Source organism: Pelecanus crispus, chromosome 9 (genome assembly GCF_030463565.1).
Source record: "Pelecanus crispus isolate bPelCri1 chromosome 9, bPelCri1.pri, whole genome shotgun sequence".
NCBI classification, from domain to species: domain Eukaryota; kingdom Metazoa; phylum Chordata; class Aves; order Pelecaniformes; family Pelecanidae; genus Pelecanus; species Pelecanus crispus.
In genome coordinates, this window is record NC_134651.1 from 41528517 (window position 1) to 41598415 (window position 69899).

At 50.0% G+C, this 69899-nt stretch overlaps 2 protein-coding genes across 5 annotated transcripts in view; both read left to right on the forward strand.

The window, feature by feature from the left end:
• The window catches only part of NACC2 (NACC family member 2), a 16265-nt gene extending 3225 nt beyond the window's left edge, over positions 1-13040 (forward strand). The window contains exons 2-5 of the mRNA XM_075716993.1: positions 6417-6584; positions 9479-9584; positions 9877-9974; positions 12541-13040. Of these exons, the coding sequence (XP_075573108.1) occupies positions 6417-6584; positions 9479-9584; positions 9877-9974; positions 12541-13040 (872 nt within the window). The remainder of the gene's footprint in view (positions 1-6416; positions 6585-9478; positions 9585-9876; positions 9975-12540) is intronic.
• A 24003-nt stretch (positions 13041-37043) lies between these two features.
• UBAC1 (UBA domain containing 1) lies at positions 37044-55024 on the forward strand. Of its 4 annotated transcripts, none has more exons than XM_075716647.1 (11): positions 37176-37192; positions 39745-39929; positions 43193-43313; positions 44753-44826; positions 46117-46224; positions 47292-47409; positions 48112-48220; positions 49681-49954; positions 51078-51164; positions 52076-52214; positions 54808-55024. In XM_075716647.1, exons 2-11 carry the CDS (start codon positions 39915-39917, stop codon positions 54921-54923), a joined length of 1161 nt encoding a protein of 386 aa, XP_075572762.1. In that variant the 5' UTR covers positions 37176-37192; positions 39745-39914; the 3' UTR covers positions 54924-55024. The 4 variants fall into 4 exon arrangements, with proteins under 4 accessions (XP_075572759.1, XP_075572760.1, XP_075572762.1 ...); XM_075716646.1 differs by lacking the exon at positions 37176-37192 and adding an exon at positions 37631-37773; XM_075716644.1 differs by lacking the exon at positions 39745-39929 and having other exon boundaries at positions 37044-37192.
• Positions 55025-69899: the final 14875 nt, after the last annotated feature.

The following is a 69899-nucleotide window of genomic DNA, read 5'->3' on the forward strand; positions in this document are numbered from 1 at the left end:
CAAGGGAGTTTCCTCTTTTAAATAAGCCAGCTATAGTATCAGGCTTCCTGGAAAAGAGGGCACACAAAAAAGAGATTAAAAAAAAAAAACAAACCCTAAGCTATTCCATTATGGTTTGGACTTGTACAGCTAACTGTGTTTTAATTACTTGGGATAAACTGTACCCTCAAAAGGTGCAGAATAATAAAACCATAAGATGGAAGAGGGAAAGCCAGCTAATCCTGCTCCTGGCATGTAGATCCCGACAGCCTTACAAAGGCCTGGGGGAGGGGGGAGCCCTTTAAAATAGTGATTGCCAAGGTTTCCAAGAGCCCCATTTGTAAAAACAAAAACAAAGCCAAAGAAGAGCACAGCAGATGAAGCCCTGAATTTCAGAGAGGTTTGGGTTGGTTTTTTTTTTCCCCCCCTTCCTTTTTCTCTGCTTTTTCATTCCCCAGCCGAAGCGTTGACTGAGCCAACGCCAGCGAGCGTGTGGTGGGACGCTGGGGGTTGATGTTCTTCGCGTCCCTTGAGCATCGCTTGCCTTGGGCATCGCCCACCGCCCCTGAGGCTGGGGAAGGCGCTTGGCAGGACCCCGCTGAGCCCGGGGCAGGCGGCACGAAGCCTCTTCTTGCCCCCAGGCTGGGGGTTTTGATTTATTTTCATTCACCCCTTTTTTAGAGTCAGAACCACACCGAATCTCCAGAGCTGGGATCAGAGAGGCAAGGAGCACATCATCACCTTGGCCAAGGGTTTGATGGTGGTGGAGGGAGCGAGGAGGAGGTCTTGGGAAGTGATGTGCCACCTGCACCAGTGGCACGGGTGTGGTGGAGCAGGGAAAGTGTTGGACCTGCAAAAGGAGCAGCGGATAAATGAAGGGATAAGCCCAGTCTTAAATACAGTCCTATGGGAGGGTGAGGTTTAGGTGTCAGTAGACAAGGTGGCACCTTGCAGAGGGATGTAGGAAAAGGTGCATCGGCTCCCACCTGCTTCTGGCCGCATTCGGTGGCCGTGGTGTCACCGCCGCCGTCCCTGTGCCCGCCTGCTGCTGTGGCAGGCTGGGAGCATCGCCGTAAGATGGCTCCTTATTCTATAACTCAATGTGGTTGTGGAGAACGTGCGGGCCTTGAGGACACGAGTGAGACTTAATGAGGTTTCTAGCATCTGATCTGAGGAATGCACAACTCCAGAAAATATTAAACAAAAGCAAAGTATTTTTATCCATCTTAATTACAGCGTCGTGGGCCTGATCTGAAGTGGGTTTCAGCAGGACTTGCAGATGCTCGGCGTTTCTCTGCACTGAACCGCGTTCTTGTCAGTCAGCTTGCTGCTTAGCAGATGCAGTTAATTTAATTTTGACAGGCGCAAGCGAAGTTGCGCGAGGGTCCGTCCTCCTCCCCTGCTCCTGCTGCGCCGGTTTGCAGGGGAGAGGAGAAATCTTTATGCAGCAAATGGCTGGAATGTAAAGGCTGGACTTGAAAGTTATGAAATCCTGAACTGACAAGAGCAAACTTCATTAAAAATTCATCTAAAATAGCCATTATAGAACAGTTGTGGTAATTAGCTGAGAGAATAGTTCTCTCTCCTGGCCTCTGATTCCTGACAGTAAGGAAAGAGGGCAAGAAACAACCCAGAATCCATAATAAGCGGCTCCGGCGCAGCCCGGGCAGCATCCTGAACCAAGCCTGGGAATGCCACGCCGCAACGATGTAAATCACGGCTCGCGACGCCAGGTAATTGCAGCCGTAATGAAGTAGCTGGGTCTGACTGCGCCGAACGGCGATCTGATCCTGCCAGGACCAGTGCCGCGCGGTGGCCGGTCTGACGCTGCGCCGCGCACGGCGGGATGCTCGCGAGCAGAGAGCTCGTGGGTTTTGTAGGAAATAAAGCGGCGAAAAGAGGATGCCCTGTGGATTCGCCAGAGCGCTTCTCCTTTTGGCTTTTCCTTGAGGGTCTTTGAATGGCTGCAAACAGCCCCGCTGCTGCAAGTGCCGCTGTGTGCCGACGGGCGCCGGGCAGCGCCGGCATCGCCCATCCCGGCACGGGGACCGGTGGTGCTGAGCAGCCGGGGGAAGGCAGAGCCCCACGCCGGGGGCGCGCAGCCTCTGGCCTTTTTTGGCGTTAAACTTCCAGTCCCGGTTTCCTCACCGTGAAACACAGATGTTTAATTTTAGGTTGGCAGATGTTTCACTCCTGGCTGAGATCCGAAGCGAAGGCGAGATAGGGGTATTTATAAACCAGTAATGTTTTTCCTATACTAATTCCAGATTACCTCCCTGTATAAATAGGTCACAAATCAAATCTCTACGTTCCAGTACGTTGTTATAAATGTACTATTTGTAAAACGTAAACTATCCCGGTTGGGACTATATCATATATCTGTCCCGCGGTGCATGCGTGTGTCCTTTGTGGTACAGGTTTACGTACGCAGGCAGATGCTGGTGATGCCAGGGCTGCGGCGGGGATGCTATTTTTGGGGTAGTCTCCCTGCCAGTGGAAAATAGGCTAATGGGATAAAAATGTTTGTAAAATATTGCTATTTGAAAAGAAACTTCTCGCCGTTTAGAGAACAGGGGAGAATTAGCCACGTGTTTGCGTACGTGGTTGACTGGTGGCGGAGCGATGGAGATGGTTTTGTAGCCGGTGCGGTGGACCAGGGCTTGTGACTTGTGGTTCTGTGTTGGGGCTCTGTAAACGTAAACTTTTGGGTGAGCGTCCGTCACTCTGATCTTTCTGTATCTCAGAATCCCATTCCTAAACCAGAAATAGTTGTTTCTTACCCATGGGAGTATGTTGAAGTCTATATCCAGTAAGTGGTCAAGAGGAGAACCCAGACTGGTGGGAACTGGGGGGTTCATGAATAATTTTGAAGCCCTGGTGTTTGGATTGTCAGGAACTAAGGAAATAAGTGAACAGTGGTGCCAGGTGCGTGCCAACAATTCCCAGCACTGCCAGACCCCGGGCACTCGCCCGAGCAGCTTGTTGCCCGTCACCGATGAGGGTCAACAGGAGCTGTGTGGGCTCAGCATCCCTGGTCCCAGGCACCTTGGGCGGGACGTGCAACCGTCTTGGTGTCACCAAAACCATCGTGGGCTCAGCAAGAGGGTGGTGTGATGGACCTCTAAGCCAGACGGTGTGTTTTAGGGACAAGGAGGACACATGCCCCTAGCATCACGCACAGCCTGGAGCCGTGGAGCACCGGTAATTCCCACGACTCCAGCTTTCCTCCGAGCATGGACCGGTGAGTTGGCTTGAGGTTGCTTTTTCAGCCAGAAAAGCCGGGATATTTCCTATTCTGGACCACTTGTTGCCAGCTGCGGCATCCATATAAGTTTGAGATGAAAGCATATATCTGAATAAATAAAATATATCAGTGTTTGGCTGGCAGCTGTCATTGCTTCCTCTGTAATGATTTCCTGCCCCTCTCCGCTAGCTGGTAGGCTCCTTTCTTGGTCGAGAACAAAACTGTATTAAACAATACTTCACATTGTTTGCCCTTTCATTCAAAGGGAAGGAGTTGCTGCCCTCCGAAGATACAAATTAATTGGAAGTAAATACTATCCTGTTCTTCAGAGCATAAAGGCCAAACAGACCGGCTTTCTTTGAAAACATGGGACCAAAGTGTCTCTTGTATCCTGCTTCTTTACATAACCGATTGCTATCTGCTGAATTGAGGTGGCACTGAAAGGCCTAAATCTTTGGTCGTTTTTGTTTCGTATTGAATTGTTGAATTTGTGCTAGGGCTTTAATGGAAACAAAGTCCAAAAAATGATTCATGCCCATGTTTAATAAGAGATTTATAGACAGCGAGCCAGCAGGACAGATGTAACCAAAATAGAGTAGTGGATTGAGTGACGCTTGGCCTTTTTAGCCCAAATTTTAGTTTGTTTTATCAAGTATTTGATTTCACAGGAAGAAATCTAAACTTCTCAATGGCTCCATGTGTAGGAAATGAAATGTCTTCAAAAGCAAAGAATTTCTTCAAGACGGGATTGTCACCGACCCCTCGGCACAGGTCTTAGTGCGGCAGCATTTTTTTCCTGAAAAGCTGCTTTTCTTTCAGGAAACAGGTTTGACACCAAACCCTTCGAAATTTCTCCAGGAGGGTAGCGTGAAGACAGTGCTTGTGCTGATCTTTCTCTTGCCAGCCTCATGATTGCTACCTTAGGATCCGTTTGGCCCCAAATTTGGTTTTTATTGAGCATTTGCCTATGGAAAGTGGTAGAGTGAGGTTCCTCAGGGATGTGCATTTAGTACAAAAAGCTCTTGCCAAATTCTGTTTTACCCATAATAGCATCATGCACCCATCTTTCGTTGCCACTGTTGAGGAGGGGAGCGGAGCGGAGCGGAGAGGATGGGATGTCCCAGTCTGGTTTCTGGGATTTATCAGCAGAACAGTAGGGCATATGTGGCCTATAGATAATTTTACCTTTTAGTTCAGCCTGTGTGTAACCTGGAGGGGACTCTGGGTGAGAGCTGATGGTGTCCTCCATACCTGCTGCTTCCTCTCCCCTCGAGATTTGCATTTATTTTGCAGCGGCCCTTGCGCCACTGTAGCCTGCCTTGGTGAGCATGCCTTGCCAGAGCCAAAAAGCCTGCGAAGGACAGCAGAGAGGGCCCTCCCTGGGTGTTGGTTCCTCCATACCTAGTGCCCATCTGCTTTGGATTTGTTTAAGCTGGAAAAAATACTAGTATTTAATTGGATCTATCACTGTTTGAAAGCATCAGAAATAGAGCAGGTCTTTTAGATGCTTCCTCTGCGTGAGCAGGTGATGACTCCCATCTCCAAGGAGAGGGTGCCTGGGTGCTTGGAACAAATTAAAGAGGGAAATAACTGCAGTTGGTGAAAATTCCGTGTGTCAGTGGAACTGCACATCAGCACCACAAAGCCCTGCCACTTTGCACAGAGAGGCCGTGATGGCAAGAGAAATGAGTTTTAAAACATAGCGTGAATTGTTCTGCTGCTGTTGGTCCTTAATCACTGAAGGAAATGGTGCTCTGCCGCGGTGCAGCTCCACGAGCAAGGGGCATCCTCCTGGTATTCCAACTTTTTAGGGAAGGAGGGAGCGGTGAGGGGATGCTTCCAGCCCCGTGCCTGCAATAGGATGCCACAGCACAGCACGGCGTCGCGGGGCATGTCCTAGTTAGAACACTGCTCCCATTGTACGGGAGCCATCACCCTTTGGTTACTGCAGCAACAAGTCTGCAAAACTTGTTATTTTATCTAGAGAGTGGAAAATGTCCCCCAGAACACCGAAATAATTGCAGGAAAAGACACCTCTTGAGTAGGAGACATTTTGAGTTCAGAAAAGCTAATTTCTGGGGTTTTTTTTCTTCTCGCTGTATTCACAGATATTGAAGCACAGAGCTGGGTTTGATTTTATGTGTGGCACTTGCCACATTATCAGACCTTTTTGGGGAAAAAAGACGGGTCGTTGTAGAGCTGGGCTGCCATTCAGAACTGTCATTCAGCTCCCACCACGTCCCAGTGCAGCTGGAGTTGATGGACACCCATGTCAGCCCTCTTTTGCTGTCAAAAATTGCAATTTTAAGCAAGCCTGTGGACTTGCACTGTAAATGTACTTTAGCAAGCAAATCCTCTGTACGCCCACAAGACCCAGACATGTGTGGTGCTGGTAGGCCAGCTCGGTCGTTTCAGCTTTTCGACGTTAATGGTTGCTACTGGGCTGTGGTGGGCTCCGGGGATGGTACATCGGGGCAAGTCACAGCTGCATCCTGGCAAAACCCAGTAATTTGGTTTTGAAGCTACAGCTTAATAACATTTTTTTGGCTTGTTGGTTGGGGTCCCTCTTGTTTTTGAGAGGAAACATTAGCCAGCAAAAGGCAGAAGAAGCGAAGGTGCTTCGGGAGGTGAGCTGGAGCTTGCAGGAGGTGGCTGGTGCGTGCCATCCTCAGGGGAGGCAGTGGGTGTCTGCAGAGTCTGACTTTTAACTTCAGCAGGAAAAAAAAACATCAAGAGAAGTAGTTACGGTACTGACGCAGGTATTTATCAAACTCGGGTAATTTATTGCCTGTTTTAGAAACCCCTGGTGAAGTAACCCACAGTTCTTCTGGGAGTGTCTGGGGAAGCCAGCCCCGTATGCTGCACTTCCAGAACGATGCCAGCTGTGCAGAGTTGCACATTTTCACAAATTATTAACTTAGGAAAAGTTAAAGCATAATGAGATTCCAAGAATCCCTCTCGCAGAACCTGAACACATGTACGAGACTGCTGCGGTAGTGGTGGGGGAGACCAGGGCATCTTTCCATGCTGTCAGGTGGCATCTGCCCTGCGGTCGATAGCCCTGGGCCAGTGGTTGTATTTCTGGAGGGAGGAATACTTCAGGAGCTACCTGCAAAAGTCAAAATGTGACCTTCTGTTAATGTTATGCCTGCATAATAAACTCTTCCAATGCTTTTCCCTCTTAATTTTTAAGTTGCTCAAGAGAAGCCAGAGCAGATCCCACTGGAGAACCGCTCCTGTGTCCTCATACGACGGGATCTAGTTGCTCTCCCAGCCAGTCTTATCAGTCAAATCGGATATCGTTGTCACCCAAAACTCTACTCGGAGGGAGATCCTGGAGAAAAACTTGAGCTCGTTGCAGGTAATAAGGGGGTGACTTTTCTTTGCTTGAGAATGCCTGGAGATCCCTGCTGTTTTCCTTCTTGAAATGTGTTCTTCATCTTGCTTGCACCATTGCTGGAGTCATGCATCTTGTGTGCCCTTGCTGTGTCTTTCTGGATTATTCATCACCAATCATCTTCTAAAAAGTTCTAAGTTTCCTTTAATTTGCTGATAAAAAAATGTGCCATTAACAGGATTTATTAAATTGAATTAATTTAGCATTTTAATTGAATTCTCCAGCTTGTGTTCTTTCTGATTGGTGTGGGCTGCATTGCAATTGTGTTTTGATTTAGATGCACAGATCTGAAGAAAAAAAAAAAAAACAAAAACCCAAACCCATTGCATTATAAGATTTACAAAGCAATGGAGATAAAATTTGTGTCAGTGAACAAGCTTTGAAAAACCTGTAAAAGTTTTTTTAAAACTTGGGGGTGTTACTAAATGGTCAAATGCTGCAGAAGGAAGGAGGAGAAGGAATTGGGTTTGGTCCTTTCTTCTGTCTTTATTTTCATTTTGGGGGGCATTTACAATATTGGGAGAATTCCCTGCTTCTCTGTAAAGGATTTATGGCCAACTTGAGATGGAAGATGGTGCTGTTTAGCTTTTAATGATGCTGGTGGTGTAGAGCTGGATAAAGAGAGAAATCCAAGAGAAATTGGATGCCCGTGAAACGGTGGCCGTGCCCGCCTGCAGCCCGGGCACCCGAGTGCTGCACAGAAGACGGATGTTTGACTGGGGTGTCCAGATCAGATCCCAGTTTAAATAATTATATTCTGCTTTTGTAAGTTCCCCCCAGCTTCTCTTTGCTGCCATAGTCCTCTCAGCTTGTACGCTGCGCTGTTGTGAAGTTTTTCCCTTGGATGTAGCTATGTTTCGATGAAGCGGTCTTTGCACGACAGCCCGTACCTGCTGCCCAGGTGGGGAGGTTTAATTAATACCGGTAAAGGCCTTGGTGCAAAGAGGACATGTAGCAGCACAAGCAGTCCAAATCACTTGCCTTTTCTTTCTGGTCATTTATCTCTTGGTGAGTAGCATGATTTTATTTTCAGTCTGTAGAAGGAATCTGGATCTCAGGGGATGCCCAGAAAGGTTTCCATCAGATCGAGGATGGGTTTTTGGTGGAAGGCAGGAGTCAAACGCACACGCTGTAACACGGCGTACAACCACAAGTATTTATTTTGTATCCGGAATATTCATTTTGTACCCATTTACGTTTTAGGTGAGACTTCTTAAAACCATCAAGTGGTGCAGCTTATTTTCACAGAGAGGGCTGCAAATTGGCTCAAGGCAGCTCCGCTTGATTTGCATTTTTCAATCTGGAAAAAAAAGTAGATTAATATCTCTAACCGATAGCGGCTGCCTCGGTTATTTTTTATTTATTAAGGCGAAGTTACCCTCGGTAGCGTCTGGCGTTCCCTCTGATGGCTTATCTCTCCAAATACAGCTGCCAAAGAAAGGCTCCGCAGCTAATTGCTGCCTCAAACCTGGGGAGACCTGGGAGGGGGGCTTGACCCCAGAGCACGCAGGAGGATCCTGCAGCGAAAGTTTTCCTCAGCTCGCCATATCGGAGTATTCTCCTTTTGTCTCCGATTTTTCGTGCCGTAATTGATTCCGCAAACATCAGCGGCTCTCTCCGAGAGCGCCCTCAACAAGCCTGGCCGTCGCCGTAGGACATCTGATGGGCAGATACAGTGCCCGGAGCGTGGCGAGGAGCAGGATGGCTCTGAGCTCCGGAGCGACGCTTGCTTTTCCTGGGGCAGGACCGGTGGCCTGGGCTGCCCGCGGCGGCAGGGTTGGTGCAGGCAGCTGCCGTCCCCGGGCAGAGGGTCGCGCTCGGGGAGCTGCTGGGTGCCTGCCCGGGCGCAGCCGGCCGGCGTGGGCTGCTCTGCAGCTCTGCCTTCGTCCGGCACATCGGGGACAGTAGGCTCTCCTGGAAAACCAGGAGGTAATTTTATTTCCCCAGTAGATGGTTTTGTATCTTGAGAACAGAGCGTGTTCTGGATCCAGATACGACCCATTATTTAATCTTAATTAAAAGCAAACACCAAAACCCTCTCGTATAGCAGAACGCTTGCAAAACAGAGTAACCTCCCCCTGCAAGCCGATGCGGAGGCAGGAGCGGTTTGGTCTGCGTGAGCTGTGTGCAGCGGAGAAGTGTTTGATAAGAAACCTGCTGCAAAGCACTGCCAAAACCCTGGACATGTGAAGCCGCTTTGGCAGGGGCTCCTTTTTCTTCTGGAGAACAACCTTAAAGGCAGGGTATTTCAAAGTCAGCAGTTCCTGTGCGTTGGAAGGAAAATTCCCTGCTCGCCAGAAGCATCAAGAGGTGATGGGCTGGGGTTTTTGGAAACAGATCTGTAGTGCAACCGAGTACCTTTCCTGTGCTACACGGGGTTTTTTCCTTTCTTTCTAGTCCTATGTTCTGTGATCTTTAACTTGAGAAGAGAAAAGGCCAAATGGATTGGGGTTTTCTTCCTTCAGAAGGAATAAATAATCTGATCTGTACGTACAAAATCACAGAATAAAGCCTTGCACTGTGTGTCTTTGCAAAAAAAAAAAAAAAAAGAAAAAAAAGAGTCCTTTCATTTGACTTCCATAGACTTCCTTTCTGTACAGATAAAATTAGGAATTATTATTAGCTGGGACTTGCCAAGACCCCAGGGGACTGCGATAACAGTCCCTGCTAGACTGTTCCAAAAATCCTGCCATCCTTGTTGGGCTTTCGTAGCAGCACGTGAAGAACACGCTCCGTCCCGTGTCACACCGGCGTCAGGCCCGAGCGGCGCAGGCGGAGCGGCTTGTTGGGGGCTCGGAGGCGGTGCTGTCAGCAAGGCGAGGGTTTAATTCGGAATTCTCCTTCTCCAACCCTTCCAGGCTCCGGTGTTTACATCACCCGGGGGCAGCTGATGAATTGCCACTTATGTGCCGGTGTCAAACACAAGGTCCTTCTGAGACGTCTTCTGGCCACCTTCTTTGATCGGTACGTGCTCTTCGTGCTCTCCCAAGGGATTCAGTTTATTTTCTGGTGTTTTAACCACGTTACTAGATAATGTGTCACGAGTGCTTCATCGTCTGCATATGCTGCGCTGATTTCTCTACTTTTTCTCAGTCATGCTTGAACCTGAGCACCCGTTTCTCCGATTCCTTGCCTTAAAATCATGTAACGTGGTGATCCCTCCGTAAAAACCTAAAGGGAAGAGGACGGTGTCCCCTTGCCATGCGCTGTCCCCTGGGGTCCTCGGTGTAAGGGTCCTTCTTTGCCTTTCTTGCAGGAACACGCTTGCCAACAGCTGCGGAACTGGAATCCGGTCCTCCACGAGCGATCCCAGCAGGAAGCCCCTGGACAGCAGGGTTCTTAACGCAGTCAAATGTAAGGAGGGAGATTTACTGCTGCTCTGTTGGAACAGCATGCCGAGAGCAAAGCCAAAACCTAAGCAGGGAAGGCCGTCTCTGTTGAGTAACATGGGAACTATATATGATGAAATTAGGTTATAGGAAAATTAATTTATTTTTTATTTTGCATAATTTGGAGGGGGGGTGAAGTGAATATATTTATTTTATTATTTGTTTGGCAGTATCTTAATATAAAACATTATTGCTGCTTGACTATTTTGCTATATTTTAAAGCACTGATTTCGCAGTTAATTATTTTATTGATAGGTGCTCTAAGATGGAAATTGAAATTATGGTTTTGGCAACATTCTGAGCTTGATACCACTGAAACAGGCCATCTCCCTTTGCTGCCTTTTATGCCCTAGGGCTCTGGTTCTGCCAGATCCCCTGGTTTACAGGAGCAGAGCGTGCAGCTCCCATCCACCTCCCAGAGACGTCCTCCGCGCATCTCTCGGAGCTGCTGGCCCCGCGGTGCCCGGGCCGTGACGGTGCCCGAGAGCAGCCGCGCTTTGCGGTGTCCTGGGCTTTTGGGGCTGTTGGTCTTCAGCAGTAAATGGGCCCCCAGGAATTGGGGAACCCACTGACCAGCCCTGGTAGCGTGGGAGGAGCTGCTCTCCATCTCGCCGGCAGCCTTGCTGTTAGGTTTGCAGCCTTATTTCCTTGAGTATATTTTGTAAACTATTTTATGTGGTTGGGTTTTTTTAAAAAAAAAAGGAGAGCCCTGCTGCAAATAGTTGCCTTTTTAAAAGGTTGCATAAAGCAACAGGAGCTTTTAACACGTGAGCTCCACGTGAAGTTCTGCATCGTGCTGCGCGGCTCGGTTAGTTGGTCTGTCCGTAGAGCCGCTGAGCTCTGTCTCGGAGCTGCGGGTCCAAAAGGTTCAGCCTTTTAACACCCCTTCTGCTGTCCTGCAGGTAAGATCCCCTGTGTTTGCGTGGTGACGCAGCACCCTAACTTCAGCCAGGGCTGGGATGCGCAGGGCTCCCTGACATGCCCTTCCCTGTGCACGTTTGTGCCCAACGTCCGGTGTTTATCCAAGAAAAGCAGAGTTTTGTTACTTCCATCATTCCATCAAGGTAGTTGAATTATTTATGGCAGGCACCAGAAACAAACGGTTAAATATTTGGCTCTTGCAGTCACCCTTGAATACAAGGAGCGTGCTGTGGGACAAAAGGTGCTTGCTAGTGATGAGGACCTGGGTGGCAGAGGAAACCCTGATGGGTTCGCACAGCAAACCCTGGTGGGTCAGCGCAGTGAAGCCCGTTTACCGTGGGCTTGGTGTACGGTGGAAAGCAATGTGTTCTCTCACCCTTGCGGGATTCTGGATAGTAAATCTTTATGTAAATAGTATTGGGCTGGAAAATGAAACTTTAAGCAATTATATTAATTATTTTTTATTTTTAAGATTTGGAAGACAAATCTTTCCCTAATTGTTGCTGTGCTGCTGAGCTCCAGGGGCCTTCCAGCCACCCTCTGAGATCTGTAGCACGTGGAGAAAAGGGCTAAGATGGAAGTTGTTCAATACATGAAGGCAAAATCGCTAGACCGTGCTGTTAGTGCTTGCCCCTAGCTTGTGCGTGGTGCTCTCCTGAGACGGGCTCCCAGTTGGCAGAGGAGAGGAGTTCACCCTGGAGAGCCCTGGGTCTGGACCTTCCAGCCTTGGTCCTTGCAAAGAGTTTCAGAGGCTGGAAAGGTGTTGTTGTCCAGTGACCGTGCCTACGACTCTCTGTCACCTGTCAGGGAACTAGATGACATCTTACTGCCTGAATTTTGTAGAGAAACATCCCGTTTCTCTCTCAACTCAAGCACAAGCTTGAGTTGATAAATACTCACCATGGCAGCGTGATGATGTTGCTCCGTAACATCAGGTGCTTGGCCCCCAGGGAGGAGCAGGGCTGCAGCCGAGGTATTGCTGGGCTTCTGCAGGGTGCGTGCCAGCTGACGTGCTCCTGCCAGGATCCTGGAGCAGCCAGGCTGGCCGGGCTGGTGGTCCAGGCGGTGCTGGTTGGCCCTGCGGTGGCCGGCACGAGGTGTGGGACGGGCAGAGGATGGTCCTTCGGGTCGAGAGCGCCTCTGAGATTTCCCGGCCCCGCAGCTCTGCCTGCACCACCGTGGTTTTAAGAGCCATTAATGGATCCACTGTTGAGGAGTTCGCGTTGACCTTTTCCGTGTCCGTCTCTGCTTTTGGCCATCCCAGCGTGCTGCGGCCGCGGTGCCGCGCTCCGGCTGGAGGCTGGGTCCTGCAGGCAGGAGCCTGGTACCTCCGAGGCTCGCTGGGTCCTTCTCCAGCCCCCTTCCCCATGCCACCTGGGAATGTTATGCCTCCTGGTTTTACCTCTCCTGGGTTGAGTCTATCTCGAGCTGAGGAGCCCTTGTTTGTAAGTCTCTCCTTGCGAGAGCTCTGGCCTGCGGGTGAACCCTATGCTCCGTGGCATCTGCCCGTGCTAAGCCTTGCGGCAGGTCTCTAGGACGGGGCAGAGGCTGTGGCCGCCTTCGTGTTGCTTTCTCTGAATCCTCAGCTCTATGTATCCCTGTCTTTGCAGTGTATTGTCAGAATTTTGCCCCGAGCTTTAAGGAAAGCGAGATGAATGTTATAGCAGCCGATATGTGCACCAACGCCCGCCGGGTCCGCAAGCGCTGGCTGCCGAAGATTAAGTCCATGCTGCCGGAAGGGATGGAGATGTACCGCACGGTCATGGGCTCCACCACAAACAGTGTCCCCCTGGATCCTGAATTCCAGCCCAACACTGCTCAGGTCTTTGAGCAGCGAATCTATGCAGAAAGGAGGAGCGATTCGGGAACTATAGTAGCCTTGAGAACTAACACAGTGAACGTAGAGCTAAGCAATGGATCCAACCAGTCCTTCGAACAGAGCGAGGATGCCGAAGGGGCTGGCTCTGTGATACAGGAGGCAGCTGCCACAGATGCCATGGCATCGGATACCCAAAGCACTCCGCAACCTTTTGAACAAGGTTCGGGCTCCTCCAGCCGGCCCGAAACTCCCGTGAGAAGACAAGATGGTACTTACGGAGGGACTTTATAAAGAGAGCAAACGTTTCGTGACCTATAAGGGATCTGTAATACTAAAGCTGCTTGCATGCATTACTAATACAAAACAAAAAATGTGATCAAGCCACTTACCTACTGAACTGCTACTGTTGCCTGAAAAAAATGTGATTTTTATTCTGCTTGTATTTAAAATTTATGAAGGAAATAATCGCATTCGTTATACTGTAAATGACTAGGTCTGTGGCGACCTACTTAAAAAAAAAAAAATATTGGGCTCCTTTTTTGATATTCCTGAGGTTAGTCTATAAGATTGTAGCTTTTTTCTTTTTTTTTTTTCTTTTTTTTTTCCTTTTTTTTTTTTAATTTTAAGAAGGGGAGGAGAAAAGCTAGCCACCCCCCCCAACCACCACCACGCCCCGTCATCACCACCCCATCCATTACTCAGCTCAGAAGTAAAGCCATCGTTAACCTTGTCCTCTAAACGAAAGTTTTACCGTCACTTAACAGGAAAGCGAGGTGCGTTAGGGTACAGGTGCTGTGACTGGCGATGTTCGTCTCTAGCAGAAGGGCTCTAGCCAAGTGGGACAGGGTGGGGGAAATCGTTAAAGGCTTCGGGTGTCGGAGGGAGCCCCTCGCCGTGGGTGCTGCGGCGCAGGGTGCCGTGGCGCCCAGCCGCTACCGGAGGCTGGCGGGGGCTCGGTGCCGGTGTCTCGGGGAGCTTTAGCCCGTTCCCCGGAGCAGGGATGGTTCCACGGGAGTTCAGGCTTGCACGTGTCAGGAGGACTGCGTGGGATGCAGGTGGAGACCCTGGCCAGTGTAGCGGTTGTTGTCGGTTTCTTTTTTTTTTCCCCCGCCCCAATACGGCCGGGTTTTGGGTTTGCTTTCTCTCTCCCTCCCTCCCAGCGACTCCTTTTCGTTTGCTTCTCCTTCCTTGCACCTTCACGTCACCCGCTTCTTGGGCGAACGGGCTCGCGTCGCCCCGCTGCACCCCATCGCCCCGGGGCAACGGGGCATGCAGGCAGGCGGGCCAAGCCCAGGGCCACCTCCTGTGGGGGGGGACTAGCCCCCCTCAGCCGCCTGCCAAGGGCTTTGGCGAGGAGTCTGAGCAGGGAAAGCACGTCGTTCTTGCTCCGAAGGGCACAGAGCTGGGAGCTCTTGGCGTCGGCTCCTGGCAGCATCCGCAGTGGAGACAGAGCATGGTGCAGCCGCTGGCGTGCGGGGCTCGCCCACTGCCCCCTGCCCTGCGCCCCGGGCCGGCAGCAGCCCGCTCTCGCTTTTTAACAATTTGAGGTATATTGGATGCAAAATGTTTTTTTTTTTGTAAAACAATTAGCTTTCTGCCCTTCTGTGAAGAGGTTTTGGGGAGGAGGAAGCGTTTCACCTCTTGCCCATCCTCCAGACAGGTCCTGCTGGGGAAAAAGCCCAATGTTGAGTTACTCGTCATTTTTTTCTGTTGAAAGCTGATGTCCCCAGGCTGTGTTGGCTTTGGTGGCCCCGGCTGGCCTCGGCTCTGTGGCGCAGGCGCTGGGATGGGACCTGCAGGTGCCCCTGGAGCCTGGCCGGGCAGCGGGTCCCAGCTCAGCCCTGCTTGCTGCCTCCTGCCTGCGTCGGCTCTGCCCGCTTGCCCTTCGAAATCCCCCGACGTGTCCGTAATCATTCTGCCGACCGGGCTCCGCGGGGCTCTGGGCACCGGCGCTGCCCGTGCCCGCTCGCTGCATCTTCGCCCTGGGTGCTGCCGCCGGGCCGGGGGACGCCGGGCACCCACCGGGCACCCGCCGGGATGCTGGGGCCGCGGTGCTCCGAGGGATGGGGCCGTGACGTGGAAGCCAAGTGTGGCTTTTTTCTTTTCTTTTTTTTAATTCTTATTTTTACTGTGACTAAACGGCCTGCTTTAATGGTATTTACAGCTTGTTCTTTAACAAGTTTGGGACTACGAACAAGTGCAAGGTGCACAAAGAGTCACTTTTGAAGGCTGCTGTGGCTGTGCTCTTCTTTCCTGCTTTGGTCCCTGAATCCAGACGGCGCTTTGCTCAGGGTTTTCTTCCTTCTTTGTATTTCCATTGGGAAAGTGGGAGTGGGGAGAGGATAACCCAACTTTTGCCCATTTGTTTTCTTCGATACTTGAAGCAGTTTTTTTGCATCCTAATAACAAAGCTGTCCGGCGCTTAAGCCTGTTCCACTGCTCCTTGCCCTGAGAAAAAAAAAAAAAGCAAATCAATGACGGGGTGGTTTCTGCCTCCCGTCTTGCACAGCTCTTGGGTTTTTGGCACAGCTTGGCTTGGGTGGACCGCGATGCCCCGGAGCGGGCGCCCTGCCGCCGGCGCTGGCGAGGGGCTGGCGCGGGTGGCGGCACGGTGAGCCGGTGCCGAGGTGCTGCCGTGCTTCAGGGGAGCGGGGACGAGCGCGGCTGGGGGCTCTATTTGCACTTTACCCACGCCAGCAAACAAAACTCACGCTCTCGCCAAAGCCCGGCGCCGGCGCGGCTCGTCCGCCGCCCGGCAGCGCCGCGGGAGGAGGGCGAATCTCAGCAGGGGGACCAGGGAGCTGAGCTTGGGGTGGGCTTCTTCCCCAGGGTTCGGTTCCTCGGCGCTGGGGCTGTCCCTGGCCCCCCAGCACGGCTGCGGGGCTGGCGGGGCTCGGCGGGGTCAGGTTTGGCTGAGGACCCCCCCCGATCCCCCATCACCTCCCCAAAAGTTCGGGTTTGCTGCAAGTGTGAGGCAAGCTGGGAGCGGATCCGGGCGTCGGAGATCAAAAGTTGTCCCTTCTATGTGTGTGCGCGCGCATATATATATATATATATATATATATATATAAAAGAGATCGCAAAGGATTCCTCCTCCTTTTTGGCACTTGCTGGGGTTTGGTGAGCCGGCCGAGCGCTCCAGCCGGGGTCCGTGGTGGCTGCAGGATTCATTCTGGACCAAACCCGCGCCCAGACAGACGGCCCCGGCCGGCGGGGCGGCAGCGGCAGTACTTGAACGGCTTAGGACAGAGAGTCTGAAGAGAGTCAAGTTGCACAGTGAAAATATATATTTTTATACCTAGCACAACTTCCTGTATATTTTTGGGGTTTTTTTCTTTCTTTTTTTTTCTTCCTTTTTTTTTTTTTTTTTTTTTAAATTTGGGTTTGTTTATTTTATTAATTATTATTATTAGGAAGGCAAACTTCTACAATGTGAAGGGCGTTGGGTTTTTTTCCTTATCTGGTAGATGAGGGCAAGCATTTTGCACTAATGTTTCCTGTGTGTGGAGGATTAATGGTATGTTTGAAAATGTTATACGGTAATGATTGTATTCTTCCGAAAAAAAAAAAAAACAAACAAAACAAAAAAAAAAAAGTAACCCCTTTAAAATACTGAATGTAAGGTGAGAACAGAGCAGTCCATCGATTGTATGCGGCTTTCCTGAGTGCCTTAGAATTTTTTGATCATTTTTTCCAAGGAAAACAGATGAAGAAGATCAGATCATAACCGACTCCTTCCTCCTCTTTGTTTACGACACTATTTTAAATTATAGAATTTGGGGCTGCTTTATAATGTGAATAGGAAACTGCATTCATCTAGGTCTGGTAGTGTAAAATCAAAGCATCAGTATTTATGGTATGTCTGCACCTTTATTCTTATGCTTGACTATTAGCAATATTACATGTATATTATATATCTAAAGTTATACCAAGCACCTTTAAAGAGAACGGAGCGTAAGCATACAAGTTACCTGCAGCTGCCATATAGCGTAGAAGCCAGCCCCTCTCCTCCCCGTCGGCGCCCCTTCGCACCGCCGCCCCGCGGCTCCGCCTTTGGCCGGGGGTCCCGGCGAAGCCCCCGGCGTCCCGGCGACATTCCCGCGCCGCTTCGGTGGCGCTGACGCCGGCGCAGGCAGGGGTTGCCCGCGGAGGGGGCTCGGGGAGGAGGGACGGTGCCGGCGTCGCCGGCGGAAGATGGGGAGCGGGTCCTTTTTTGCCACCTTGATGGTTTAATTCTTCTAACTGTGGTTTCACCCTAGAAATTTATTTGCGTGCGGGGCTGGTGGCGGGGAGCCCGGCCGTGGGTGGCACGCGCCGCGGCTCCCTTCCTCCGGCCGGGCGAGGGGTTCAACCTGGCCCCCCCAAAACTGGAATTGCCCGTGGCTTAACCGGCGTTGGAGGGAGCGGAGCACCCTGGCCGCGCCGGTTGGCGGGGGGCTGCCGCCTCCCCTCGGCCCTTGGCCGCCGGGGTTTTGCTGGGATCGCGTGTTTTTCTGGAAATAGCTCGCTGCAAGCGGAGAAGGGCCAGCGGGGAAGCGGGCCGAGGCCCCGGCGGCAAATCCCCGCCACCGCCTCGCCAGCCCGCGGCCACCTTGGGCTGGGCCCGCTGCTCAGAGCGTCGCTGCTGGCTGAGCCGGCCGCGCCGTCGGCGAGCGCGCCCCGAGCGTGCGGGGTGGGCAGGGAAGGGAGCGGGGAGCTCCCCAGCCCCGCTCGCCCGGGGGGGCCGACGTCTAACGCACTCACATTGGAAACCCCTCAGCTCCTCCCATGAGTTTCTTCCACTGTTAAGCGTTTTGCACACAAAAATTGTGATTTTTATGTCAAGGTAAAAGCCAAAACTTGCAATACTATTTTTAGCAGACAAAAAAAAAAAAAAAAAAAAAGACAAAAAAAAAAAAATTAATACATAAATAAATACAAACCAACTGAGTATAAATGTATAAATATTTTTGACTTGAACATTTGGATGGCACTTGATTCAAATAGAACATTAATCCTTTGGACAGAATGTTTGGGAAAAAAAAGGACTTAAAGTACAAGGTTGTTTTTAAAGCGTCTTCATAGGGTATTAAGTAGTACTGTAATTCATGACTGTTAAAAATACTTTCTGTGCTGTAAGGAAATCTCACAGTACCACTGAATTATGTTCCTCAACTGTCTCAGCCACAAACGATGCTAGCTTCTTTTTTTTTTTTTTTTTTTTTTGTGCATTATTCACTAGTATTTATGTGCTCTTACTCTGTATAGTTAAGACTGTTATTTTGTAGCCATGGCTGACACGATATATCGGTAACTAAAAAAAAAAAAAGAAGAGAAAAGATTAAGACCCCCGAGTTGGAACTGTGCTCATAGCTGTTTTCATATGATGAAAAATCCATTTAAAACAACAACAACAAAAAAAAAAAAACAACCCCAACGTGATCATTAATTGTAAAACGCTTTGTAAAATTCACATTTACAAAATAATAAAGTAAATGACAATTAAAAGCTTTTCTTCGCTCTGTTCTCTTTCTTGCTGGCTCGGGCGTGTCGTTGATCCGAGCGGGCGGTGAGCGGGGCCGAAGGGGCTCCGCGGCCCCGTGCTGCCCCGAGGGCTCAGCCTCCGCTTCCAGCCGTGACCCAAACCCCAGCCTCGGCCAGCTGAACGGTTTTGCTCAAATTTGGGGAGTTCCCTGCCCTGGGCTTTGCCCTCACCGGAGCTGGCTTGGGCATCTTTTGGCTTTTTTTCCCCCCGGACGTATCGCACGCTCCCTCCCTCCCACGCTCGCTTTATTTATTCTTATTTTTTAAAGTTGAATTCGCAGGGCCGCGGTCGGAGCGTGCCGCATCAGCCCAACCCTGCTCCGCTGAGCCCTGCCTGCCTCTTCAGCGAGGGAAAACCTTAACCGCGCTCCGAAAAAGACGGGCAGGTGAATAAATGGTGGTCGCAGGGGCAGCTCGGCCGGCTCCCCCGCTCCCGGGGCGGGAGCCGGCACCCAGCCCGCCGACACCTGTGACGAGTTGGCCAGGCCTCGGGCAGCGCAGGAGGAGGATGCTCCGTGGGCTGCGGCGTTTGCGGCTGCCTTCGCCGTCCCCGCTGCCGGGGATGAGCTGCCGGCGGGGACGGGGAGGACGCCGCGGCGGTGAGGCCGTAGGAGAGCGCCGGGAGGTCCGAGCTCTGCCTCGGGGCTCCGGGCTCGGGCGCTGGCTGGGGTTGTTGCGGCGCTTGACGTTGTCTTTGGGATGGGGATGGGGGGAAAAAAGGCTGCAAAGCCCCCGGCAAAGCCGAAGAGCCTGAGCTGCCCTTGCAGGGCGGGTGGAGCGGGGTGCAAGGGACCCCCCAGCCGGAAGGGAGGGCTGGGGGTGTTGGGGTGACTGGGCTGCAAGAGTGGTAATTCTGCTCTCCGTAATTTTTGTCTTTTTTTTTTTTTTTTTTTTTTCCCCGACCCAATTGGCCATAAAATTGCTGAGAAGCTGCATTTCCTCTGCTTAGCGCAAAAAAAAAAAAAAAAAAAAGTGCCCAAAACCACTTGCATTTGGGGTTTCATTTAATCTCATCTTACTGAAAGGAAAAACACAGAAACTTGGATGCTCGTGTACGGCACATACCGCCATGTTATATAAACCATTTCAAACTGATTTATTCTAAATGAGTTGTTATAATCAGAATTTTCCTTACGAGCAGCTTTCTTGCAAACGTCAGTATTTCAGAGAAAAAAAAAAAAAAAAACGACCACCATCATCCGACCGCTCCAATATTTCAAACTGATTACTTATAAACACCATTTCTAAAATTAGGTCTTTGGTGTGCGGTATTGTCAGAGTGGGTGTATTATGATCTGCAGAGAGTATAAAAAGATAAATGAGTTATTTAACCAAGTAAACGACGTTGCCGTAGAAATGTGCAGGGGGAAAGCGTGCGGGGAGGGGGGGCAGGACCGGGCTGTAACGTGCCTCGCATCGCGGCAGCCGCGAGGGGCCGGCACGGCGCGCGGGGAAACCGGTGGAGCGCACGCGGGGCGGATGGCGAAAGGTTTCCTCTTCATGTCAATAATGTTATTTTTATTGCTATTGTTATAAAACGGCTGGTCTCCCTCTGCCCGGCGCGGGGCCGTGATTTCGGCAGCGCCCTCCGCGCGAGAGGGCGGAGGCTGAGCCGCGGCGCGATGGGTGCACCCATGGGTGCGCTCTTCCCCTGGGCATTAAAAAATTATTATTTTTTTAATACTGTATTGGATCACAGCTGATTTCTGGGATGCACCCCTGGGTTTTAGACTCAGCCTGTCTTCATTTTCTTGGGATCTGCTCCAGAGGGAGAGACACCGGGGCACTGCACCCGCTCAAACTCTCTGAATTTGGCTCTCCACCTCCATCCCCGCCGGTTTTTGGCCCCGGGGTGTTACGGGGCTGCCCTGGCTGTGGGTTGTCCCCACCACGGGCCCCCAGGGACACAGCCAGGTGGGCACTGGGCTCAAGGACCACCAGCCCCAGGGCAGCAGGGACACTGCAGTGCCCTGTATGGCCAGGGTGAAAAATACATCCAGGTCTCTCACAGGGCCCAGCGGCTCCCTCCTTCTCCAGGAAAAAAAAGCCCAGATTGAGTGAAAGCTGTTCTGCTTGTTGCAGTCTCTGCTGGGCTGCAGATTTAGGCCGCTTTTTGATTTTTTTTATAGTTTATCTTTTCGAGCACTGCTCTGCACCGGCTCCTGATGAGGAAGGCGAAGGGGAGCTCATCACCCAGCGCGGCAGAGGAGGTGAGGCTGCTGCAACCAAACACGGCCAAGACGAAAGGGCCAGGAACTTGCTCCCGGGTACCTGGAGAAGTCCCAAAATATGAGCTGTAGATATGGGAAAGCAGGAGGCTCTGGAAGGCAGCTGGCCAGGACCGCATCCAGGAGGGCCAGGGAGCGGCACAGCCCCCGGCAGATATACCCACGTTGGCTGGTGCAGACGGTGTTGGCCATTGCAGAGGGTGTTGGCCATTGTAGAAGGTGTTGGCCATTGTAGAAGGTGTTGGCCATTGTAGAGGGTGTTGGTCAATGCAGAAGGCGTTGGCCATTGCAGAAGGCTTTGGCCATTGCAGAAGGCGTTGGCCATTGTAGAAGGCGTTGGTCAATGCAGAAGGCGTTGGCCATTGCAGAAGGCGTTGGCCATTGTAGAAGGCGTTGGCCGTTGCAGAAGGCGTTGGCCGTTGCAGAAGGTGTTGGCCATCACAGGTGTTGGCCAACTCAGGTGTTGGCCATCGCAGAAGGCCTTGGTCATTGTAGAAGGTGTTGGCCATTGTAGAAAGCATTGGCCAGCTCAGGTGTTGGCCATCACAGAGGGTGTTGGTCCTTGCCTTTGCAGCTGGGGGATGCCAGCAGGCAGCCAGCGAATGCCGGGGGCTGCGGTGTCCCAGTGCCGCGCTGCTCTGCCTGCACCGAGCTCCCGTGGGAAAGGGGCCTCTGCCTGGCCAGAACCGAGACACCGAGTACGGCTGGACCCATCCCGGCCCGCCTCCCTTTCCCCGAGATTGCTGCCCGGGAGGGTGGCGCGGGGGGGGACGGTGAGGAGGGCGTGCACCCACGGGTGCTGGGGGTGCCACCGCTCCCTCTCCCTAACTCCGTACATGTGAATGAAGTGTGAGATTTATGTCAGAGAGGCCCATCGAGCAGATGCTATAAATCACAGCCGCGAGCGCTCCCTGCACCAGCGGCTGAGGAACACTTCACAGCTTCTCTTATTTATATGCATCTTTTGCACCGAGCCATTTTATAATAGACTGTGGAGCGGCACTCCAGCACTGGCGGTGGCTGATATATATCGTGCAGGACAGAAAATACAAATAAAGGGTGAAGGGTAGGAACTGCATCATTCCCGACGCACGCTGCCGTGCCCGCCTTGCTCTGCGGCGCTGACTTGGGTGCACGGGTGCTGAATTAAGATTGCCACCACCACATAAATCAGCCCTGGCAAGCAGGGCTGCAGGCAGCGTCTTTGGAGTGTTATTGTAGGGTAGCTTAAGAAGAATAATAAAAATAGTAATGCTAATGCCCTGGGTTTCGCCAAGGGATGGCGGGGGGTGGCAGGGATGGGTTGGAGCGGGGGCGTGGCGGCTAGCCACGTCCTCGGGGTCGCGCCGGGACGGCGACAGCCAGTGACAGCGGCAGCGGCACAGCGGCAATTAACACGTTCCTGCAGGAAAGCCGCCACCGGCGTGCAGGTAATTAATGCGCAGCCGCTCCCCGAGCAGCTAACGGGGGGATGCGTTGCAGGAGGGTGGCTGAGTGAGCCAGGCACTTGGCTTTTGGCCCTGGCTGATGCTGCCTGCGCTGGGGCTGGGCTGGAGGCGATGACGGCAGGGCGGCACCCCAAATCCTCGGTCGTGGGGTCCGGTCCTTGCCGGGTTGGGCTGGGTCCCGCAGCGCCGGCAGCCCTCGCCCAGCCCTCGTCCCCCTGGGGCTTTGCTCCCTCTGGGAAAGGAATTAGATCAGTCTAATTCAACGCAAGGACAAAAAGAGTAAAAAAAGGAAGAAATGCTGAGCCACAAACCAAGGCGACAGATAAATCCAGGAGGGGAATGGAATCTCACTCGCTGGGCCCAACCAGAAGTTACAATACATAAATTATTGCTCCTAAAAGCTTCTATAATTTCACTTCTGTTTGATTCACCATAAAGTACCACAATGCCCTCTGCATCTACCCGTTTGATTATACATTTGTACCAAGACACAGCTTATGCTTAAAATAACATTACTGGAATAGAGACGGACAAGAGAATTCATTTGAATGGAAATCAATTTGATTAGAAAAGTAAATTACCCAGAGTATATGAGCAGCATATTGCGGTTCTGAATAATAATAAAAAAAAATAAATCAGTGGCAGCAAAGGCTCTTTAAATGTTTTCACAGAACGGAGCCGCTCGGGCAGTGACTGAGCTGTGATTGCTGCCGAACACGGAGCCGGGGCCGGGTCCCTGCGCCTGGGCACCCCCGGGCAGAGCTGCCCCACGTCCCCGGGGACCCTGGGGCCACTGGCACCCACTGCAGGGGACGAGCCCCTTCGCGTCTGCCGGCAGCACCTCCCTGCCCGAAAGCCATGCCCACAGCTCGGCGTAGGCGCGGGGCCGCAGGTGCCGGGCACGGCTGTGCGCGGCCGACGGGGACGCGCACGGGTTTATGTGGCTGGAGGTGCCTTTGGGGATGTGATTTTACGTGCCCAGGGGCGATGCCGGTCCGAAGCAGCCATCGGCCGAGCCGCGGTCCCCCTCCGGCCGCCGGACCGGGAGTCAGTGCCCCAATTTGGGTGTCACTTGGGATAGACAGCACGCCGGGGCGCTGGCCTGGCAGGGGGGAGGGTGGCAGCGTCCCTCCCTTCGTGTCCATCCTCCGCTGCCGACAAAGGCGCCAGGCGGGTGGACAAGGTGGCAAGCAAGCAGCCAGGGAGGCCAGCGGCCGTCGGTGCCCAGCAAGAGCCGGGGCAGGACCCCCCGTTGCTCCCTTAAGGTGCGTTTCCCCTGCGGCGCAAGAAGATGGCTGAGCCGCACGCTTTGCTGAGCTGTGGTATTTTATAAATAATCAATTGGTATTTAATCCCCATGTGATAACTGTCTTATTAAATCTAAATTTAATGTGGATTTGGGAAACCCTAATTTAAAGTGTTACTGCATGCACCATCTGGTGTGCTCTCTAAATACAAATGTAATAACATAATTCAGAATTACATCATAAAAGTAAGTTATAAGAGATTAAAATGCACAACTATGTTCTTCAGTCAAGGCAGCTTTTATGCTTTTTCTCCTGCTTTAGACACAAATCACAGCTGAAACATCCCTACCCTGATTAAGTGCTTCTCCGCAGGGATTTTTGGTTCGGTGGTGAGCAGGAGCGCACGGGAGGGAGGTTCGAGGAGGGCAGGAGCGGGTGCCGGGCTCTGCTGCCATCAAAGGCGCTGTTGAAACCCTCTGCTCGCCGGTGCCGGGGCGGTTCGGGGCCCCGATGGGCACGGGGCACCCCGGGCTGCTGCGTCCCCTCACCCGACAGCGAGCTCCCCTGGCACGGCAGACGACCTGAAGCTCTGGTTTTTTTAAAAGTAACGCCTTAACGCTGGTCAGAGCATCCCCTCCCAGCCCCTTCCCAGCGGCGAGGGCCGAGCGGGGCGCAGGGGAGAGTCGGCGACCCACCAGGCTGCCTTTTGTTGAAAAACCAGTCAAATATAACCCGGAGTTCGGTGCATCAATGATCTTTTATAGCGGCAGTAAATCTAGTGTCTGTGCAAAAACCCCTTTTTTTCTCTCTACGTTGAATGAAACATGAGATTCCTTAATAGAGAGGGAAATTAAAATCTAGTTTTATTGCAGTTCCTGTAACTGGTATCTAAGCTATTAATAATCAATCCATTCTTGCTTAAAAGCTAACATTTATCACGCCAGCTAAGATGAGCTGACGGGCACTGGGGGGAAAGTACAATTGACTGCAATTACACTTTGAAAAATGTTATCTGTGCCACTGACCACTGGGGATAAATGATGAGATTTCATTTGTTTCGTCAAGCTTCAGATTCTTTTTCCCAACTTTTTTTTGTTGGGGTTTTTTGTTTTTTGGTTTTTTTTTTTCCTTTTGCCTATAGGTTGCCTCAAGGCTGAGCTGCTCAGGGCAGGACCTGAGGGAAGGGAACCGCAGTGTCCCAAAGTCGTGGGGCTCCTCCACGCTGTGCCCGGGTGAGTGCAAGTGCCATCCCTCTGCTCCCATCCTGTCTGGGTGTATCGTACCTTCCTCATCCTCACCTGGGGACGTCGTGTCTAGGGACATCACACCTTCCTCATCCTCACCTGGGGACATCATATGCGGGGACATCTTAGCTAGGGACATCGCACCTTCCTCATCCTCACCTGGGGACATCTTAGCTAAAGACATTGCACTTTCCTTGTCCTCACCTGGGGACATCATACCTAGGGACACTGCACCTTCCTCATCCTCACCTGGGGACATGATGTCTAGGGACATTGCACCTTCCTCATCCTCACCTGGGGACATTGTACCTAGGGATATCACACCTTCCTCATCCTCACCTGGGGACGTCATATGTAAGGACATCACACCTTACTCATCCTCACCTGGGGACATCTTAGCTAGGGACATCGCACATTCCTCATCCTCACCTGGGGACATCATATGTGGGGACATCTTAGCTAGGGACATCGCACCTTCCTCATCCTCACCTGGGGACATTGTACCTAGGGACATCACACCTTCCTCATCCTCACCTGGGGACATCATATGTAGGGACATCACACTTTCCTCATCCTCACCTGGGGACGTACCTAGGGACATCACAGCTTCCTCCTCCTCACCTGGGGATGTCATATGTGGGGACATCGCACCTTCCTCCTCCTCACCTGGGGACGTCATATGTGGGGACATCACAGCTTCCTCATCCTCACCTGGGGATGTCATATGTAGGGACATCGCACCTTCCTCCTCCTCACCTGGGGATGTCATATGTGGGGACATCACAGCTTCCTCATCCTCACCTGGGGATGTCATATGTAGGGACATCGCACCTTCCTCATCCTCACCTGGGGACATCATATGTGGGGACATCATACCTAGGGACATCGCACCTTCCTCATCCTCACCTGGGGCCACCGTGCTCAGGGTGAGCAGTGATTTCTGCAGCTGGGGGCTGGTGCTCCCCCCGAAGGGCACCCATGGGTGCCAGCTGAGGCTGCCGGGGGGGTCCCTTCCCTGATTTCGGATAAAAGGCCGTTGCAGAGAGGGGCTGCAAACGTCTCCAGGTCCGGCACAAGCACGGCAGCTGGGAGAGGGACTCTGGTTCTGGGGCCACCAGACCTCTTTTAACAAAGACCCCAGCACAAAAGTTTATTAGTTTTATTCCGGCATTTTACAACGGGGAGGAAGAGGCTGGTGAAGGAATTGATTTGCTTGATTTACTGGTATTAATGAAACAGCTGACCGTAGATCTCCCGCAGCAATATTACGCTCCCCACGATAATTCTCCAGACTCCAAACTTTTCAAATGAGTTTTTGCAATTTAAAATTAATAATTGTTCTGTCTAGAACAAGGATAATTAAATGCCTGTTCATCCTCATTATTGTCAGCCTCGTGATTTGTTGTTTTCTCTGTAATAAAATTAACCGGTTTAACTAATGGGTGCCAAAACTTGATAATTAAAGCTGAGCAAATAATTTGCAACAAATAATTTACCCACTGGATTTGGCGGGGGCTGTGGCAGACGCGGGGCTGACGGCGAGGGGCTGGGCGCCAGCGGCGATGCCCGACCCCGCGCGGGGCACCCCGGGCAACCTCCTTTTTCTTAGAACGGTCTTTTTTTTCATGAAATTGTTAAATTTTTTTTCTTTTTAAGAAGAGAGGGTCCCATCACGGGCTTTGCCGCACAGCTGGAGCGCGAGGCGGACCGTTCATCAGGGTTTTGCAGGGTCGTCCATCGCTGAGGGGGCCCGTGAGAAATAGCAGCTGCTCTGCGGTAAACCCCAGCGATGTGTAGGTGGTCGAGAAATGGCAGCTCTCGAGGGGAGGAGAGAAATTAAAATAATGAGCCACCAAAAGAAATTTGGTCAGACACAATCTTCTAGCAAGAACGGACTTGAAAATTACGGTTATTAGCAAGGTTTCATTTCAGCAGCAGTTAAAGAAGCTTTAGAAGGTACCGCAATTAATTTGTAAGCTTATATTACACATTATAAGGCGAGGGGCCATTAACAAGGCGGTGACGTTAAATTTAACGTACTCGGCGAATGGGACAGTTCGGCTCTCCCGCCGGGGCGGATTCCCTGGTGGCAATTTTGGGTATTTCCCTGGGGGCAGCGGTGCCGGGGCCCCCCGACGCTGAGGGGTCGGGCAGGGCTGCGTGGGCGCGGGCGGCGCTGGCGATGCCGGGGGGCTGTCGCGGTGCCGTGTCGCGGTGCCGCGCCGCGGTGCCGTGGCCGTGCCGGGTCTGGGGGGCACCGGTTGGGAAGCGAAGTTTTGGCCCCAGCTCCACAGCACGGCCAAGGAAGCTCAGATGAAAATAAGGAGAATACGAAACGTCTCATACCTATAACTTTAAATTAAAAAAGCAATGTACTGTTTATTGGTTCTTCTGAGTGTCTCCGGAGCGGCAGGCTCATAAAGATCATATTACAGTACAAGCCATTATGCAAAGAGTTTACTATATATACATTTCTAAATGCTTCAGCAAACAGCAGCCTACTTACGAGCAGAGAAGGATAACTGGTTCGTTTGGGGTAACAAATGATCCTTGATTTGATTTTAAATGCAATGACAGCAAAATTTATTTCTTATTTAATCACTTGCCAGAGCTGTTGAGGACGGGATGGTATTAAACTGCACAATGCAGCATATGACTACTGAATCAGTTGAAATAGGCATAAGAATATATTATGTTTATAGGATAGAAAAAGATTGTACAGCAATGCATATAACTAGAATGGGTATTTTTGTCATTTATACAGTAGCTTATATCATTATTTCTTCCCGCTTCCAATTTTTCAGTAATAAAAATACAGGGGATGTGATTCTCTTTGCATTACAGATAAACCATCTTGATTCTTTATTAAATATTTTTATTAATCTGAAGTACTACAAAGCATTTGAGCAGATAAATCAGGCTCCGAACAGTCATTTCCTCTCTCCTATGGCTCTATAAAGTGGATTCATTTATGAGTGCGCAATACCAGAAAAGGTTTCCATATTCATTAATACGCTCCCTTACGGGCCTATTTTTGCATCCCGCTGCAGCGTGCAGAAGGGCTAGCGCTAACCTCTTCCCCAAAATGGAACGGGTCTGGGTAATCTGCTCTGTAATCCCTCCCGGGTTTGCATCCCATTTAATTAGGAATCAGCGCTCGGGTACCACCCGCCAGCCCCGGCGGGGAGGATGCCCCGGGGTCTCACCAGCTCCGGCTCTTTCGGTCACTTTGGCCACTTTTGGCCACTTTGGCCACTTTTGGCCAAGCCCCCCCCCCCCAATCCCAAGCAGCTCCGGGCTCCCCGCGGCACGGCTGTCCCGGGGGACGCTGCCGGGGGGGACACACGGCAGCGCGGGGGCAAGTTGAAGCTGTCAGCATTCAGCCTTCGACAGCTGACAAGTCATTTAGTCATCGGGGGAAGCTGCGGAGAGGCACAAAGGAATTAAATCTATTTAAAACACAGCCAGGTGTGCAAACAAGTTTATCCTATTGTAACAGCTAACGCGTGCATCAGGAGGGCTCTATAAAGGTTACAGCAGCCGGGTGGTTATTTAGGGCTCCTTGGGAGAGGTGACATTTAGTGCCCAGGTTTGCTGGGGCCATGGGACTCCCCGGGACCCCCGGAGCCGCTGCAGAGCCCAGGGCTCCATTTCCCTGCCCCGCACCGGGGTCAGCCTCATCCTTCGCCCCTCCTCGCCCCAGCCGCTGCTGGCACCCCTGGGGGACCTGGCTTTGATTTCAAATTTTACTGCAGCAGCTGTCTAACATTTGTTTGCTGTTTGGAAACAGGAATTACAGCACTCGGTGAAAGGCGGGGTCCCTCCGGGGCTGCTGCTGGCAGCCGGCACAGCCCCAGCCCGGCACCCCGGGGCTCCGGCGCTCCAAATTATTCCTCCTGCTACGGGTGGCCTTTTGCAGCTGCGATCGCACGCCGGGGAGCGGGAGCCCAGCTGCGGGGGGGATTTAGCCCTGCTTCTGCGCAGACCGCTGCTTGTTGCTGCTTTTGAGCCTCCTTGCTCTCTCCAGGGCATCCTCACACCCCTGCAGTGCGGCCGTGCACGCCCGGTCCCGCACACCCGTGGGAGCCCACCGGCATCGCAGAAGGATGCAGATGGGGTTTTCTCCCTCTGCTTTCCCATTGATTGCGCTGGGCTAAGGCGAAGCAGGGCTTTGTCCCCACGGGGAAGGTTCTGCACGGCGAGCTGGAGCGGGACGGCTGATTTCACGGGTTTCACCAACAGCGTTGGAGCCACGTCGGGGGTTACCTCTCCATATGCACCGGGGGGCTTTCCTTGCTGGGAGCCACTGGGGCTGCACATAAATCCACTGTCAGCCACAAATGTGTCACAGATGTCCCAGGACATGAATTTTTTTCTCCAGTTTTAGTGCTGGCGTAAAGCTAAATTATGGTAGTTGTCAGCATTAGCAAAAACCGTCATCTCCGTCCTGCCTGTAGAAAGCATGGTGGTGGGGGCTGGAAGAGACGGAGGAGAGGTGCGTCAGCTCCCATTTTCTGGAAATTATCAGGGCCAGATTATTGTGCTGCGGAGCTGGGACTGGTGCTGGTGGGTCAGCCACGGCCAGGGTCACCGGTGTCGCGGCAGCGCGGGCGCCTCGGCCAGGGGAAGCCTTCCCCATCCCACCACCTCCCTCTGCACTGTCGGCAAGCACTGGCGGCATGCCCAGAGCCCTCTCGGGGCCCGCGGCTGGTCTGTCCCGCCGTGGGGATGGTGGAAGCTGCCTTCAAGCTAAATTGAACCCAGAAACTCGTACGGCTCCTGCCGGGGCTTGAGCACGGACACCTTGGGAAGCGCTGGAGGTCTGCACCTCCGCTCTACGGCAGGTCGCCGTTGTTGCAGAGCTCCAGCCCCTCGTCTCCAGGACACGCCGATGCTTTAAACACCGGCTCAGGAAAAGCGGGAGTGGAAGAGTTTTACACCTTCGCAAAAAAAAAAAAAGAAGGAAATGAGCAGCCAGCAATTGTAATTGAGATGGATGAAAGGGCAGCCGGCTTCCCCCAAAGTGTTTCAGGCAACATACTTGAGAAGAATATGAAGTGCTGCTGCTCTCTAAAGATCGCCACGCTGCGGCTAAATTATTAATGACTAGGAATGATTTCATATTTAATCTAAAGACTATTAATTACACTGCAGAACAGCAACACACCATCCTGAGAGCCCCTCGCACCAACTGAATAATTTAGCGCTGCCCCATATTTTACCTCAATGTCAAGGCGGGCGGCGACACGCCTCCCGCGTGTGCGTTTGGGGCAGACATTGATGTCCCAAGGGGTACACGGTGCTGAGGACTAACCCCGACCTCTGAGCCCCCCGGCCTGACGAAGGGCACCGGGTGGAGGGGGGCACGTGGGGCTGGGGACACGGCTGTGCCCCCCCACCCCAGCCGGACTCGGAGCCCGGCGGCATCCCCAGCTGCGGAAACGCTGAAGACAGATGTTTGTTTGTCCAGGATTATTTGCTGATCACTGTTACGGTGATCCAAGATGATCATTAAAAAGTGAAATGGGCTGTTTAATAATAACGCTCAGAGCACGCAGTGTGCCTCGCATTACGAGGATGTTTAGGCATGAGACCAATTAAGTCCCTCGCATCCCTGCAGAATTGCCCCAGTTGTGCAAACTATTAGGCAAACTCCAGGCTCCTCGTACTCGCAGGCAATCCTGGAGCCTGGCACTCTGCTAGAGACCCATTTCTATCCTGAAGCTAAATTAAAATCCTATTGTGCCGGTGCTGCTAATATTTCCTGCTCTTGTTTCCAACAATTAAATCGTGACATTCTGCCAAAATGTACGAGGAAACTAGAAAACGCTCTCGATCAGCTGGAAAGAGGAGGCAAATCCTCCCGGCTGCTTCCTGCCACCCAGATGCGGCGGTGACGGGCGCGGGTTAAAATGGCACCTGATGGACGAGGCTGCGGCGGGCAGACGTGGGCATGCATCGTTCTCCCGTGGCGTGCGTGGGAAGCGGGACTTGAAATCTGAAGTTGAAAGGTTTTTCTTTTCCCTGTAGGAGAGCAATCTGTGAACTGGATCCACGCGGTACCAAAAAGCAAAACGCTGATTATAAGGAAGGACTCGAAGGATGATTTGCACCACTGCCACCCCCAGCACCGACAGAGCCTGATTCTGCCGCCCTTCCAACGCAGGTACGGTCACATCTTTGTAAATACCCCCCTGATTTCTAATTCTCTTTTCCCCCTTATCTCTGTTCCCCTGGCCACTGCCCACCCCGGCGCTCCTCAGGGAGGGCATGGGGGGTCCCCTGCCCCACGCCACCTGCAAACCCCCAAAGTGACCCCCCCAGTGCCTCCATGGCGATGTCCCCTTGGTCGACGTGGGCAGAGTCGTGCTGCGGCCGCTCCCGGCGAGAAAAGAGCTCACGGGGGCCCCGAGGGTGGCGGGGACCCCTGCGGTGGGACGGGCAGGGACCGGCATCCAGAGAGCTGCGGGTCCCAGAAGCTGGAGCGAGCAAGTTAACTGGTGGTGGGGAAAGAGGGGAAAATAAAAGGCTGTTTAAGAACGAAATGACTATTTGGTCATGGCTTAGAAGTTGGTACTTAGAAATTCCATGAATTTTAAAATAAAAACATTGTGAGATTTGAACTTTCTTTTGAATACTCACAAACTGCAGCGCCTAATATCTTCCCTGGTCATTAAGGAGCTGTGCTGGAAAGCAGAGCGCGCTAAGTACTACACTGATAGAGCAGTTAAACACGGTAATAGAATTGCGTTTGGAGAGGCTGCAAAGCCAGGTATAGAGCCCATACATAAACAAGGCCATTACCAGCCAGGGCAAGCGGTGATAGAATTTCATGAATATCCTCACAAAAAGCTTTGTGTATTTATAACAACCCACAGAGTCGTTTGGAGCACAGTCAGGGGCCTTTCAGAGTGATTCCGGAGTTAAATTGTACAGCAGATCTGCGCGTCTCCGCGCTGGGTTATGAGCCGCGGGCGAAGCTGGACGGGGCAGAGGTCCCAGGGCGCTGCAGCGGGGATGGGGCAGCCCTGGCTGGGCACCCTCCGGGGTGCTGCGGGTCCTGAAGCAGGGCTGGCGATGGCAGCCTGATGTAAATTGCCCGCCAGTTTTTCCAGTTTCCAGCTGAAGACATTCTTTTTAGGAAGTTTTTTAAGACGATCCTCTGTTTGCAGGGAAGGGGAAGCAGAAGGGCGCTGCTTTTCCCCAGCCGAGATGGAGAGGGGAGCAGGAGAAGTGCTTGCTCCTCCTCCATCCTCCTGGGGAATCATAGAATCATAGAATGCTTTGGGTTGGAAGGGACCTTGAGAGATCATCGAGCCCAACCCCCCCTGCAGTAAGCAGGGATTGGACCTGTGAACTTGGCGTTATTAGCACCATGTTCTAACCAACTGAGCTAACCCGGCTGGTCAAGTTGCTAAGGGGCAAGAGACAGAAGTTTCCATGTCTCAGAAAAAGAGAAATAAATCTGGGAGCCATCGGCCTCGAAGCATCAGGACGGGGCTCAGCAGCAGCACATGGAGACAGCTCAGAGACGGGGTGAGAGCGGGGCTCCCCCGCGGCACGGCGAGGCACCGGCTTGGCGGTGATGAACACGGCCGAGATCCCGTCGTACCGGAGCTGCTGGGCGCAGCCAGATCCTGCTGCTTCCCTTGGCTGCTTTCCTGGCGATCCCGCACCGGGTCCCGCGGCACTCCATGGACGGGCTGCCAAACGCAAGCAGGACGCGCTCGTGCTGCCAGAGCCCGGGCGAGGAGAGCCACGTGAGCCGGCACCCCAAGAAGCCTCTGCAAGAAAGCCATGCTCTCAACCTCTGCAGCTTAAAAACAGGAAAGCAACCTCTTGAACATATTTATTGCTTTAATTTAAATAAATAGGTACTTCAAACTTACGAAAACTTTGCTCGGTGACTCTTGCAAAACCTGAAGCCAAGCGACAGGCACGCAGCTCAAGCACCAGCCATAATAAAGTGCTAATTGCAATTCATAAATTATATCAGGATGCCTGGGACTATTGAAGATCCTGGATGAAGTGTAGCATTCAATTTATCCTGTGCATGTTGTCGACAGCGCTGCCGGCCTCCTCCTTGTCCCCCTGTGTTGTTTTGTCATCTCTGTACTATCACCAATTCATCACAAAGGCAACTGAACTCGCCGATGTCCACCCACCGGGTGACTTTGTCTTCGCTACTCTATGACTTCTACATTAAATTGTCAAAACACATTACTGAGAAAAATATCACGAAGGGAAAGTTCTTTACCTCTTTATCCCATCCTAAGAGAGGATCGGTTTGATTTGAAGAAAACATGTCTGCTTCATTATCCTTCCCGCTATCATATTTCTTCACTCAGCAGATGCAGGAAAAGAGAGTTGATACACAAGGCTTGGATGACATGATGTAGCATCCCACAGGAGTTGTCGCAATAAATTCTGAGATTGCCCAGGAAAAGCTGGGGGGAAGGGGGGTAATTTTCACTCTTTTTTATTCCTCCCACTCTCAGACAATTTAAAAGAGATTATGGGTTTGCTGGAAGGTCCCCGGTGCGGATTGCCGTGAGCTGGATGTCCCTGCTCCTCCAGCACTGGTTGGTCTGGAACGAGCTCCTTGGAGTCCTTGCAGCAGAAGAAATCAGCCCAGGAGAGTCACAGCCAGCGCCCCGTGCATGCTGGGGAGGCCTCGGACCCGTGTCCTCCCTAGAGGACACCTTGCAGACGTTAGAGCAGTCCCAAAACTGCTCCTATTTGCACCAAAGGAGACCCTAGGGTGCTCCCGCGCCCCTCTCCGGTTCTTGCAGGAGTCAACGCTAATGCTACGCTGCGCCCTGAAGTAGGGCGAGCCCGAACATGGGGTGTCTGACCGGGGGTGGGCTCCGTCCCCCCTCCCCTGGTCTGCTTTCCCCCCATAATGTGGGGTAGCCCCCAGGCCAACGCCTGCAATCATCAAATCAACGGAGTTTCGCAGCCGTCTTCCCTGGGACTCGTATCGCCCTCAGTAACGCGGGAGGTTCCTGCTGCTGGTTGCAGTCACGGAAAATAATTCACCTGGAGACGGAAAATAATTCACCTGGAGACGTGAAACAAAAGGAGCCATTTCTCAAAGGAAAAGAGCTGTTGATTTCCCCCTTTTCTCATTCACACGTTGGTCTCCGGGCATAATGGATCAGTTGTAAAAAGCAAGTAACGCATTGTGCACTCATTCTTTCGGCTTTGGACAATATTAACATAATACACACATATTGTTTATTTATTCTGCTGTAGTGCAAGTAACGGAGGTAATGCCCGGCGTTTAAATGGGGTATTTTTAAATGCTCGCATTTCCTTAGCTGTTATGATGCATTAGCCATCAGTAGTCAAATTGCCTTGTATTTGCAATTTTATGGGTACATTTTATCAAGCACATAGGAGCTGCATTCAAAGCATGAAAATAAAGTATTCCACTTGTGTTAGGCAAGCACTGTTTCGACGCGAGATATGGCCAGAAAGCAGAAATCTCCTTTTTTTCTGCCTCGGCTCCAGATTCATCGCCAAATATTGCTTTTACTTGCAGTAGCGACTGCTAAGAGCCCCCTTTATGGCTGTGTAACATCCACGCATCCTCCACACACTAAGAGCTCACAACCGAATTTAGCCTGCCGTGAAATCACCCGATGTTTCTTTGCTGTTTTAAAATATCTCCTAGCAAAACATTATCGTTGCTCTCCCCCACAGAGAGACTGGCTGCCGGGGTCACCGAGTGTCGCCTTCCCGAGTCGGCGTCCAGGCTTTCAGCTCCCCGCCATGCAGCAGGAAAAGTTGCAGCGAGCAAATAACACCGGTAATCGAAAGAAAAGAGCGGTTCTCCCCGGGCAGGGCGCCCAGCATCGCGCCAGCGCCTGTGCCCACGCAGGGCGGCTTCGCCGGGCGGGATGCGTCGGTGCTTGGCCTCAAGCGGCGGCCGGCTGGAGCCAGGGCTTCCCGCTCGGATCCTTCGCAAGGGCAGGATTTGGGGTTACCCCACTGCCGCCCCCGGGACCTGCGCCTTCCCCTCGTGTCAGCCCCAGCAGACACCCCACGGCTCCAGGGCCACTCTCGTGGCGGGGGGAAAATTCGTACAGGTTGTCCCCAAAATGAGCTGCTGCTGGCAGGGAATTTGCTGAGGGGGAATTTGCTCCCTCTCGTGGGCTCTGGGAGCTGGTATCCGAGCCTGGCACGCCAGCAATGGTTGCAGAAAGGGATGGGTTTTCCTTCACATCTTGGAAAACAGGGAAAGAAAATCTCCCGTTTGATCCCTGGGAGTTGCTGGCCCAGCGCCGTACAAGCGTAAAGACCCGCAGAGACGCAGTCCTGAGTCGGGGCTTCAGCAGTACTTACTGCTTTTGACAACCCAAAAGTAAATCTGCCTTTTGATGGGATCGAATTTTGGCTCTCCGGAGCTCTCAGCTCCTTCTCACATAACACTTTATTGCCTTTATTGTCTCTGGGTCTGCTAACTCTGCCTGGATTTATTTCTTCCAGAGAGCTTTAGCTGCTGTTCAACCAACTCCAGACTGAGTGTGTAACACGAATATTACAGCGCTCACGCTCAGAGATGAAATGATGACATATTCCTCATATTTTCTAGACAAGTACAGCTCCATTTAATACACACATAAAAATCCAGCAGCTATAGCTGCAGTGGCCTTTTTTCATTTCAAGCTCCCTTTAGCAGTGTATTTAACACCAAAAAAACCCCCATGGCTTGTCAGGCTGCAGGCAATAAGCCGGGAAGGGAAAACACGTCAAAGGATATTGAGTGTGTAGAAAGCGTGCGACCAGCGTTCCGCTATGGATTGGTCTTAAACAAACACCACTTGTTCCCTGGGAAATGAATCGCCGCACCCTGCAGCACCCGTGGGCACGTGAAAAGGATGGGAGATGGGCGGCTACTTTCAGAGCTGGACAGGCCCGGGACAGACAGACAGGCCTGGGACAGACAGACAGGCCCCAGACAGACAGACAGACAGGCCCCAGACAGACAGACAGGCACCGGTGCAGCTGCCCATCGGCTGCCAGCAGCCGCTCTTCCGTGGCCTCTTTCGTGCCCCTGTACTCGGCGCTGGTGAGGCCGCACCTGGAATGCTGTGTCCAGTTTTGGGCCCCTCAGTACAAGAAGGACATTGAGGTGCTGGAGCGTGTCCAGAGCAGGGCAACGGAGCTGGGGAAGGGTCTGGAGCACAGGGCTGGTGGGGAGCGGCTGAGGGAGCTGGGGGTGTTCAGCCTGGAGAAGAGGAGGCTGAGGGGAGACCTCATCGCTCTCTGCAGCTCCTGACAGGAGGGGGCGGGGGGGGGGGGTGTTGGGCTCTTCTCCCACGGAGTTAGCGATAGGACGAGAGGAAATGGCCTCAAGCTGCACCAGGGGAGGTTTAGATTGGATATTAGGAAAAATTTCCTCACGGCAAGGGTGGTCAAGCGTTGGAACTGGCTGCCCAGAGAGGTGGTGGAGTCCCCATCCCTGGAAGCATTCAAAAAACGGGCAGAGGTGGCACTTGGGGACATGGTTTAGTGGGCATGGGGGTGTTGGACTGATGATCTTAGAGCTCCTTTCCAAGCTTAACGATTCCTATTTTTACTTTCATTAAAAAATAATCCAGCCACCAAGCCAAGAAAGATCATAGAATCATCAAGTCCACATTACCAAGTCCACACTAAACCAATTAAGGGTAAAGTAATAATTTCATCTGGTTTAGTAGTGTCAGGTTAATGGTTGGACTGGATGATCTTAAAGGTCTTTTCCAACCTAAACGATTCTACGATTCCGATTCACGACCACCCCGGGCTGCGCTCCCGGGCGCGGCAGCCAGCCCGCCGTCCCCCTCTAACGGCGGCAGCGAGAACTCCGCGTCCCCCGGCCGTCCCCCCCCGCTCGCCGCGGAGCGCAGGCTCCCGCCGGGCCTCCCCGCCGTGTCCCGGGGCGGGGTCCCCGGGGAAGCCGGCTGCTGCCCGAGCGCTGCCCGGGCCGGCCCTGGCCGAGGCCTCAGCCCCCTCCCCCCCCCCCGACTACAGCTCCCAGCGTGCACCGGGGGAAGGACTACGCTTCCCACAGTGCTCCGCGCCGGCTGGAGAGACTGCGATTCCCACAATGCACTGGGAAAACATCTTTTTTTAAAAAAACTTATTTTTATTTTTTTAAGCCGCCCCGCCCATCGCGGCGCCGTTAATAAACTTTGAGTTTATTAAACCCCTCGCACACAGAGGCGGGGGGTTTTATTCCCGCCCGGGGCCGTCGCGGCCTTCACTTCCGGCGCAGCCATTGCTGGGGGACTACATCTCCCAGCATGCACCGCGCCGCCGCGCCCCTTCCGCTTCCGGCCGCCGCGGGAGCGCCCCCGTCCCCCCGGAGGGACGGCGGGGCCGAGGCGGTGACCGGAGCGGCGGCGGCGGGGCCGGGGCAGCGCGGCGGGCGGGGCGGCGCAGGCAGGGTCCCACCGGGCTCTTCCCTTCTCCGAGCGCGGCCCGGCCGGGCTCGCCGCTCCCCTCGGGCCTGGCGGGGGTCACCTTCATGGGCGGGCGGTAGCGCGGGGCCCGGCGGTGCCCCCGGGGCCTGGTGAGGCGTCGCCGGGACAAGAGCGGCGGCCGGGAGCGGCGGCGGGGCCCGGGGCCATGTTCGTGCAGGAGGAGAAGATCTTCGCGGGGAAGGTGCTGAGGCTCCATGTGTGCACCATGGAGGGCGCGGAGTGGCTGGAGGAGGTCCCCGAGGACACCACGGTGGAGAAGCTGAAGGAGCGGTGCCTGAAGCACGTAAGGAGGGGTGTCCCGTTCCCCGGGAAACCCTCGGCTGTGCTCGGTCGTGCTGTGCGCTGGGAGGGAGCGGCGAGCCCGGGGTGGGTGTGAGGCATAGATAGGGCCGAAATCTCTGCGCTTTCTGCGGCGTGTTCCGGGCTGGGACCGAAAATCACGGTCGGGGGTAGGGCAGGCGGGTCCCCGTGTGAAGAAAACAGATTTTTCCAACGCCCTGTAAGTGTCGGGTTTTTTTTTTTTTTTTTTTTTTAAAACAAACAAGCAAACACATTGCTCAGGTAAACAAGTGTTTCTGTGTTCTACTTTCCTGGTTTGCTGTGTCTGCCACCCCCCCAAATTACGTGAAACTGTTCCATATAGAAAGCAAATGCCCGTTTCAAGAGTTTTGTGTGTTGGAAAATGAGGCTTGGGGGGGTGGGGGAGGAATTACTTTGCATCCTTTAGTCGCAGAATTTGGTGTGAGTTTTGCAGTCCTGTTGGAGATCACCAGCTCCTGCGTGTGCTTTATGAACTGGTGACCACGCATTGCAAGAGACCGGTGAACTGGCTTCTGATGATTTCCCCTCAGAAATGATAGCCTGGTTTGTTTCTTGTTTCTATGTAAGAACAAACAAGGAAAGTAGTAACTGTGGTGGAGAACTTCCCTTTTTTGAAAAAGTTTTATTACAGCCTTGCCCTGTCTTGGCACAGTAGCTGGTGGGATATTCCATGGGGAGGTAACAGGCTCTTCTGACACTCTGCCTGTGTTCTAAGCAGTAAGGTCTTCATGGATGTGTCCAAAGGGTAAATTACTAATCGCTGTCTGGAAGAAAAAACGCATAAAAATGCCTAGGCACAGTCTGTACATGTTGAGTTGGAAAACACAGGTTCTTTGTACTCACATGCTCGTTTACCAATGGTGTGTTTGTGGGTGTGAAATGTTAAAAACCGATGGTTTCAAAACTATCGGACTGAATTTTGAACATCTGCCATGACAGGGTTTTACTTTAAAGCAAAAACATGATTGACAACAACAACGTGTAAGGTTGTGACCCATGACCGGGACTGTCCTAAAGTCTGTCGTTCTGGAACCAACACAATGTGGTCTGGCAGCTTGAGTCAAAACCTGCTGAATTTCTTGCCGAGAGCTTTGCTGAGAGACGTGCGACTTCTGAGTGGCAAAAGCAAGAGCCTCTACTCCCATCTCTGGGAGCACGGCTTATTAAACTGCATTTAATAGTTTTTTTTTGTCTTCAAAGTCTTGCAAAGACTTTTTTTTCATAAAACACAGTTGCAATAGGAGAACATATCTGTAATCTGTGACTACTTAACCACCAGTTGAAGGGTAAAAGGTTTTATTTTCTGAATGAGGACGCTGTGAAGGGCGGCCAGCAGCCCAGGTGCCCTCTGCCTCGGGCTTGCTAGTTGTTTGCTTTCATCTAGAACCCCTGGAAACTACAGGTCACGGCACACGCTGTTTTTCTTGTCCCGTAGTCTTCGTACATGCTTTTTGATTTAGGGATGAGAAGGGCTGCGTTTGGGTTTGCTTCATCAGAGGCAGGTGTGATCCTTCCTGAGGGAAAATGGGGGTGCCTTGCTGGAAGCAGTGGGGTGCGGGGCTCCCCACGCTCTTACATTCCTGGAAGATGTTTGGTGCTCCCCTCTTGTCCCCCTTCAGCGCAGCTGAGTGATTAAGCAGAAGAGTGGTGCAAAGACTGCCAAAACGGGGTGGGGTAATGATTACATGCATATGCGCAGAGCTGAAAGGCCTTTAATTATCAAGAAGCTTAATTGAATAGGTGCTGGCATTGCAGTGTGAGGCAGGGCAGAAGACAATTGATAACTTGGCATGATGTTTGATTTCATTCTCTCTGCTGCTTTGTGCTAATGGTGCGGATTTGCATAACCATTATGGATAATATATAGTTTTATGGAGGGGAAAAACAGAAATGGAGAGATCTTGACTCCTGATCATGGGTATGTTGCAATAAATCTTGATAGCACCTTGAGATAATTTATGGAGCCATCTCTTGTAAGATGCTGATTATTATGTTCCCTAAAGTCTTTGAAATCACTCTTTCAGGAAGCAGAGGAAGATAATATTTGTAAGAGATTTGAACTAGGAGGGTGCCCACTTTTCCCTCCAGAACATTCAGATGCTTACTGATCTCTGAAGTGTCACTCTCGATGTCTTTCCCCTCCCCGCCCCCCCACCCCCCGAATTTTATATTGGGGGTTTATATTGCCTCCCACTAGTTTTATATCTTGACCTCTAACAATTTAGTGGTGATTACATGTTATTAAACTGCTGCCTTCAGTAATGCTGTCTATGTAGTCTGTGAACAAATACCTGATAATAAGTTGTTTTCCTTCCTAGTTATTTTGTCACACAAGTTTCACCACCAAAGTGTTCCCTTGTCCCTGCGCAAGGCCCCACCACCTCGGCAGGAGCAAGCCCTGAGCTCTCCTGTGGTCTTTTTAAAAAGCAACTGTTCATTTCAGAACCAGAATTGAGAAAGGTCAGCTTAACCACAGAAACTCAAGCTTAACTTAAATATTTTTATGATCCGTAGTTCTTGTGCCCAGCGTTGGCAGTCCGAGTACAGCACTGCATTGGCCAGAGGCGCTGTAGATGGTCCCGGTTCTGATATTCTCATCGCAAGAGACGCTTGCTTCTTGCCGAGGCTCAGCAGTATTTCTGAAATCCTGATGTAAATTGTGGTCACGCGTTCTGGATGCAGAAATGTGGGCTATATGTGTACGTAAGCTCTACCTGTAATTTTCCTGGCAGCGTGGAGCAAGCTTTTAATGCTTCTGTGCTTCTGTTCCCCTTTTTCTTAAGATGCCTCAGTGATACTCGCCTGGGTTTTAAGGTATGATAAGGAGTATCTGTGGAACAGAGATGCAAGGTGCTAGTTCTCAGAGTACAAAGATAAGGTAGGTTCATCCCCCAGGCATGTTTTGGATACTTTGTGAGCAATGCGGATGGTTTAAGCCACCCAAGCTTAGTAGTAGGGAGTGTCAGTACTATTTTCAAATGTTTCTGTTAATAAAAGCAAACAAAAAATGCTTTTTTCTTACTTCAAGAGCAAATAGAAAGCCATGTGGTTTATCAGGATTCCAGGCCCTGCAAATAGCATTTAGCATCACCAGGGCTTACAATTTCAGCAGTTGCTCAGGCTTCTCTGAACAAAGGTTTCTCACCTGCCTGGCAAAGCAGCCTGCCCTAACTCCAGTGTTAAAAAGAAATGCAAATATTTACACTGGAAGCAAAATGGTGAAACAGTAGATCTCCTTTTATACAAAAAGATGCAAGAGAGCTCATCTTCCCCAGCATGCTGCACCTCTGATTGCCGGGGGAGCAGCGCTCGTTAACCCCAGCCGTGTCGCGGGGCTTTGAGGTGCACCCTGATTTCTCAGCTTTGAGGTGCACTCTGATTTCTCAGCTTCCTTTCACTTGTGTGACAGGCGCTGCTTCTGCGCTGCACAGGGAATTCCTTCCCCCCCTCACTGCTCTTCCTGCGTGTTCTCTCTCTGGGCAGGAAGATATTTTCAGTTATGCTTTAAAGCATTTTATTTAATACAAAAATACTGTAAATATTGGCAGATGTGGTTCTTGTGAAGCAAGATTCCACAGTGAGATCTGATGTTTAGTGGTGGTAGTTCCCTGTTGAGAGCTAGTGGAGGCATTGCCCGTTAAGCTGGCCTTTCTATTTCCAGGGCATGTTAAAATGTTAATATAAGCTAAATATTTAACTGAGCAGTCTCTGATATATGTGCTGTCTATATGTGCCTTATTGTTCTGTGCAGTTGTTAACAAAGTGGTTAGAGGAACAGAAAGTAAGAATAGGTGTCCCCAGGAATTTTCTTTTAAAACAACTTTTATTTTTTCGCTTACGCTTCCACCCTATTAGTAAGTATTATGATTGTACACACACACACACCCCCCCCCTTTATACGTGCTAGGGAAAAAATGGATAGTGAGTCTGTGTCATGTCCCATCCCGCCCCAAACATACACCTCCCAGCTCTGATTTTCAAGTTCTTCCTTTGGGGTCTGACTCTCAGGATCTGTAACAGTAATACTTTGAGCTTGTTCGGAGAGGAGATGTTTCACTGATGTACTCTTAAGCATTTTGGGTAACTTACCAGATCAATTACAGGAGGTACTCCCAGCTGCTTCTAGGCTTTAATGCATTCTTTGGCTTTTGTTCAGCAGTTAATATGCTGAAGGATTAGTAAGAAGCTACTGTTACACAAAGCAGGACTCAAACATTCTCGCCTCAATCTTATTGAGGCATCAGAACTGTACAGAAGTTCAGATGAGGAACTGAAGACCCGTGCTGAAAACAAGTGCATTACGTTTGGAAGAAGAGCAGGTAGGTGAGTTTTCCATCAGTTGCAGTCACAACAGAAAAGGTGATGATGGACTAAAAGGATTCCCTTGAGGGAGGCTGGTTGCACATATTATGATGAGCAGAAGTAAATGCTACATCAAAGTGAAGCACTGATCTCGCTGGGGGTTTCTGGAAATGGCTCTGTTACGTGAAGGGTGAATGCACTCTTCTGCAGACACGGTAAAAGCAGCTTGGTAGAAATGCGTATTGAAAGAAGTGTCATTAAAAGCTGTTTTCTGTGAGCAGAGCAGGTGAGGTCAGTATTAAGTGGCAAGAACAGCAACATCAATTTTGTGGTTTTGCTAGGTTGTTATTTTTAATTTTGCCTTTCTGGAATTGCAACCACTATGCTTTCTTCTTCCACTCAAACAAATTAGAAGCCTCTAGATGCACTGATGTGGTGTTCTTGAAATCTGTCACTGTGGATCTGGGAGCCGCTCTGAGTGTGAAGATGAGTCAGTTCAAGGCCTGTGTGTGCGCGTGCTCTTTTTTAAGGGTTTGAACTTGATTTCCAAGTGAATTAATTGACATGCATTTCAGAATTGTAATAAGGAATAGAGCACAACATTCATATATGAAAAAAATCTTCTGTATGCTGATTCTTTATGGTTGGGAAGAAAAGTTAGGAATGTAACTTTTGTTCAGCACTTTCAGCAGGAATGCAGGGTAGGGCTCCAGCAGCCAAATCTGTTGATTTCAGCTTGAAACAAGGTGTAGAAACTGCTGTTTGCTTCCCAGTTTAAGGTCAAGTATACCAAAATCACTGCTGGCAGTTGCTTGTTTAGTCTGACAGTGTGTTAATAATAATTATGAGATGAAGCAGAGAGTCTCTCCTCTATTTTGACGCTAGTTACAAATGAGAAACATACTGCATTATTATAGCCTTCCCTCCTGCAAAAACACTGGATGCTTTTTGTAGATTTGCATTCTTAGTTCATGATACTAGTTGCTACCCCCAGACTTCTCGCTAAGAGTGAGTGACCTTAGTGATCTGTTGCAGCATTAATGTGGCTGTGGGTCCTAGGGCATCCTTGCTTTGCTTCAAATCTCCACAGGCCTGAGTATAGGACCAAGCGCTCAGAATGAAGCGTGATAGAGATGTACTGTGCTGCAGAAGTGTAAATCCACTCGCATTGCTGGTGCCTTTGAAGGGCTCATTTGGGGCAATTGGGCTGTAATGTTAGGTCTTTGAAACTGGCTATTTAAAGAAGTTTTTTTAGAGCATCATAATCAGTTGGGACTTATATCACAGAATCGTAGAATATCTCGAGTTGGAAGAGACCCATAAGGGTGATCGAGTCCGGCTCCCTGATGTAGCTACTAAATTAACAGCATCAGGGAAGGAATGCTAGAATCCTTCGTTTTGCCGATTATTCTTCCCAGCCAGGAGTGTGGATACACAGGTAGAAACCTACCACAGTCAGTATTGTTGCAGCACAATTCAAGCCAGTTTCTTTAATCAAATACGTTCTGTGCGCTGGCCTCTAGCACATTGCGCTGTTACTTAAGCTATTAAGAAGTGATGGCACAGTTTGTATGTGGAGAATCTTAAGTGCAAAGTGCAATGATTCATGCAGGAGGCTTATTTTTGTCTTCTGATCTTCAATATTTATTATCTTTTGCAGTGTGTACCTGGGAGCTTGGAGGATCCAAAAACCGTGACACATCATAAGTTGATACATGCTACTTCTGAGAAGGTGCTGACAGACACAAAAACAGTGTTAGAGGAAAACATTCAAGATAGAGGTAAGATTGTCTGGTTTTTCATCCTGTCAGCCTAGAAACATGAGATTGTGTTTAACTATTTGGCGAGTTGCAAACAGTAACCTTTTTAATACCTACTTTGTATCTTAATATCTACTTCGTATCTTAATATCTACTTTTAATAAATCTGCTTTGACATAGGAGACTAATAAGGTGGCAAAAAAGGAAGAGGAAAAAAGACTTGAGTCTTTCTGGCCCTGAGAAAGCACCTTGAGCAGTTTGCTTGTCCTCACTCTTCCTTTTATGCGTGAAACAAAAGAAGATCTAAAGGTGATAGCTGGAGTCAGTTCTTACTAGCCAGCTTAAGCTAATGGCACCTTCTGGAGGTAAAGGGCAGTGGTGCAGAAAGTGAGAGAAGCAGGACAGCCGTAGACTGAAATATTGTCTGAACCGGAAACTCAGCAGGAGTCGAGTTCCTGGGTTTTTGCCTGAGTTCACGGAGGCGGGAGAACTGCTGCCGTGAACACGAGCAGTTTGGTCTCTTCCAAGGCGGTGTCAGCTCTCGCCTTTAGAGCTGGACAGGAGCTGAGAAGCACCATCTTAGGCAAAGGCGAGGGACGGCATTTTTGCTGATTGGTAGTGTATTATTTCTAGGCGAGATGCTGGCTCCTGCAGAGTTTTGAATTGCAGTTTGCAGCAGCTAAGCAGTATTAACTGTGTGGTCATAGTAAGCTGCCATGCGAATGCTGCTTCGCCCCTTTTCCCTCTGCAGCGTGCTCTACCTTTCATGTGCCTTGCTTGGCAGGGAGACGAGATCGCAGCCAACAGCTGATGGCCGCTGGCTGACTGCACAGGGCAGCCAAGAGTCAGCATGGGGATCCTTTTGCGTTTTGGACAAATGAGGGTTAACAGCCTTCACCAGCTGTTGCTTTTGGCTGTTATGTGCTGAGCCAGACCAAGGGAACTTGTGCAGAGCATGCTTTGTTTGCTTTTTACCTGCTTAATACAATGGACAAAACGCTGCATGTCAGGCCGTATCTGGCTGAAGGACTGCAGATGGTGCACGGGCCCGTTTTGGGCTCTAAACAGTGTGTCTGCAGCTTTCCACCCTTAGAATGTATGTGGTAGTAACTGAGGTGCTAGAAACTTTTGTAAAGCATCGCATGATCTCTAGAAAAAGGGTGCCTTGTAAGGGGAAAGTACTACTCTTAAAAGTCTGAAGCAAGCTCGTGCCAGGTGATGTGCAATATCAAAGTGTAAGTAATAATGGGCCGTGTTTTGAATTCACTGTGCGCTAAGGAATTGCAGGCGCTGGAGGGGAGCATGTAAAGCCATATAGGTTTTAAAGTGTGAAAAAGGTCTGATGCTACAGTGGAATTAATACAAAATACATCTCCCGGAAAAATGGAATTTGTGAAGTATCTTACAAGAACTGTTTTCACATTACTTTCTAATGTATTTCAGTATCGTTCTCTTTCTAGATGTCTTGCTTTTGATAAAGAAGCGTGCGCCACCTCCACTCCCCAAAATGGCAGACGTGTCAGCAGAGGAGAAAGTGAGTTTGAAAGACTTCTCGACTTGGCCATTTTGATTAACTGCTTCATTAACGATACAGGGAAGGATTATTGTGATGTACTCTTTTTGCTTGTAGAGGCAAATGCCACCGGTTGAATTCTAGGGAAATTACTTCATATTTCTTCCAAACTTTGAGGAAGCTGATTTTATGTTTTTAACTTTGATTCTGAGAATACTTGCCTTAAAATAAGACATGCAGATACATTCTGTGGAAGTGGAATAGATTTGATCTTTGAACAAATGTCTAATAACTGTAAAGTATAGTTCAGCAGGTGCCTTGCTTTGTCTCTGTTTGAAAACCCGATAGAAATAAGTTGATTTGCTGCCAGGCTGTCTTCTATCTTTAGCTACGTGTGGCTTGTCACCCTCTAACCAGGTCTCTAGAGCTGAAGTGTTGGTCCCTCACTATTCTTTTTTTTTTTTATTTTATTGGAATGTAATTGTGACTGAGGGTCAGCGATGCCCAGGATGATGCTTGTGCACGAGTGGTACTGCCGTTGCTGTTATCGCATAAACACTTCGAGCAATGCTTGTGCTTGACATTGTGAATTCCTAGGTCTCTCTACTTCGTCCTTGCACAGCTTTTTCTTCTTGCTTCCTGTAGGTACTGGTGTATGTCTCTGTATCCCTTCCTGTAGGTATTGGTGTATGTGTCTCTCTTCAGTATGGTCTTGCTGTGCAGAATGTCAGTCTAAGAGCATTAAGTCCTAAGATTGGGAAATATTTATAGTTTGTACCCTGCTACGTTTTGTCCTGGACTATAAGCATGTACTGAAAATCCAAGGCACCATATATCTCTGCATGATACTTGCAAGGAGCGAAGCACTTCCAGTGTTAAGCAGTTAAGTGTTAGTCTGTGCACAGTGTTGGTCCCTCTCTCGGCAAACCATGGGTTTGAAGAGAGCGTGCTATGAGCAGACGATGTGGAGCAGAATATAGGCCTGGGCACTGAGGCCTCCGAGTTCTCTCTGCGTTTGATCTATCACTGCCCTCTTTATGCTGGAATTTCCTTGCGTGTTTAGATAACAGAAATATAGGTATAAGGACTGAAAGTGGGGCAACTAAGCAGGTCCAATTTTGCTCTATAATTGCAAAATGATACTGGTGCTATTAATCCATTGTATTGCTAGACTGCTGTTTCTCTTAGTTGCAAGTTACAGAGCACTGCTTGATGCCTTGGTGAAGAATATGAAACTGCTCTCCGCTATGCTGTGTTCTCTGTTCTGTGGATAATGGGTTATGAGACCTGATCATGTTTCCTATCCTTCAGAGGAAACAAGAGCAGAAAGCTCCTGATAAGGATGCTATTCTCAAAGCAACTGCAAATCTGCCCTCTCGCAATGTAGATCGCACTGTGGCCCATCACAACATGAGGGATGTAAGTATTGGACTTGACTTTAACTCGCACACTAACATCCAAACGGGCTTTTATTTTGCATAACCTTTTCTCTTACCTGTGAATGTGATTGTCTTTTCTCTATAAGAGAAATTCAGATGTATATAGTGTATACTAAAGTAGATAGCTTAAGATTTAGACGCAGGTCATACTATTTAGTGGTAATAAAGCACTTGGTTCTAAGTTATGATTTTAAATGTTTTATTTGTCCATGGGAAAGCCTCAGTAAACATATTCAAGATCTGGCAAATGTGAAGTTAGGGTGTTTTATTTCTTCAGTCTTAAATAGTCAGGTGTTTGCAGTGGTTCTTTTCTCTTCCGTGGTTTTGAAAAGAGATACTAGGCATAAATTTGGACTTCAGTAATTGAACGCTGATAGAGGTTGTAATGCTTCTAACTGTCTTCAGTGGTGTGGGGACTACTTTTACCCTTCTGTGCTAGTCGGGGTATGAAGCAGTGAATCTGCCTACATATTGCATGCTGTCAGAGTGCCCTAGTAGCCTAGAGGGGACAATTGGCATTTAAGGTGTTTAATGGCCAACATGAACTACTGACCGTGGCATTTTTAAAAACAAATGTCCAACCGAAAGGAATTTGTGATGCTCCAGTTTAGAAAGTAGCTTTGATCTCTGTGCTTCAAATTTAGATTACTAGAAAGCAAATGGTAGACCAGGAAGGCTCATTGGTTCACAGAAAGCAAGTAGCACTGGTACGGAGCTACTGCAGCTGTCTTCTTCCAACCCTTCCGCAAGGTGGGAGTCAAAGTGTTTCTCTGAAGCAGTGAGTTTTCTTGAACACTGCACGTCTTGTGGTGGTAGTGGGCGGCAAGCTGTGGTAGAAATAAAAGGCCCTTTCTGCCCAGTAGGTTTTTACTTACATGCAGCACTTCACAGGGAAGGCCCAGTGCTTCTTGAGAGACTAAACAACGAAAATAAAGCCCTAATAAAGCAACCTTCTGTACAGGGGGCCAGACTGCCGCTGAGATACTAACAATAGATATATTAAGATTTAATGATGTCTGGTAACTTCCTGTCTAAATGTTTTGACAGTTTCCTTTCTTGCAGTTCCAGACAGAGCTCCGGAAGATATTAGTGTCTCTCATAGAAGTTGCACAGAAATTGCTAGCACTGAACCCAGACGCAGTTGAACTGTTTAAGAAGGCAAATGGTATGAACGTATCTTTATAGTTACTAGTTCAATCCTGGGAACTTGTTTGTTTCCATAGCAGAAGAGTGGGCTTGCAGAGTGAAGTCCAGACCTTAATGTAATAGCAAAGCTGATACAAACTTTCTGGCAAAGATTTCACCTTGTGGGTATAGTTTGTGTAAAACTTGTGAATTTATAAGGTCCCTTTGGGATGGATGAGAAGTTCCATTTAAAAATAAAATCATTAGCAGTGGAAAAAATCAGAGAACTTCATGAGTTGCGCTTTAGGGATGGTAAAGAATAGTTGAAAATGCACAAGGAGGTAGTAAAATGAGGAGAAAGCATAGCTGTTGATTCAGTTTGTGCGAAATGCTTGCCCTTGAGATCTGCTACAAGCAGATCCAACTTCCTTTCTAAATAAATGATAAGTAGATCTTCAGTGAATCTCCTATATATTTACTTATGTGGAAATACTATGGTAATGTGAGAGTTAGCTGTCTTTCATTTGAGATCTTGAACACATCTGGACAAAGTCTTTGTCCTGGAAGAATCTATGTGAGCCTGACCAAGCTGAGTGCAGCACATTAAATGATGAGATAGCAAATTCAGGGCAGAAACAAAACCAGGGATGGAAGAGAAGAATAGGGTTTGAACTTAACGCATGCCATTCCATTGAGAAAGGGTTTTATTTTACTGAATGTTGTTTTGTTTGTGTATGTGTAGCCATGCTGGATGAGGATGAGGAAGACAGAGTGGATGAGATAGCTCTGCGACAGCTTACAGAAATGGGGTTTCCAGAAAGCAGAGCTGTCAAAGCCCTTCGATTAAATCAGTAAGTGTACTCAGCACGCTGCCTGTAAACTACTTGATATGGTTAAAAAAAAAAAAAATGCATTTTTTTTCTAAGGTCTCCTTATGTGGGTCACCTAAAACTAGGTTGGAAAAAGCATTAACTCAAAGAACAGCGCTGCCTCAGGCAGCGCGCAGGTGCGGATGGCACAGGGAAGGGGAAACAGTGCTGTACTTGCTCTGGAAGGAATAGCTGGTCTGCAGTTCGCAAGGCTGCCAGGCTGGCACTATTTCCAAGTATTAAACTCACATTTTCTTCCACTGTAGAATTCAGATTTTAGAGAAAAAAGCAAACCTAGCTCATCCACATTGGTCTTTCAGCTGTAGAAAAATACTTTGTGCTGATCTTTTAAAAACATTTGAAGGATATTGTAAAGTCCAGATAGCAACTGTAGGAAAATAGGAGGTAATGTAGTTCTTCTCGTGCCCTAAGAAGAATCATCTGTACTGCCTCACTCCTGAGAGGGGTTTGTTAGGCTGTTCTTGAAAATTTCTAATGATAGAGAATCCACAATGTATTCCAGTCAGTCTTTCCCAGTATCTCTTCCTAGGGGCTCAGAAAGACTTTCTCCCCTGATGTCCTCCATCTCTCGTGTTGTAGCTGAAGAGCCAAATAGGCAAAGGCTTTCCTCTCCTTTCTGTGAACACATGGTAATTCCTGTGTGTCAAATGAAATTACATGTTCAGTTGCCCTATTGTTATCTTTCCTTTGCCTGTATTCATTGGGAGGAGATGTGTTGGGGCGGTCTCCAGATCCTTTAGCTTGAGCAGTTCCCGTGGATGGCAGGTGACCATGTTATGATCGTGGTGTTCTGTTCCCTTGGCCTGGCCTCTCCTTCGAGGCATCACAGATTTCTTCTTAAGTCAGAGTGGTACATGTCCAGGTGCAACTGCCTGTGTTGAATTTTGCTCTTGCTCAAGGCGTATTATGCACATGTAATGTTTTTCACTCTCTCTCTTTCTTGTGTTGTTAATGGCGTTCCTTGATCACTGGATGGATGTCTGAGAGAGCTCTCATTAAGAAGCAACAAAGCAGCTTGCATCTGAGAGGTGGTTCCATGTAAATTTGGAACATGCTTTGTTTGCAGTTTTGTCAACAGTTGTGCATAGTCAGTGTTTGTCTGTTGTGAAATAAAGCAGATGATGTGGAGAATAAGGTGACTCCCTCGGAAATGCCTTTTAAAATCTGGGTTGCAGCTGTCCCAAGCTGGACTTCATTCCTCTGTCTTCCTGGCTTCAGAGAAGATTGTGGTGTCCTGAATGCACAGAGAATTAAGGTGCTTTGAGATTTGCTCCAAAACTTTATTTATGACTTTTCAAATACTAATTAACCTGCAAGTCAGTATACCACAAGAATGAATGCAAAGGCAAATGTAAATGTGTGTGGAACACTACTGTATATTTGGAGTGCTTCTCATCCTTGTGTTTTAATTTGCCTTTCAGTATGTCAGTGACGCAGGCCATGGAGTGGTTGATAGAACATGCAGATGACCCTACAGTGGATGCTCCGCTTCCAGGTCAGACTCCATCAGAAGCCACAGCTGAAGCTGGCGCATCCTCTGCTGAAGCTGGCGCATCCTCTGCTGAAGCTGGCGCATCCTCTGCTGAAGCGACTGCGGATCCTGGTTCAGAAGCAGGTGGAGAAGAGGCCAAGGATGAGCTGACAGAAATATTCAAGAAGATCCGGAGGAAAAGAGAGTTTCGTCCAGACCCACGGGTACGTGCTGTTTATCTCACTATTTATGTAACTGTTAGGAGTGGAAGGGACTGTGTGGGCACCATGTAATGGAAATAAATGTTTAGTTAGTAAATTAAATGGGACATCTGGGTAGATGTATATTATGCTGGCTTGGCAGTATTTTAGTGGAAGTCTTTAGGGACTGTTTAAATTCAGGTTGCTGAAAGGGATATTACCTAATTAATGCATTGCTGTCTCAGATAACAGTATCTAAATTACTGACACTGTTACTTCTGCACCTGAAAATTAACTGATGGGACTACAACGAGCTGCCAGACTCCTGGCATTGCTTTTTATGACCGCTGTCTGGGAAGGAAGGGTTGCAGGACAGGAGAAGGTCCTTTTGCTGTAGAAAAGGACAGAAGAGCATTATTGTATTTAGGGGACAAGGCAAAGTGTCACCAGCAGATTTAAGTCTTGCAGCAAACACAGAAGTTAGCCTTTTTTTCAGAACACAGTATTAGCGAAAATGAAAATATGTGGTGTTATCACACTGTAAATTCACCAGGAGGTGCTCTTTAGAATCCAACACTTGCTTTTACAACTAGCTGTTTCTTGTGATTTCAGTCAAAAGCTGCAAAGGTATTTGATGACCTGGGTACAATTTCTAAATGATTAAACGTTCTCATAACAATATCTAGATACGCTTGTCTAAATACATAATGCTCACTAGCAATATAATAATCCAGGAAGTAAAATTAAATTGAGTGAATTTAATTGAGCTCCACAAATGAATGTGGAGCTTGATCTGTCAGTGAGATGTGAACAAAAGCTTTGTGACGTGAGAGAAGTTCTAAAAGACGGTGTTTCCGTCCTGCTCTTCTCCTTTCTACCTCAGGTACACTTGCTCTTTGTCTTGCATTCAGCTTTCAGGGCTGAGGATAGGAACTGCCTTTGCTCTTAAGATTTATTCTTCCATAATAAAGGCACTTTTGATATAGAGTATTTGAAAACTTTGTAGATAAGATTTAGTGGTCTACAAGTGGAAACAATGGGGGGTTTTTACCCCCCAAAAAGCTCCTGCACAGAAGGTGAAAGGATTTGATTGTTCTCATTTCTGTTTTAAATGTTATATTTATTAAGCTGTGCCAATCTGATACAGGCTGTCATTGCCCTGATGGAGATGGGATTTGATGAAAAAGAAGTGGTAGATGCACTCAGAGTAAACAACAACCAGCAAAATGCAGCTGTGAGTACAGTGTCATTTCTGTTCCTTATTGCTAAAATAGTCTGCTCAACTGAGTCTTTTCTCATTGAATTGGTTGATGTTTTGATCTATCATAAAGCCCAACTGTTACTGGAGATGAAATGAGCGCTACCTATTCTGTGCCTCTTTCAAACTAGACGCACAACTAGAATACAAAGGTTTCAGACTTCTTAGAGGAACTCAGCATGTGTGAGGTTGAGGCTGATCTGGTTGGGATAGCATATGTGGATTTTCAAAAAGCTTTTGAGAAACTGCCTCACCAGAGTCTGCAGAAGAGATTATGCTGTCATGAGAAAGGAAAAGGTATTCCCAGTAATTAATAACTGATTAAAAGACAGGAATAAGTGATCAAGCAAGAGATTCAAGCCATGCGGTATGTAAATTACCATTCTTCAGCAATGTATTCCACCGTTTATGGAATCAAAAATTACAAAGGTTTTCAAAGATTGATTAGCTCCTGGTTAGTGGATGATATGTTAAGGAAAATTATGTGGACGCAGCTGACAGCCAAGGAATCTTCTCTTCTTAAGCATCCAGTGCTGGCTGCTGTTAGAGGATATTGGGCTGGGTGGTAGTTCAGGCTGACGCATCGTAACCGTGTTGATGGGGTCTCTTTGAGGCAGTACATAAATAGGATAACGCACATCTTCCCTGAGCTTGGAAACATCCAAAGTTGGTATAGTTTTATTACCATACCAAGCACTGCTGCTGTTCCTGTGGAACTAAAGGTGTGGGAGCAACACACAAATAGTCATCTGGTGTGAAATGTATAGCTCGGTCTTTACGATGAGAAGAAAAAATATTTTTAACATGCCACATTGTCAAAACTTTGGAGCCACTCTCATTCTGATGAACCAATCATGAAATCTGTTGTGCCTGGTGATTTCTTTCAGTGTGAATGGCTGCTGGGAGACAGAAAGCCTTCTCCAGAGGACTTAGATAAGGGAATTGACACCAACAGCCCTCTCTTCCAAGCCATCTTAGAAAACCCAGTGGTACAGTTAGGGCTAACCAACCCTAAAACTCTACTAGGTAAGTCCTGCTTGGGTTTCTGAGATTATATATATATATATATATATGTACACACACACACTGTCTCTGTAGTTGCTGGCAGATAAGAGTAGAGACTGCATGATGACAGCACGCTTTGTGGGATGGGTGCAGCTCTGTACCCTTTTCCTTGCTTTCAGCAGCTGCATTGCTTGTTTGCGTCATACTGCGACTGAGCTAAACCCAGAACAGAACTTGGGGCTGTCCCAGAAATGATACTAATTCCCTAGGCTACTGGATTACACTTGCTGAACTCAGAACTTTAATAGCTGCTGGCTGCAATGCTTTTGTGGATTTAGGAGACCTTTTGTGTGCTCCCTTTGGCCACGAAGGGAAAAATCAGGAATGTCTGTCTAGAACTCCGATTATTTCGCAGAAAAAACAAGGCTGTCTCCTGCTGTACAGCTTACTGTGTGCTGAGGCCTGATCACTGAGACGGAAGATAACTTGTGGAAGAGTAACCAAACAAGAAGTCTGAGCTAAGGCTTTGCCTATCAGAGTTGAGATAACGTGTGTGAAAATACACTTCCCCCTACTTGGGTTTCAGCTCTGTGGTAAAGTCTCTGTGTTCATGGTCAGAAAGGCTGCGAGCACAGCAAGTACCCAGCTGATGAGCCTGGCAGTGAAACATTTCTGATGAATTGGTCTGTCTGATGCTGGAGGCCAATGTAGACGAATGACATTGGCTCTGTGATGTATATACAAAGTTTTGCATTTAGTCTTAGGCTTCAAAATTTATTTGAAGACCTGCTTTTAAAGAAAGGGTGTACGCGCAGCTCTTTCAAGAGAGCCTTTAAAAATACTACTTTAAATGTAATTAGGAGAGTTTGCAGGCCTTTAAATAATTCAGGGGCAGAACCTTCCCACCCTGATTTCTGAACAAATGGTCTCTTCGTTTCCAACGAGGGTTCCACACTGCAGCTCAGAATATAAATAGAAAATGAAATGCCATTATATGCACTTGCAAACCTTGGATGAACATCAGAGAATATATTCCTAATGATACATCTGCAAATTGCTTATGTCACAGATTTTAATAATGAATGTTTGCATTTAATTAGATACTTACAGAATGTTGATAAATCTTTAGTTTTAAGCTCTTTGAGTCTCCGTAAAAGAATATAGTTAAAGTGGTGAAAAGCGAGAGTTCTACTTTATTCTGGGCTTTTCTGTAGGCATGCTGCATGACCTTGAGCAGGGTATTAGTGATGAGCCTTTCTGAGGTGCTGGGTACTTACAGCTCCCGCTAATGCCAGCTGGAGCTTTGTACACTAACACTCCTGGGAAAATTAAGACGCTGACCTTGGTGCCTGTCTGCCAGACTCTTACAACACGGACATTTTGGTGACTTCTGAATAGGTCAGATGTGCAACTGCTTTTTTTGTCCTGCTCCGTAACGACTGCTCCAAATGTGCAGTAGTCCAGCTCGGTGTCTGTCATAAGGCTTATAAATTATTGCCTGGACCGTTCTTCTGCCAAACTTGCAGCTTAGCTCTTGCAGTAGCTGTCTGCTTCCTTCAGCGTAAGTAGAAGAGTGAAAACTAGCACATTTCAAAAACCAAACTAAACAACAAAGCTTATTGTAAAGACAGCTGTGTATAGAAAGAAAAAACTGCTCTTACATATTTGGATCTCTGTCACTGTTCAGAAAGGGAGGGAATTGTTCTGCACAGCCAGCCTTTCCCCTTCTGCCTCTGTCTGGACAGGTGGAACTGGCTGCCTCCCTGATGTTCTCTGCTCTCCAAACACCAGGAAGGAGAAAGCGCGTGCTGCTCAGAGGGAAGGCGCTGCTTCCCTTCTGGCTCCAGGGGCCTCTCTGGAAAGACAGAGCTTTGGGGGCCTAAGGGACTGTGCTTTTGCTGGCTCCGCTGCTTATTCCTGGGTAGCCTTTGGCATACCTGCTTCTTATTTTGTTGGCTTAGTTTTCTCTTCAGAGATGTTACGAGAGAGTAGCCATAGGACAGCCAACGTGCAGCATGGGAAAGCAAAGGTGGCAGAGGCAAGGGGGTGACAGCGCTCTCTAGGAAACTGTCTTGGTTGAGTACCCGGTGGGGGGAAAAGATACTGGTGCAAGAACTAGCCGTTAAAAAATCTAGGTTGGGATGTGGAAAATCTTTGATCAGAAGACTGGAGTCACAGAATAGTCTTCCCGTAGGAGTATTAGCAGCAAATGACCCAGTTCTAAGATGGGCTTTCATAAACGGTTGAATTGCATAGCATGTTCCCTGCTACTGCATGTAGGCATTTGCTAAGGCTTTTGCTCTTCAAACCCGTGTCCTTGAGGTTTTGTGAGATGGACTGTAATCCAGGCTGAGTATTTTACCACCCTCTGTCCGCAGTGAATTTAATGCTGAGGAATGGGGAAAGCGTAAAGCCTGTAGCACCCCGGTCTGTGGAGACTCAGGAGTGCGAATGGTAAATGTGGATGTGCCTTCCCACCACTTTTGGGTGATGCTTGCCTGATGCCTTTGGGTTGCAGCTATTTCTAACTGTCCTGTTGTCGAAGCATCCCAAACATTGAAGCCTTTGCTGACTGAAGGACTAATTGAGTGTTGCAATTTCCATCTCTTGGCAGCCTTTGAGGATATGCTTGAAAACCCCTTGAACAGCACTCAGTGGATGAATGATCCAGAAACTGGGCCTGTCATGCTACAGATCTCGCGAATCTTCCAGACGCTGAATCGCACGTAAAGGGGAATGCCAGTCCACTGTGCCACTTCCTCCTGTCCCTCACTTCACCTTCTCCTCAAGGGGAGGGTGCATGGATTGATTTGGGAGTGGGGCGGACGGAAGGGGAGGGCGGGAGATCCTGTCTGAACGGGTCTCTCGCACGATGACTTACGTAGTTATGGCCAACTGAAGTTAATTGCCTTGTGGATTTAGTGTTAGAGGAAGAGGTTTGAAGACTTGTTTATGTTTTCAGGTATTAGGTTTAAAATAAAGTATATTAAAAAGAAAAAATAGGAAAAGGTTTTGTGAAAAAAAATTAAGAATCTGATTGTTGGGAAGAAATATGATAATGCTTGTTAAAAAGGCCTGTGGCAGTAGTTTTCTAGCCAGTTTTGCTAGCATCTGGCTAGCGTTTACAAAAGGTCACTGACCACTAGCGTAGGATCTTAATTATCTCCAAACAGTATTAATTTATGGCTATATCAAATTATAAAATGCTTTTTTAATTGATTCTTGGGAAGTGTTTTTTTAAAAGTCCAAATATTGGGAGAGCAAGCACATTTCTATCCAAACTTGTTTATCTTGTGTTATAATTTAAACAGAATAATTCAGAGATGGAATTCTTTTAATAAATAGCATTACTTTTTCCTATTTATTTTCTGCGTTAGTGTTGTTGCAGTCCCCCAGTAGTTTTGCTCGTAGGAGATTGTCGGCTACGTTAAAGATGCAGTATCTCCTTCACAACAGAACTCGCTACACCAAGACTTGGATTCTCAAGTAGGCTGCAGTTCATAAGTTCATATTCTGCCATATCCTAGCGCAAGGAGGGATATATTCACGCAGTGGGTGTTTTTCCATTTTTATGTGCACGGTTTTGGAAAGGAGACGTGTGATTTTTGACTTTGTTTCAAACTGTTTACAAAAAAGCTACTAATTTGCATGGGGTTTTCATTGGTGATCTGTAAAGAAGCAGAACTGCTTAGGTTTTTATCTTGTTTAACGTATTTAAAAGCACGCTTGAAATTATTATTTTCTTTGAGATAGAAATGGTGTTTCTTGACACTTATTTTTACCTTGGAAATACCAAGAATGTCAGGCTGTGTCTTTCCTATTTTGTTAGAAGACTGACTTGAGATTTCAGACAGGAGTTGTGAGCTTTTAAGAACAGAACTCCCTGGTGACCACCCAGCTAGTTTTTGTTATGACTGGGCTCGGGGGGCGTTACTTTTTTAACAGTCTGAACAAAAATGGTTTTTGTTTTCAAGTTAGTGCAACTTGATTGACATCTGTCATAATCCCTGCTACGTCTTGCATTTCACAGCCATTTTTTGGAAAGGCAGGCTGGGGCAAGACCTGCCTCTCCAAAATGCAGAGTAACCAGATGGAGACCCTGTTCTTAAATAGCGCAAAGGTGCCCTGTCAAATAGAGAGGTCCTGAAGAGCTCTGCATGTCACCTTTTTTTTAAGTGCGGGGGTTATTCTTGTGTGGTAGGATTTATTAAACAAAAATGCAACAAGATGCAACCCGAAACCCTGCAACAAGTTTTGGCCTGAACTTGGCATCTAATCTATGCTGTTACGCAGTCAAGGCACTGAAGTTGCCAATTTCACATAATTAATACAAAGGGTGGGGAAATCAAAACAGCATGAGATTTTATCTTCACTTGCTATCCCAGGATTTTTTTTCTTTGTTATTTGTAAGTTCACATTAAGCTTTGCGGTTCGTGACTGCTGAAATACTTCTACATTGAGAATTTCCGAGCTTTATAGAGAGGTTTCTTCTGTTCAAATTGGACGGTAAAACCATTTTCCTGGACTCTTGCTGAGAACAGACTGACAGCATGACATGAAATTGTAACCTTGTCCTATAACTGTAAAAGTTAGGAACCTGATCCTGCAACCTGGTGAGTTCACAACTACTCGTGAGTAGTTGTGACTGAATGTTGTAGTGTTATGAAAGGTTTTGATTATTTTGTCCATTTTTTTTTTCTTACTCCCTGAAGCTTTTTGCCTGTAGTGCTACCAGAAGATACTATTAGTTGAAGCTCTTAATATTTAGAGGTACATGTCCTTCTCTACCAGTCAGGATTCTTGTAAATACTCCTTTTAATGAGTGGTTTTAGAAGACAAAGTTGGGGAAAACTACCCTGTAGTTTGGTGGGGGGGGTTTGGCTTCTGAATGAATGAGTACAGGTTCAGACTTATCAAACAGATACGTCAGTAGCAGTCTTGGTCTTTGAAGAACGTGAAGCCTTGTTGAAATGCTTCTTTTGATTTCAGTAGAATGCGATCAGACTCTGGAGTGGCTGTAGAGCTTCCAGACAGACCAGACAAGGATCATTACAGGCTGGATCGATGGGCCGTGGCCAGCTGTATGAGGTTCAACAAGGCCGAGTGCCGGGTCCTGCACTTCGGTCACAACAACCCCATGCAACGCTACAGGCTTGGGGAGGAGTGGCTGGAAAGCTGCCTGGCCGAAAAGGATCTGGGGGTGTTGGTAGATAGCCGGCTGAACATGAGCCAGCAGTGTGCCCAGGTGGCCAAGAAGGCCAACAGCATCCTGGCTTGTATCAGGAATGGTGTGGCCAGCAGGAGCAGGGAGGTGATTGTCCCCCTGTACTCGGCGCTGGTGAGGCCGCACCTGGAATCCTGTGTCCAGTTTTGGGCCCCTCAATACAAGAAAGACATTGAGGTGCTGGAGCGTGTTCAGAGACGGGCAACAAGGCTGGTGAAGGGTCTGGAGAACAAGTCTTATGAGGAGCGGCTGAGGGAACTGGGGTTGTTTAGCCTGGAGAAGAGGAGGCTGAGGGGAGACCTTATCGCTCTCTACAACTACCTGAAAGGAGGGGGTAGTGAGGTGGGTGTTGGTCTCTTCTCCCAAGTAGCTAGCGATAGGACGAGAGGAAATGGGCTCAAGCTGCGCCAGGGGAGGTTTAGGCTGGAAATTAGGAGAAATTTCTTTATGGAAAGGGTGGTCAAGCATTGGAACAGGCTGCCCAGAGAGGTGGGGGAGTCCCCATCCCTGGAAGTGTTCAAAAAACGGGCAGAGGTGGCACTTGGGGACATGGTTTAGTCTCGTCTACCCTTGATTGGTTTAGGTGGGCTTGGTAGTGTAGGTTAATGGTTGGACTGGATGATCTTAAAGGTCTTTTCCAACCTAGACGATTCTATGATTCTATCATCTGTTAACTTTAGAGTCATCTCAAAAGTTTGCCAGCTGGTTTGCTGGCAAGACCTAGGTGCCTAGCCGTATGGCAAGAGCGAGCAACCCATCTTGCCTGTACTGGCACTGGAGGAGCTGCCCCCAGGACTGCTTGTTGCTGCTGCCAGGGCAGTGCGAGTGAGGAACTTGAACCAGCTCCCCAAATTTTAGCGGGTCGAAGCTGGGTGCATTCCTGACAGGTGGTGTCTGACCCGCTTCGGAGGAGCGGAGTCGTGTGCTTCTGAGGGTAAAGGTTCTGCTGCTTGTGTATCTCTGCATCAGCCCCACAGCAATGGGATCAGAGTGTGATACTGCCAGGACCTGTTATGAACTGTGCATGTTCTTCAGTGTCAGATTGATCGGGGTGATAACTTTTATCAGAGCTGCCTCCCTTGGTGTGCCAGGACAGAATTGGTGCCGCTGAACCTTTTATAAAGCGAGGAAAAAAGCATCGGTAAAACAGGTCATGCTTATGTAATAGAAGAAGGTAAGAATGCCCAGGTTCAACACCACAACCTAATGTTGCAGCAGCAGTTAGAGACCTTAGGGATAAAGGAATACTGCATCTTTAAAATGCTTGAAGGTTTGAGAATGTGGTTATTTCTGAATTTCATTATTCCAGAGCTGAAGTGTCGGAGACTCTGTTCTTCCTGATCTACCAAACAGTCATCTTGCTTGATATGGCTTTGACATCGTCCTGCTTGTCTTTCGAGAACTTAAGTTTCCAGTGGCCAATAGCTGAAAGAGGCCAGAACTTCAGAGGTGTGATGTTTGCAGTAAGGCATAGGAGTTGATTTAAAACAAACACAAACTACCCTTGGGCTTAAAGAAATGCTTGAGGAATTGATCAGGACATCAGTGGTGGTAGGCTAGGAATTAGTAGCAGGCGAGGGAGCTGTGTGTCCACTTCACACCTGGGTGTATTGCTACTTCATCACAGTAAATGGAGGGGGGAGTTGTCCACTGTGCCTGCAAAGGCATTGATTACCCCAGTTTTTACAAAACCTGCAAAAAAAAACCCTGAAAGATCACTGCTATTGAGTCAGAATGTGCAGAGGGGTCTCCAGGCATGTGTGTGGTAAGAGCTTTGCCTGGTGATGAACTGTCCCGTTCCGTGCCTGAAGAGTGGAGGATTGGTGGATCTGGTGTGTAGGCCAGCGAGAAGTCTCTAAGCACATGGGAACAGAAGTTTTTGTTTAAAACAAAAAAAAAAAGTTTTGGGGAGGAAGAACTACTCACAGGAGCAAGGATTTACAGGTTCGAGTCCTGTGCTTGCATCTCTGGTGTTCAAGTTATAACTAGTAAAGATGTGTCATATTTAAGCGGCTCATAACACGGTCAAGGGAATATTTGGAAGTCTGTGAAATCAAGTAAGGAAATGCAGTGGTAGGTGGCTTGTACAATGCAGTGACTATTTCTTACAGTTCTAGCTCTTTGCCCCATCGCTTGATACAGGCAATCTTCTACCTTTTGATACTCCATGATTCTTGAAAGCTCGCCAGCTATTTATTTAAATGTATGTAACTTATAATTTTGTCATCAAAACACTGATACTTTTAATAGAAATGTACTATATGGAAGTTTGTTCTCAGGGCTTCATATTTATACTCTCTTTATAGGGGATGCATTTAAAGGGATGTGTTGGGGGAAAAAAATGCCAGTGGCCACTTCACAACCTGGACCTTGATTGTCTTGACCTGTGAGACTGAGCTAGCGTAGGTCTCCTGATACACCTCTAGTGTCTGGTCCTGTCCAAAGGATCTGCCGGGCTTTCTCTCCTTGTGAGCAGTGGCACGAGTCTTCCTTTAAGATCGCTGCGTCACCCTATGGAAATGGTCCCACAAGATTATCCAGCTACTTCGCAGTTTGCTGATCTTTACACCATTTCAAGGACACTTCTGTTCTCCCTGCAGCTGGCAGATTAACTTGCACAGTTTCTAAAGCAGTCTTCAGCGCGCTCCTGCTCTTCTGGGATGGTGCGAGGCTCGCTCCTGCAAGAGCTCTGAAACCTCCAGCTAAGCACTGCTTTTTGGCTGCTCGTGGCCTCTGTCACAGACGTGTCCCACAACCTTGACCCCCATTTCTTTCCTCACTCTCCTGGAACCAAACTTGTCTTTTGGAGATTGATCTTCATATGCAAGAAACGCTTAGGTCGTTATTGAAATCCTTTTTAGTTGGGACTGTTACAAATTTTTTTTTTAGGCATTGTGATTCATGGGCTGAGGATCTTTTAATATATTTTGAAAGTTGTTTAAATAAGCATTGCACCAAATGAATGTATAGTAACACTGTCAGCAAATATTGCCTGTAGAAGAGGTAGAGGTTACCGGTGATCTCTACTTCAGCGGCAATTTTACGAAAGTAGCGCGCACAGGATAGTGAGTGTTTCGGCCAAAGTAAATACCCCGTTCTTCTACTTTGAATAAACAGCATTTTTATTAACTAGCAGAGCAGTGGTGCTTGCAGCTGGGTATTTCCATCCGATCGTAAGTCCCGCTGCTCTGAGGCATAAGCAAACCGCTGACTGCACCCTCCTCCCTGGGCCGCTTTACTCTGCTGAAGGGTTTGTGGTGGCTGTGGCTGGAGGTGGGGCAGGCGGTGGAGCTCGGCCAGGGCTGCGATCCCCGCGTCCCTGCAGAGGGAAGGGCCAGCAGTGTTGTCTACACAAATGAGCTGTCGTGGTGGTTGTTCTCACCTCCGTCCTGACATCCAGGTGTAGCAAAAGGGGGTTTTTAAGGACCTCTTGCCCTAGATTTGAAGATCTTCGACACAGATCCTGTTTGCAGCGTGTGAACCTCGGTAAATGTAAATGCATTCGCTTCTTACCGAATTTGGGTATAGTTTTCTGTCGTGCTCTGGGGAGAGGGAAGGAATTGGATCACGTTTTAAACTAAGCCCCACAAAACAAAGCGTCTTTGCGGCAGGTAACAGGCCTGTAAAGATTTTTAATTTGCATATTTTTATCATAGTTTAATGACCTGTACAAGAATGTGATTTGCTATCCGGCACTTACCACAAGGCAGCACCAGTAAAATTATATTGCGAGGTACCGACCTAACATTTTTCATTTCACCTGTATATAAAATAATTAGGTACAGCGTATGATAATTTTTATATGGCACTGACGCACGGCATGCACACACAGCTCTTTCTGAGATGCAACATTACTTTTATGAAGCTTAACCAGGGCGGACGTCACTGAGCCTGTGGAATTTGGGGTTCATTCCGGACGTGCTCGCGTGGGTCGCCGACCTCTCCCTGAGTGGGAAAACCAGCAGGCTTTGCTTCCGTACGGTAGCCCTCTAGGCAAAAAAACCAAGGAATGCCGCTGATCTGTTAGCCTTTTAAGCAGTCGCTGTTGTCTACTGAAACAGATTCCTGGAAGTTACCGAGGTGGTTAGCGAAGCCAGACCTGTTCTGGCTGAAGCAATTGCGTACCGTTAGCGCGTGGAGAAGTCGTACCCACGAGCGAGGCTGGAATGAATGCGGAGTCTTTAAACCTGCTCACACATACACACTGAAAGCACTGATGTTATGTGTGTTGTAAATTTATAATATATCTGAAAAATAAAGGTTTTTTTTTGATTTATTACAAGGTGTTCTGAAACATCATTTTCAGGAGCAGCAAAGGTTTGTGAATCCTCATCATTCAGTGTCATTGTCTAGACCGTGCTTTTGCGGAGAAAGGTTGGGCCGGATGATCCTCGAGGTCCCTTCCAACATGGTTTGCTATGATTCGTATGATGCTATGAATGTTCCTTGTATCTGCAGACTGCTGGAATTGTTTCTTGGAAAACAAGATATTTCGATAGTTGGTCAACAAACCTGTAACAAAATCTGGGCAGAAAATCCTGGTTCAGTAGCTGGTTTTGCACCTGGAAGTTATTTCTCCCTTTTCCAGAAAAAGTTGTGTTGGTAATGCAAGGGCTGTGTGAAATGAGATTTGGTGATCCCTGTGATGGACTGACGCCATTTAAGAGGGATTTATCTTGGCGGTTGTTGATCGATAAATGGGAAGCCTGTTCTCCCGCAACAAGGGAAGCCTCACTAAGGCAAAAAGCTGCAGAAACAGCAGCTGGCGGCGCGGTGGGACGCGGCTGCTTGCTCACGACGAAACCAAAATGCCCTTCCCGCTTCGGCAGTGCCAGCGCTGCTGCTGGCAATTTGGCAGCGAGCTGGGAAGCGTCTCCCAGCCTTGCCCGCGTGTGTGTGTGTGGTTGCCTTGGAGGCAACTGATGAAGAGTGTAAACGTGCGAGGTTATTTCTCTGAAGAAGAGGTGGGGTTATTGGCGTTTTCACACAATGTTCAGGGCAAGGAAGAGCACCTGCTGGCAGCCTGTTTGTGTAGCACACGCTACAGCAACTGCTGAGGAGTTCAGAGCAATTTTCGTTGCATCCCGTGAAAGATGGAGGATTAGTGTATGAGACATTAAATGCTTGTTGTTCGGTGCAGCTTTTTAAATGTGCTGTTATTAAATGCAGGTATTCCCTCAGTGCCAGGTGTCCCCTAACTCGGATTTCCTTTAATGCACAGATTAGCAGTAGTAGACATTTCAAAGGTCTCCAGTAATTTAAAATTAAAACAAAACCGAAAAAAAAACCCTTAAAGCAGCTCGTGGTGTATCATCAGATAATGGTATTTCTGAACCTAACCTGGTGCAGCAGGTCTGGGCAGAAACCCACGCCTTAAAAAGTGCTGCTCTCTCCGTGACAGGATGGGGTGTAATCGCCGTAGCGTTTGTCAGCGCTCGAGATGAGAAGCGCGCTTTCGGCACGGCGATGCGTCGCTGGCGTTCTTCGGCAGCCGTAAGGAGACAGACCCGGGAGCTGCCTCCGGCAAAGCCGAAGTCTGTGCTACAAAGGGTGGGGAAGGTGAGTACAGGTTGCACTTGGCTGTGAAAACACAGCTTGGTGTTGGCGAGGTGCAGCATTTCTACACGGCGTGGTAGGAGAGTCGTTCCCACTCCCTCAACGCGGGGTTTACCATCGCCTCTCCCAGCAAACTGTGCGGCGGTTGGCCTTTCCCCTTCCATGCGCTCACTCTTCTCCTGTGAATCGGCAGTCACTGGTCGCGTAACCCATAAAAAGGAGTAGAATATCCTACAATTACCTGCCTGGAGTGGGATCCAGCGGAAAAAGAAGCAGCAGATGCTGCCCCGGGAGCTCCCACACCCTGGCAGCCCGCTGTGCTCGGATCAAGGCTGCGGTCCCCTCTGTGGCAATCCCATCATGTGCTCTGCACTTGATGGTGCTATTTTTTTTTTTTTTAATGGTGATTTTACTGTAAGAGAGTAATTAGCCAAAGGAAGCAGCAGCTCTGGAAGCTGCTGGGGATGCTTTGCTCTAGGGGCAGTGGGTTTGGGGCAGAATTAATGGGGCACATTCTTTTCTCTCACTACTTAAAGCCTTCGCGTCAAGCACAAGACTTGCACTTGTGAGCTGGACCAGTCACTCCGCTGGTTTGGTCCTGGAAAAGGGCTTGTAAGCGAGCAGGTCTGTAGTGTACGTGTGCGGACGGTGTCGGTACGACTGCCAGCAAGCGGGACCGGAGAAGGGACTGCAGTGCCCGAGCCCCCTGTATCCAGTGTCACCAGGAATCCGGTCGCTGGTGGAGCTGGGGGAGGGACATCAGTAACTCGAGATGTGCTGGACCAGACCACACCAGACCAAAATAAACCTGGAGAGGTGACCAGCTCCAAAGCCAAGGGTGTAAATGAGATGCCTGGGCAAGGAGCTGGTGTCCAAATAAAAGGCCTGAGCTCAGCGCCTGCGGGTGGCCCGGGTTCCTGGGGAGTCACCGTGGCTCTGGGTGCTGGGCTCCAGCAGCGCAGCCACTGCCTCCCCGGTGCCGGCTGCGTGGCCGCAGGTGGTTAACGCAGCAGCCCGTAGGATGCAAACCCCGTGTCTTGGGGTCCCGCGCCCCAGGATGCCATAGTGCCACTTCCCCGCTGCTGTCGTAGGGAAGAGTTGCAGCTCTCAAACAGGTTTCGTGAAGGATGCCAGCGGCAGTTGCAGAACGAGCTCTCCCACCCCGGGAAGTGGCGTGCGCGGAGCAGGGAAGCTGGTCGAGCTGGTTCCACGCCAGGGCTCTGCGTGCGTGGGGCAAGCGATGGCTGCGGAGGCTTCGTGCTTAATTCCTGGCAAGGGCTGTGTGAGTGTCTCGGTGCTGGGCAGGTGTGAGTGGCTGCTGGTGCACCCTGGAAAAACAAAAAAAATTATTCATGGAAGACTCGTAGCACTTATGCATGATGTGGTTACTTGGCTTTTATGAGCCAGAGCTTGGGCATAAACCGCATTTATGTCGCAGCGAACCTCTACTTGCTCTCTGAGGAAGGGCTGCTCCGCCTGGAATCTGTGCCCGGGAGTCCCATACCCGCGGCACTTCCCACGCGCCCAGAGTTTGGTTGAGTGATTTAGCTCCTCCTCGAAAAGCGCGGCCCCCGGTGCCGCGCTGACCCTGCTGCTTCCAGCCACGCGCCTGCCTCGACCCCTTCCCCTTGTGCAAGGGGCTTTGGGATGTCTCTCTGGATTTCTTGGCACGTGGGATTAGATTTTTGCTCTGCTCCCGTGTGGTCCCCGCAGCCGGGCGGCAGCACAGCCCCAGCCAGGGGACCCCAACGCCCTGCACGTCTCCTCCGTGAAGCGTGCAAGAAAAGGAAAATAGTTTGGACCCTTCTAAATCACCCTTAAAAGGACACCAGCTGACTATTTCCGTGCTGTTGGCTCAGCACCGCAGCAGCCCTCTTCCATCTGTGTTTTCCCCTACGTAAGCACCCGTTGCCAGGCTGCGTGCGATGAATCACGGGGTGCTCTCCACCTTTCCCCCCATACGCCTGGCTTCCTCGCCGACGGCCGCCTTCCTCCTCTGCTCTCACACGCGAACGCTCATGAAGGAAAGAAAAAAAAAAAAAAATGCACAACTCTCCATGAAATCTGCGCTCTGGCCCCCGAGTGATCCTTCCCCACCCCTCCTCTCCCCGCTGCCACCAGTGCAGGCAGGAGACAGCAGCAGCCGTCCTGCTGGCCCCCTCTTCCCCCTCGCAGGAGCATCGTGCCCGGCACAGCCGAGCCCGTAAGCAGTTTGAAGTGCCTCGTATTTTTGTCCAGCCTTGCTGTCTGGAAGCGGGACGGTGCCGTTCCCCGCGGGGGACCTGGCAGCGCGGTGCTGGCCGGGCAGCTCTGGCCACCGCGGGCTTCCCCGGGGCCATCGCTTCCCGGGCCGAGCGGTCGCTCAGATTTCCGTGGGTTACCGTGGGCTGTATTTATAGCTTGCTGTGCTAAAAATAAAAGCCTCGAGTGTTGGGTTCCCTGATGGCCTCACGTAAGGAGGGGTGCCCAGGAGCCCCCGAGGGGGTGTCTGGTGGGGGGGGGTTGAGTGATGCCCCTGGGGCTGCTCCCGCAGAGGGCTGAGAAAAGTTGATTTCTTGGAGATCGTGTAGCTGCTGCATCACTGTCTGACCCGGTGCTGCTCTTGCTAAGCGCAGAGCCTCGTGCGGGACTCTCATCATCCTGCTAAAAATATTTCATTCTGTCTCATCGGGCTCCATGTAACGGAGCCGGTGAGCGAGCGGGGATGGAGCGTCGGCGCTGCCGGCTGCGGTTAGCGGGTGGCGCGTAACGGAGCCCCGCACGGCACAGCTACGAGCAAAGGTGCTACCAAAATGCTCTGAAGCGTGTCTGGATGTGGAGTGTTTGCCTGTGGTGGTGCCTAAACCCCCTGTGCACGTACCCACCTAATGGTTCTCCCTCTTCCCGACTAGTTTTTGGCCACTTTTCAGCTCCCACCGGCACCGGGGAGCTGCAAGTGCCTCCCAGGTGCGGGCAGGGTCCCGTGGGGATGATGCCCGGGCTCGGCATTGTCAAAGATGGGGAGCCCAACGTACCCCGCTGAAGGCGACCTCCCGCTGTTTGTGTGCCTGGCACGAAGGCGAAGCCAGTCAAGGCAGGCAATTTGTAAAAATGATTTCCTTAACCTGGTTGTGCTTTAAACAGACTCGAGGAGCACGGGCGAGCGGGGCCCGCGGTGTCCGTCCCGCTCTGCCCCAGCCCCGAGCAGCTTTCGGAGCCAACACGTGGAGGGGCTCCGGCAACTCCCCCCTCCCGCCCCTGCGGATCTCCCGCACAACACCACCAGGACCCCGGCGAGACGCTGCCCGGGGTGCGCTGCGGGGCTGGCTCCGCGCGTTGTCCCCGCGCAAAACCTTCCAGCTTCCGCCAGCAAAACCAAGCTGGGAATAGCTGCTCCCAGCATCGCCCTCAGCCCCCGGCCCCCTCCTCCGCATCTCTGATGTCACTCATCACCGAGCGTAATTCGGCAGTTGCCGTGGCGACGCCAGCGATGCTGGGGAGCGCAGCGCGGCCCCGCTTGCCCCGGCCCTTCCCGGGGAGCAGAGGGGACTGAGCCCCCCGGACGTGCCATGGGCTCCCAGGCCACGGGCTGCTGCTGCCCAGAGCTCCCCGTGACCCCCGAGGCTGCGAGGATGCCAGCGGCTACCGCCGGTAAGTCAGCGCTGTCGGGGATTTACCCATCCGGGGGGGCTTGTGCTGGGGGTCTTACGGCGTCCGCGTGTCTTGCCCGGCAGCGGCGCCCAATGCGCCAGCCCCACGGGCATGAGTGTCCTTTGCAGCATCCCCTTCTCCGTGCGCTCCTGGCAGCCGCCAGGGTCTCGTTGCCCCAGTTGCCAGGGCCAGCCGGGGGGCATGGGCTGCTCTCCGCCAGCTCTGGACCGCAGCGAGACCCCGGCGAGTGAGGGGAGCCCAGGGCAGAGCGGTGCTGGGCAAGCAGCAGGCTCGGTACGCGTGGGGAGCGGGGCGGTACGGCACGGCATGGCACCCGGGGGACCAGGGCTGTGCAGCCCCGTGCAAGTGGGTGGCATCCATGCCTGATGGCTCGAGTCGCCGGCACCGTGCCTGCTTCGGCTGGGACAGCGGGGTCAGCGGGATGGGACCCTCAGGAGCCGCGTTGCGTTTCAGCCCCGGCTGCTGCTCACGGCGTCGCGGCCTCGCTCGGAGCCATCCTGGCGCAGGGCCGCAGGCTGCCTCTGCCAACCTGGGCATGTGCCGAAGCCTTTGGGAGGGGTTAGAGGCGATCCCCTGCTCTGGGCACCCCGGGGCGTCCAGGGACCCCCCGTGTGCCAAGCCCTGCAGCGGGGAGGGACGTGCCGTGGGCCCCAGGGCATTGGCATCTCTGCCGGGGAGCGTGGGGACCGGGCTGGCCCCTGCCCGCTCCTGCCCACCCCTGCCCGCCGCAGGCATCTGCTCTGAGGTCCCGCAGCCAGACTTTGCTGCCAGTGTTTCGGAGGTGCCGGCGTGGCTTGGCTTCCTGCTCGGCGTCTTGAGTTTTGCACTCAAGTTCTTGCTGTAACTAGGAGCTGGACGAGCAGGCTTGAAGATGTTTCAATTACTCTGCCTAATTTGTACGTTGACATGTTTCTCTGGCTACACGTTTTAAGGGCGTTGAAGCACGGCATGTGCGAGCTGGCAGGGACCCAAGGGGGTGAGGAAGGCGGTGTTGGCTTTGGCACCTCTCTAGGGGCAGGGCGAGAGGCGGCAGGGCTCGGGCGAAGGGTTCGGGCACGGAGCCGGCAGCAAGGTGAACCAGGAACTGCGTCCCACCGAAATAGCAGGAGCTAAAAATACCGAACGGGAATGAGTCGAAATGCAGTGGGAGGGCGCTGCCCGCCCCCCCGCCAGACCCTGCTGTGGCGGCATTAAAGGAGCTTTAATTGGCTTTTCAGGCAGTTTCTGCGCTTTAGAAGCTCTCTGGGCTGAAGCCTTGCACATCCGAATCACCTGGAGCGAGCTGCAGTGCTGTGCCCTCAGCCCAGGGCCGCGCGGTTTGTATTTGTGGAGGGCAAAGCCTTAAAATCCAGAAATTACAGCCTGTTCCTCAAAATACTCCCTGTATCTCGAGACCATAATGCAAACCTGCCACAGGAAAAGGGAAACACCTGGGTCAGGTACATCCCTCCTGCGCCGGGGACGGAAGAGGTGATTTGCCAGGACCCGGCAGGCAGCTTTTGCCTTTGTGCATTCCCCGGGGGGACCTGGAACAAGGCGGCCCCGGTTTTGTTGCCACGCAAACACCTCCCTCCGTGCAAAGAATGTAAAACGTTTCGGTGAAATAACGATGTCGTAACACGTTTTTGGAAAAAGTTGGCTGGAATCTGCTGTGGGTTCCCAAAGGTAACACTTTGCAGCGGTTCAGGATGTTGTTTTTGAGAATAACCACGCAGCGGCTCGTGGGGAGAGAGGAGGGTTACCCGTGGCTTTGCTGGAAGTCAGGTTGTCGGGGCGCCGAGGCTTTGTACTGCTGCGGCCGCAAACCCGACAGCATTTATTGGGATGAAGATGCTAAGGACGTCCAGTCTTGCTCCGGGCTACGGCACCTCGCAACGCGCAGCCAGGAGCAGATGTTGCATTTTGGAATTCAATTAGGTTTTTTTTCTTATTCATTTCTTCTACCTTTCAATTATTCATTGCTTTCCAATAACGTTTAAATAGTGGCGGAAAAGTTGGAGATAAATCATTCTCTCTTTGCATAATTATACATTTGTGGTAAATATAGTTTTACTTTCCAAAGTGTCCTTGGGAAAAAAGCGCGTTTTAAAAAGAAATCATCTGGGTAAAGTAAATCAACAGTTCCCATTGCAATTTATTGCTGTCTGAAGTCTACCCAAATATGACTGCTAAAAAGGGTTTAATGACTATAAAGATACGTGGAAATAGAAAAAAAAAAAAAATCTCATTTGCTCATTAATTAGATCATGGCAACACTCCGAAACCTTTGGGCGCTCACCCAGCTGGTCCCTGGGGTCTCTCTGGTCGCGGTTGCTCAAGGAAGGACAAGGCACAGGGAAGGCACGCTGGGCCCAAGCCTCTTGGCACAGAAGTCTCTCTGGCAAAGCTGGTGGGGGCTGTAAATGCTATTGATCCCTCATCCTCCTAAACGTAGCCCAGGGACTTTAAAAATAAATAATCTTACAGATAAAAAGATCTTACATGCTAAAACCCCTCCTATTATTAATGCAGGCACTTAAAACCCACCACCAGCGCCTCCAGAGCTGTAATTGTTGCAGATAACCGCAAGCCCGGCGAGGGAGCATCCTGCTCCTCGCAGCCGGCAAAGGAAGGTCTGGCTTGCAGGGAACCAGGCAGGCAGGGCGAGCTGTCACCCCTCCCTCTGCCAGCCCTTCCCCCTGGCAATAACAGTCATTCATTAATGTTTGTACAGCACTTGGAAGGTACGTGCTAAATAGAATTATTATTTTAAATGCGGTGCGGATCGTCCTCGCGCCGTGCACGCCAGTGGCGGGGAAGCCCCTCTGCAAGGACCGGAGCGGGCAGTGGTCCCTGCCCGGCTCGTTTGCCGCCCGGAGCGGTTCGGTCCCTGGGTTCGGAGGGGCAGGAGCAGCCCCGGAGCAGCCCCGCAGGCTGCAGGGCGAGCCCCGGCAAGGCCCAAAAGGCAGGCGGAGGCGCGAAGCGGTCCTTCCCCTGGCATCATTTGGTACACATCAAACATTTTAAGTAAGGGGAAAAGAAATAAATCTGCATAACTTGTTGCACTCATCAGCATAATAGCTGAATTGCATGCACGTTACCTTTAAAATAATATGAATGCATGAATGAGAGTCCTACTATCCATACTGCGTTTGTTTTCTTTATTTACATGAAAAATATTGCTTGTTGCATGCGGTTCCCCGACGCACAAGGCCGTGCCACCGCGTATTCCTCGTGAGTTGCAGAACTGGATTTAAGTAATTACCGACAACGGCATTACGCTGTAGCAACTGTTC

Bases quoted from the DNA above. Each gene is read 5' to 3' on its own strand.
- UBAC1 (XM_075716644.1), top strand. From the start codon at position 37,055: ATGTTCGTGCAGGAGGAGAAGATCTTCGCGGGGAAGGTGCTGAGGCTC. The intron at 43,314-44,752 runs GTAAGATTGTCT...TTCTCTTTCTAG, and splicing joins GGAAAACATTCAAGATAGAG to ATGTCTTGCTTTTGATAAAG. The intron at 44,827-46,116 runs GTGAGTTTGAAA...CCTATCCTTCAG, and splicing joins ACGTGTCAGCAGAGGAGAAA to AGGAAACAAGAGCAGAAAGC.